At 32.5% G+C, this 72,089-nt stretch overlaps 5 protein-coding genes and 1 non-coding gene across 10 annotated transcripts; 3 read left to right on the forward strand and 3 right to left on the reverse strand.

Moving 5' to 3' along the window:
- The first annotated feature begins 10,790 nt into the window (after nucleotides 1–10,790).
- Nucleotides 10,791–14,195, forward strand: LOC25484564 (metal-nicotianamine transporter YSL1). Of its 2 annotated transcripts, none has more exons than XM_013613412.3 (7): nucleotides 10,791–10,946; nucleotides 11,068–11,485; nucleotides 11,851–12,023; nucleotides 12,209–12,303; nucleotides 12,441–12,575; nucleotides 12,675–12,979; nucleotides 13,087–14,195. In XM_013613412.3, exons 2-7 carry the CDS (start codon nucleotides 11,086–11,088, stop codon nucleotides 14,019–14,021), a joined length of 2,043 nt encoding a protein of 680 aa, XP_013468866.1. In that variant the 5' UTR covers nucleotides 10,791–10,946; nucleotides 11,068–11,085; the 3' UTR covers nucleotides 14,022–14,195. The 2 variants fall into 2 exon arrangements, with proteins under 2 accessions (XP_013468866.1, XP_024637205.1); XM_024781437.2 differs by having other exon boundaries at nucleotides 10,801–10,946; nucleotides 11,059–11,485.
- A 203-nt stretch (nucleotides 14,196–14,398) lies between these two features.
- Nucleotides 14,399–23,538, reverse strand: LOC25484565 (protein HLB1). The gene is made up of 14 exons (XM_013613413.3): nucleotides 23,005–23,538; nucleotides 22,294–22,419; nucleotides 22,057–22,126; nucleotides 20,546–20,659; nucleotides 19,684–19,767; nucleotides 19,369–19,419; nucleotides 19,123–19,152; nucleotides 16,809–16,871; nucleotides 16,628–16,693; nucleotides 16,378–16,506; nucleotides 16,153–16,188; nucleotides 15,622–15,741; nucleotides 15,293–15,481; nucleotides 14,399–14,693 (listed from the first exon to the last, which is right to left on the reverse strand). Exons 1-14 carry the CDS (start codon nucleotides 23,376–23,378, stop codon nucleotides 14,583–14,585), a joined length of 1,563 nt encoding a protein of 520 aa, XP_013468867.1. The 5' UTR covers nucleotides 23,379–23,538; the 3' UTR covers nucleotides 14,399–14,582.
- A 5,921-nt stretch (nucleotides 23,539–29,459) lies between these two features.
- Nucleotides 29,460–33,630, reverse strand: LOC25484567 (uncharacterized). 4 transcript variants are annotated; one of them, XR_003011126.2, is made up of 5 exons: nucleotides 33,218–33,630; nucleotides 31,569–31,795; nucleotides 31,381–31,463; nucleotides 30,883–30,998; nucleotides 29,460–29,905 (listed from the first exon to the last, which is right to left on the reverse strand). It is a non-coding gene; the product is annotated as an uncharacterized protein (transcript). The 4 variants fall into 4 exon arrangements; XR_003011133.2 differs by lacking the exon at nucleotides 31,381–31,463 and adding an exon at nucleotides 32,854–32,933 and having other exon boundaries at nucleotides 30,883–30,934; XR_003011130.2 differs by lacking the exon at nucleotides 31,381–31,463 and having other exon boundaries at nucleotides 30,883–30,994; nucleotides 33,218–33,629.
- A 1,376-nt stretch (nucleotides 33,631–35,006) lies between these two features.
- LOC25484569 (methionine gamma-lyase) lies at nucleotides 35,007–39,208 on the forward strand. The gene is made up of 2 exons (XM_013613417.3): nucleotides 35,007–35,970; nucleotides 38,449–39,208. The coding sequence occupies exons 1-2, from the start codon at nucleotides 35,196–35,198 to the stop codon at nucleotides 39,024–39,026; spliced, it is 1,353 nt and encodes a 450-aa protein (XP_013468871.1). The 5' UTR covers nucleotides 35,007–35,195; the 3' UTR covers nucleotides 39,027–39,208.
- Nucleotides 39,209–56,242: 17,034 nt separating this feature from the next.
- Nucleotides 56,243–61,150, forward strand: LOC25484570 (probable lysophospholipase BODYGUARD 3). Its single transcript, XM_013613418.3, has 4 exons — nucleotides 56,243–57,276; nucleotides 57,878–58,206; nucleotides 58,302–58,504; nucleotides 60,588–61,150. Exons 1-4 carry the CDS (start codon nucleotides 56,652–56,654, stop codon nucleotides 60,913–60,915), a joined length of 1,485 nt encoding a protein of 494 aa, XP_013468872.1. The 5' UTR covers nucleotides 56,243–56,651; the 3' UTR covers nucleotides 60,916–61,150.
- A 1,427-nt stretch (nucleotides 61,151–62,577) lies between these two features.
- On the reverse strand, nucleotides 62,578–70,247 carry LOC25484571 (uncharacterized). The gene is made up of 8 exons (XM_013613419.3): nucleotides 68,945–70,247; nucleotides 67,923–68,290; nucleotides 65,893–66,972; nucleotides 65,627–65,779; nucleotides 65,128–65,482; nucleotides 64,637–64,707; nucleotides 64,406–64,528; nucleotides 62,578–63,259 (listed from the first exon to the last, which is right to left on the reverse strand). Exons 1-8 carry the CDS (start codon nucleotides 69,978–69,980, stop codon nucleotides 62,915–62,917), a joined length of 3,531 nt encoding a protein of 1,176 aa, XP_013468873.1. The 5' UTR covers nucleotides 69,981–70,247; the 3' UTR covers nucleotides 62,578–62,914.
- Between the last annotated feature and the right edge of the window lie 1,842 nt (nucleotides 70,248–72,089).

The following is a 72,089-nucleotide window of genomic DNA, read 5'->3' on the forward strand; positions in this document are numbered from 1 at the left end:
GATGAGATAGCTGAAGCACATATCTTCCACCCACCAGCATACAATTTTGACCTATCATGTTTTGCGTCCTTCACTACTAGCTGGCGGCAATCCAGAGCCTAAGGTAATTGAAGAGAGTGAAGCAAAGTTGGTGAAGTATTTGGCTGGTGATTTTTTCAGCCTTGCTGATATGAGTCACCTTCCATTTATGGATTACGTTGTTAACAATATGAGGAAGGATTGTTTGATAAAGGATAGGAAGCATGTTAGTGCATGGTGGAATGATATATGTGACACGCGGTGGTGGAACTGATGTTGCGTTTTGTTTTAGCCGTTGTTTCGGTTAAAGTTGGAGTGGAAGTGGTGACGGGGTGGGCGGTGGTCGTGAATGACGTGTGGTGTGGAGGGGGTGATAAGTGGTGCCGATAGGTGTGGTCTGTTTCCGGTGGCTTCAGGTGTGGCGACATCTCTTTCATACACGATTAATCCTCCTTTAACGAACTCCCGATGGACCGGTTACTTTTGCTTCGAGAACGGGAGTCGGTGTCTAACTACAATCTTGTTTGGCTTGATTTGATGTTTCTCTAGTATACGGGGGTGAGTGGTGCCCTTCTGATTTGGTCCTAACGTCTGGTGGACCGATCACTTTTGATCGAGATCGGGAGTCAGTTTTTTTGGCTCAAGTTTAGTTTTGGGCTTTTTATGGTTTCTTTCGGTGAATTGGAGGTTGAGAGGTGGTGGAAGCTGATTGATTGTTTCAGATAGGAGTTTTTCCGGATGTGGCTCAGCTTTGGTGTTGAGGATTGGGAGTTTATTTTTTACGGGTGTTTCATTGGGGTGAGTAGTGACGACGGGTAGTGTGGGATTTCGTTTTTACAGTTGTCGTTTTCGTGAAGGAGTCTGTTTTAGGTGATGACGTGTATTTTGGTGGGTGTTGTCCTCATTGGTATTTTTTAAGGTGTTTATTTTCGGGTGTTCCGCCTATATACGGCGCCTTTAGTTTGTATTCTCAGCTTTATCGGTCTTTGTTCGTCTTGAGCAGGACCTGATGATTAAATAAAATTTGTTGTTTCAGAAGAAAAAAAAATGAGATAATGTCTAAATATAAGTTTATAAGTGTATGTGGTCATCACTTAAAAGATTTTGTGCGGTTTAGTTTAGCCAACCTGAATTCTAATATAATATCCAAGTCTATTTAAATTTCATTGGATCATTTTGTTATCATGTCACCGCTATCGTATCACTTAGATCATGTCTTAGACGTCTCAAGTATGGGGGAGTGTATTAAAAGTCTTGCATTGAATAAGATAAGATATGAATATAAATTATAGGTAAGGACGTTTTCACTTTAGAAACCGATTTTGCACGGTTGAATTAAATCAACTCAAATTCTCGTACATAATTTTGGTGAGATTTTACACTTTATCATGGTAAAAAATAAGAACAGTTAATTATAATCATTAGATGAAGATTAAGTCATATTATTTGTTTTATAAATGACCAAAAGAAGTCACATGCAAGGGAGATATGATAAGGTGATGATATCCCATGCACGTAATTAATAAAAAAAAATGGTCACATGCACCTAAGCTTGCTCTTATTTAATTTTAAAGTGATTTCTCATGCAGAGCTACAATTGGACGATGGGTAAAAATGAAGCCTGAGAGGTGGTGGTGGGTTCTATGAAAAGAGAGAAAATCAAACAGAGGGAGAGAAGAAAAGGAATGAAAATGTGCAACTGACACTAGTATGAAGGGAGACTGAAATTACGTTTCATGCTAGCTAGGGGTGCACGATAGTAATCTTAGGGACATGTAATGCAAGCAGCAACCCTTACTGTGGCCCAATAGAGAAACGGAGATATGTAAGCAAAGGAAAAAGGGTGTGCAGACAGTAAAATATTGGACATGCTATATATTTATTTGTTTTCAAAGCTTCTTTTTTTTTTTTATAAAACTCATTCCAAAACATATGTAAATGAACTTGTCACATAACTCAACAAGCATAGACATTGCGGTATACAAGAGCGGGAATTCGAACCCCAAATTATGTCATATGAAAAATAAACAATGCTTCAAAACTACTATTTCTCAAAAGTAGAATAATAAAATTGTAGAATATCAATATTATCTAAAATATACTCGATGCATGGTTGCTATATTACATTGTTAAAACATTTAGAAATTTAAATATACAAACAATTAGGAAAAATAATCAAACCAAATAGTCTATAGTATAATTGATCTCGTGATAAACATTTACCACTTTAATAATTGATCTTCTTCTGAGTTCTGAATTATGTCCTAAAAGAATCGACTAATACCTCAAATTCGTCCTTGAATTTTGAAAAATCGGCCAATTTCGTCCCTGAATTTTACGAAATATCAAATTAGTCCCTGAATTTACAAAATTTCAATCAGATCAGTCCCTCCGTTAAGTTGGTCTGTTAACGGAGGTGACGTGTAACGTTAACCTCTGACAAAGCTTACCACGTCAGATGCCACGCAAGCAGGGACCAAACTGATTGATTTACACAAAATTTCCAAGGACCAAATTGATGGATTTTCAGAAAATTGGCAACGGCTATTTCTCTTCTTTGTGAGTAACGACTCTTTCTCCTCTTCCTCATTAAGGGCTATTTCTTCCCCAAATATATAAATTTGGAACCCTAATGTTATAATTCCTTACATAGAGTTCAAAATCCCCAAAATTTCTTCCATGAATTGATGTCAAATTTCTTCCCCAATTCAAAAAACTTAGAACCCTAATTTTTTTGATTAAATTCGAAATTCATAAATCAAGTGGTCTGCCTTGTAGGTTCAGTGTTCAGAATTGATGGGTGGTGCGCGAATGGGAAAAACAACTACAACAACCGGTATTCATCTTCAAGCTCTATGTACAATGATGATGTGAGAGAGCTTCAATGTTGGTGTCCTAGAATTTGTGTTGTAAGAACAGCAAACACTATCAATAACCCAGGAAGGCCTTTCTATGCTTGCCCTCTGCATAAGGTTTGTTTAACAATGGTTATTTGATGTATGAATGTTTTGTTTAAATTATACTGATTTTGCCTTTTGCCTTGCATATCCATCATTTCGATCCTCAAATTAGTGAAAATACCATCAAATAGGTCCTTGAATTTTCATAACAGATATCACTGTGATCCTTGGTGCATACATTTGCTGAACAAAGTAAAAAGTAAAAGACAGACACTTTGATTATAAAAAGACACACATTTGCATACCATCATAAGTCATATATTTGATGTTCATAAGTCACTACATAGCAAAAAAAAAATAACATTACATAGCCATCAAGTCATCAAATCATTTGATGTTCTTAAGTGATTACATATCCAAAAAAGCATAAACTAAACAAGTCCAAAAAACATTAATTAAACTAGTCCAAAAGCATAATTTAAACAATATCAATGCTTTGGAAATCCTGGAGTTGGGATAAACTCCATGTATTGGCGTTGAGTAGAAGCGGATTTTGGATTTGCAACTTTAATAACTCCAGGAGCAGTTGGATTTTGTGGAGCAGGACCCCTCAGTGGTGTTTGTTTATGCATGTCATTTGAAATCACTGGTCCTCTCATGCCATATCTCCTTGTACTCATTCTCTACAAATAAAATCAATCATATCAGCCCTTAAATTATAACAAAATCCATCAAATTAGTCCTCAAATTATGCTAGTAAGTCTCAAATCGATCCATATTTTAGAGGGGTATAATTGGAAACACAGGAAAAATTATACTGAAAAGTTAAGTCTCGAATTTTTACCATTTCCATCAATTTAGTCCTTGTACACGTGGCTGCCTTGTTGACACGTGTACAAGACAACACAATATGCAAGGGACACGTCATCACCACTAACGGAGCTTTTGGACGGAGGGACCATTTTGATGGACATCTGTAAAATTCAGGGACTAATTTGATATTTCGCAAAATTCAGGGACGTATTTGGCCGATTTTTTAAAATTCAAGGACGAATTTGAGGTATTAGTCTAAAAGAATCTAAGAGTGACTTTCTTGCTTCAAACTGTATCAAGACTATTGCAGATCAATTGCTTGAAAAATAAACCCATTTGGGGTTGGCCTAGTGGTTGGCTTGGGATCTTGGAGTTTGCTCCTCCAGAGGTCTCAGGTTTGATTCCCTCTGGTACCAATTTTGGTGGGTTTCCATACAGAGTTTGCTTTGGCTTTAAACGGGGCCCCCGCAAGTGGACGGTGGGATTGGTCCCCTTGGATTAGTCGATTCTTGGATCGGATACCGAGTTTAAAAAAAAAAAAAAATTGCTTGAAAAATAGGCACATTCATGCTACGAAAAATTCCAGACTATTGCAGATCAATTGCTTGACTCAATGCTATTTCATTCATAGAAATGATGTCTTTCATGGCCTTACCTTTACTAACTAAAAGTTGCACTCATTTAAGATAATATACGTGTATTATAACTGGAATATTTTTAAGATGATATACTTGTCTAAAAAATCATTAGTTGCACTCATTTATAAGATAAAATAATAAATTTTGACCAAGATATATTATTTTATTGAAAGAATAGGTTAATTGTGTTGTGTGGTTTAGGGCTTACAAAGTTTGCGAAAATAACAGAGATTAAAACTCACATATGACGTTGAACCCTTATTAACTAAAAAGTATAAAGAACATTATATTAGTTAAAACAAAGGTGTTTTTTTTTTTTTTTTTTTAAAGCCAAAGAATTATATTAGCACAACTTATTCAAAGCACAACTCATTCAAAGCACACTAATTTGACATGATCAACCAACTGACTAACAATGCACTCATAATGCAAAAATAGCATATAATTTAGTGCTTTCTAGATATAACAAATGCACGTCAATCAAATAACGATAACCTATCTAATAAAGGTCACAAAATTATTGAACATGCATACAAACCTGGTTAGGAAAAGCAGTAACAACAATTCTTAACCAATGTCTAACACCATGTACTAGATACTCTCAAAAAGTGAGCAATAAAAAAATAGATGTTGAAATGATTCTTCACACGCTCACACCCGTTAACACAAAAATAGACACCTTCGATAAAATATCTTTTATATCCAAATGACTTCAGAAAAATAGAGAAGAATGCCAAAGGGAAGAAGTAGATATTTTCATCAAATTCTGCACACCCTTTAGTGATCATCCTTTCCATTTATTTCAACCAATTACATTTTGCCAAGTGTATGTTCTAATGTACTATTTTGAATCACAACAACGTAGTTATATATGTTTCTCTAGTTGAGTTTGTAAATCCTCCTTATGCTAGGTTAAACTGTTGGTCTAAAGAAAATTTAGATTTTTTATTTGTTTTTCATAAAGTCTTATATAATTTTTATTTATTTTAAAAGATCTCACAATAAAAATTGTTTTAGACCTCTAAACATGTTGGGTCGGCCCTATCCACACGCCACCGTACTTGACACTAGATTATATTTGTGCGAGAACACCTCAAACCACAATCCACACTGCTCATCTCCAACACCAATTTCTGAATACAGCAACATAGCAAAAAGGAGAGAAACCCCATATCTTTGCGATTCTATATATGAGTTAAAATATTTTATTAGGACTACTTTTCAATATATTTGGAAAATTTAAAGAAAAAGTTTGTTAACTAAAGACACCATATTAATTATTATTTTTATAGAAATAAAAGTATATCTCCCAATTTTATCATATGAAATATAAATATTTAGAAAATAATAATATTGTATATAATATGATGAAACATTAAAATTTACTAACCTAGATTTATTCAATTTTAAAACTTGTGATCTTAATATAGTATAATACAATTGACATATAATTTTGTCCTTTAAAATATGTGGTCATAAATTCAATCTCTAATCAATACACGCATAAAGTAACACTTGTTGAAAGATCTCTTTAAGTGGATCGAGTGCCTCAAATGATTAGTCTCTAGCTTTCGACTAAAAACCTTGAGCAACCAAAAGTAAAAAAAGTAAGTATGATCTTCTATTTTCTTAGTTGATGATATATACAAGATTGACAAAGAATTTTGTGGGGATGTTCTGAAAAGATAGAAGAATCAATGTCAAAATCAGTACTTAGCAAAAGTCTAGAGCAGAAGCCAGAAGCACATGTCGACCACACGCCATGGTATAGAATTAGGACTTTTATGCTACGTGTCATTTTCATGTATGGTGGGAGCCATTATCCACTAAGTATCAAGTATCCACACTACGTAGCCAGTGATCATATCATTCACAAATTTACACCATCAACAAAATATGCGAATCACACAGCTAGCCACAAATAATTGCATTGATGCCAATAGGAAAAACAAATTAAACCTTCACTTCTTATTGTTCTTGAATTTAGACACCGAATTTGTGCATGATGTGATGTATGTGGTAAACTTTACTTTCAAACCTATCTATCTATCTTCTAGTGCTCCATATTCTATGGTCCTCATGATAGAAATATAATTTCCACAATCATCATCTTAAAATGGTGTGTATAATTTTTTACCAACCTAGCATTTTTATGAAGAAACAGCAAATAAAACCAACCGAGTGCATAAAATGTGTGTTTTTTTTAAAAAAAATTCGGTATTTGATCTAAAAATCGATTAATTCAAAGGGATCAATTCCACCGCCCGCTTACATAAATATGTATTAACTTATTCCAACGATTTGGTCTAGTGATAAAAAGATAGGTCCTAACCATTGAAATTCTGAATTTGAGTCTCTGCTAACATGATTCTCTAACCTTAAATTTTATATTGTCATATATTAACTAGAATAAAGTCTATTAATGGTTCATGTTAGTAGTAGTTGTTAAGTTAGTTTTTATTTTTTCTTTTACTGGATAGGGTTTGAACCCAAATCCTCTAATTCCTATAATCCTTAACCTCAAATCAGTTGAGCTATCATTTAACTATCTCAAGACATTTATTTTAGAGGAATTTCTGAAATATCATTGTTTGGCATAATATACATGGAATTATGCATACATAATTATGTATAGATCGAAGTACGAGACTATATATATATATGTCCGAAAGATCATTGTTTGGCATATATGTATGTCTTTTGTGCTAAATTACATTACATGGTGATAAGATATGAATGTATCATTATAAATAATCAAATCATTTGACAAAAGAAAAGGCATCGATACAAGTTTATCTCTACACATCTTTTTCAAACTTGATGCTGAATGTTGACGGATCAACTCATCCACTAGCAGCTGCAATCAGTATATATGTTGCTTAGATTTTACACTTTGTTTGGATGATGAAAAATATAGAGATGAAACAATTTTACACTTTGAATGGACAAATAATGAAAGTAATTTTAATTTGTACTTGTAGTGAGTACAATATTTAGAACTAGGATTTAGAACAGTTTAAATCATGCCTTGAGAGCATTCTCAAGGGGTTATTTATAGCCTTTCTTTGGCTTAGTTTTTCGTGATTTAACCCCCCAAGTAACTTGATCCCTAAATCACGTTTAGAGTGTTCTGGATACTTTTAAACACTCTTTGAGGCGGCGTCCTTTGAGGGACTTGCCTAAGGCTCTTTCGGCCCTTCTAGAGGGTGTAATGCCCTTAATTATATATTGTCGGTCCGATTCGTATTCCTATGATATATCAGTTTTGATCCAAATAATACAATGACTAGGGGTAGGAATTGAATCCAATAATCTATCAAATCTATTCAACTAAAACTTGTTAATGGAATAGATCCAATTCACACCAATTTAGGTAGGTTGAGTGTGTATTACTCTCATTTTTTTGGTCACTATCCTCTCAAATGTATTAATTCAAATACAAAGGTCACTAGAGAATCTTTTAAGAGTGCAACCAAAAAAAGGTAGGTCAAATAGGAAAGTTGACTAGTCAATTCAATCGAAAATGGGAATTAAAACAGAATAAGTATTTAAATTTAGTCCCTAAAATTATAAGATGGTATTAATCTAATTTTCGATATTATAATATTTAAAATAATCTCTAAAAGTAACACAGCCTTTTGGCAGCTCTTTGTTTATTCTAGTTCCACTGTTGAAATAGCAAGTGCATCCAATTCATTAGCTGTGCGTGTGTCTGTTTATGTATTTATATATTCTGATTCTGAATGTATACTATAGTACAGAATTTCCTTTTATTGGGACATTTCACCTAAACGAAACTTCTGATATTTCTAAATGCTATGCTATACCTTCCGTGACTGTATAGTCCTGTAGGATGTAACCTATATATTATAATTAACATTTTATAATTAATATATATAGTGTTGTCTATTATTGAGAAAGCTTGGACTATCTGACATAAGTTTCTTTCACTTTTTGTTTTGTTCTCTATTAGCAATAATCATATTTAATGTAAGACGTTAGATGTTGTTGTCTCTTTTAGTTAAAATTTGAACTTTGGTTCTTCATGTTATAGAGTTTAGTCCTTCCATTAGATTCAACTTTCCTTGATTCTTTCAATTTTGTTAAAACTCTTATATTGAAACCTTATAAATACATCAATATTTTAATTCTTGAAAAAAATACTTCAACACGCATTCAGTCCTATGAGTTTTGAAGGGAAATACTTTATTGTGTTAAATTATATTTTAATTATTTGATATTTTAAAAGATTGAAAGAACAATATGATAGATGATTGAACTTATGTTTGGTATCACGGTAGATATGTCAGAATCACAGTAATCTATTGTGATTTTGCAGAAGGTATAAAAGTGTAGCTTTTAGAAAATTACAGTGAATCGTCTGATTTCAACACACTCATCATGACATCAAACATACACTATATAATATCATGATGTCTTTTGAAAAATCATCAAAATCCAACTAGTAAATACATTATAGAACTACATGTCCGTTAAAGTTTTTACTCGACAATTTTAATATTGTTGTATTTTTAAGTTTGAGTTCCATGTGGAGTATCAAATTCAAATATACAGCCAAATATAAAATGATCTTTCAAAGTCCTCCCTCCAAAAATCTCAATACACCAATTCACAAACAAACTCTAAGATTACAGTAACCGGATCATATAAAAACAAATGTAGAGTTGTTTGATGATTAACTATTAGATTCATTACTCTCTTTGATTGGTTAAAATCCATATTTGACTTATCAAATTTATAAATTTATATGGGACTAAAATGATTTGGCGGGAGCCATATGAATTTTAACCAATCAAAGATAGTGTGTTGAGAAGTGTGTGCTAGAATGTAACATTAGTTTCAACTTTTGACATGTTATATTACATGTATAGAATATCAAGTTAGATATTTTACAACCGGTGTAATAAGTTTTATAATTGAAATGAACGGTTGATTGTGAATTACTGTAGCACTATATAATATGGAATCAATTGTGTCAAAAAAAATATATAATAGGGTATATCAATTGATTATGTGCTAAGTTACGCGTAAAGATCTTCTCATTTTATTATTTATTATAAAATTGGTGTATAAATATCTAATTAATGCGACCAACTTTATAAATGTCTGTATCTATATTTTTTTTATACAAGTGTATATTTATATTTTTTATTCACTTCAAAAATATAGTAATGAACACCTTACCAATTTATGGACCTTGATCACATTATGTTAATTGACATTTTATTTCAGACGATTAGTTATTATTTTGGCATTATTTAGGGAATGAAGTGATAGTTGTAGTAAAATATATCTATTTTTCGGAAATAAATTCTCTTCTGTGAAACTAGTTAAGCTTACGTGCAAATTTTGTCCATCCTTCTTCGTAAATCATAATAATTCATACCTTGATAGAGTTCTACACATGTTTAGAAAGAGAGGTGAAAATGATTAAATTTCTTATATATATATATATATATATAGAGTTGATAGTTGGTTGGTATGCCCGCTTGTTTGTCTGGACATTGGTTAACCAATATATGTCATTTATTCTGTGGACTTTGTTTGTAAATTTTAATCGTCTTCTTTTGACACGTCTTGTACTTAAGAGACGGCTTCTTTGTTGTTAATTTATATTTATTTTTGCTTGTTCAAAAAAAATCTTATATACAGATTTTTTGTGTGTTATAGAATTTTATCATGTAGTAAAAATCTAAAATAAGAATATTTATTTTTGATATATCAGTCGCACGTGCTGATGTTCCTTTGAAATTGGTTGGTTCATGATTGACAAGAATATATATATATATTTTTTTTATTGCTTTATAATTATATCCCATAAGTAAACTATGGATGATGCGATCTTCGTTTTATACCAAAAAAGCCAATCATCATTATTTACCCAATGACTTTGCAGCCAACCTAACCACAACTTGTTCATACTTATTTTTTTGTTAATCTTTCTTTTTTTGTTGCTAATCACAACTTGTTCATCACAAGTATCATACGTACATATGCTGACAAAATTAAACACATTATTACCAATAATTTTCCAAGTATATAATATAACATAATTGATGTTGTTTCTTCAATACACAAAGTTTTACGTCGTTTAGAATCGAGGTTAATTAGACATATTTTAAGCACAAAACCGTAACCATTTATGTAGGATCTAAAACAGACAATAACTTAGAAAAATGGTGCAACAATTTTTATTTTTTTTAAGAAGTTAAACTAAACTAATCCAAATTGAGAATCGAACCTAAAACTTTAAGGAATAGCACACTTCAATGTCTGAAGTCAATACCACCAGAACAACTTGAGTGTGTTACGCTGCAACCGACTTAAGATTGGAACAAAGTTTAAAATAATAAAAGAATCGACATTTATATTCTTGTATTACATTATATATTATTACAGCTAGTCCTTAAGACATATCTATCTATCTATATATGTACCCCACACTATATAATAAGTCCATACCGTATCCGCGCCTTTGCTGGAAGAAAGCATCTTAATGTCTTCATTGCTTCATCAGTTACAAAAAGACTAGAAGAGAAAGAACAAATAAACTAAGGTCAGTTGCTATAATTATAATACTATAACAATATATTTATAATTTAATCATTGTTTTTCATCTACCTTTGTCTTGATGTATCAACTATATATTATTAATTAATATAGTAAAGTTGTGACAGGTGCAGTAAGTTATAAAGATGATTTCTCCATCAAGTCCACTAAACATCAACATGGAATTTGGTGAGAAAAAAATGGAAATTGAAAGAGATATTAATCAGAATATGGAAGAAAGGTTGCCAGTTATAGGAGCTGAAGTAATCCAATCCGATGAACATTGGACAGAACACATAACAGTGAGAGGATTGTTTGTGAGTATGATGATTGGAATAATATATAGTATAATAGCAATGAAGCTGAACCTTACAACAGGAATGGTTCCAAATTTGAATGTCTCTGCTGCTTTACTTGCTTTTGTGTTTGTAAGAAGTTGGACTAAAGTGCTAGAAAAAGCTGGCTTTGTTTCTAAGCCATTCTCTCGCCAAGAAAATACCATCATTCAGACTTGTGCTGTTGCTTGCTATAGCATTGCTGTTAGTGGTAAGATTCAAAGCCTACTACATATTTATCATTTTCAACAGATACATCTTACTTTCCGTCGCCTAAGAAATCAAAGATACATACGGTAGTACGATTTTATAAATCAGATCATGTTTAAGTAAGGTCGTTTCATACATACATACATACAAACAAATATATTATTTCTTCATACTTACTAGCTACTTAAGTGGTTGAACTTAAGTAGTTAATGAGATTCCGCTAAGGTCGAACTGATCAAGAGTGTAGTCGAGTTTGACCTCTAGCTAAAACAATCACTTTGGTCAGACTTTACTTACCTTCTGGCCGAATTCTGGATTACCAGAGTTCATTTCTCTGAGAACAAAATGTGCTTGTGTTTGTTGCAGGAGGATTTGCTTCTTATCTGTTGGGATTAAACAGGAAGACATATATATTGTCTGGAGTAGGCACTGAGGGTAACAACCCAAGCGCAGTTAAAGAACCTGCATTTGGTTGGATGTCTGGCTTCCTTTTTGTTGTTTGCTTTGTTGGACTCTTTGTCTTAATTCCACTCAGAAAGGTATGTAATATAATACTTTGGATGTGTTTCTTTTCTTTCCATTTTTCAGGACTTTTAAAAGTTAAAGAAACTAGAGTTAATTAATATTAGATATTGGATATAACTTGTTAAAAACTCATTCAAGTCAACAAGACTCTACCAAAAATTCAGTGTCTAAAACTAACTTGCACATTTTTCTGATTCAGGTCTTGATAGTTGACCTCAATTTACCTTATCCAAGTGGTTTTGCAACAGCGGTTCTCATCAATGGTTTTCACACACAGGATGATAAAATGGCCAAGTACTATAAACATCTCTTCTTATTCATTCTTTTTTTTTTTAACAAACTCTTCTTATTCATTCATTAACTTTTAGTTGTTGCAATTTGGAAAATAAAGGTACTAATTATAATCACCATCTTATATTTTAATATTGCAGGAAGCAAGTGCATGGGTTCATGAAGTATTTTTCTATCAGTTTCTTATGGGGTTTCTTTAAGTGGTTTTTCTCAGGCAAAGAAGACTGTGGATTTGAACAGTTTCCAACCTTTGGATTGCAAGCTTGGAAGAACACGTATGATTTAAGCATATTATATTATATATAGTTGGTTTGGAATGAGAAATCTTGCATTGCACATGTTACTAATCTTATTATTTGGATGTATTTATGCAGATTTTATTTCGATTTTAGCACGACTTTTGTGGGAGCAGGAATGATATGTTCCCACCTTGTGAACTTGTCTCTGCTCCTTGGAGCTGTGCTCTCTTATGGAGTTATGTATCCGCTCGTCGATCGGCGTAAAGGAAACTGGTTCCCTGAAAACTTAGAAGAAACTAACATGAAGGGTTTATATGGTTATAAGGTTTTTCTATCAATTGCTCTAATCCTTGGTGATGGCGTATATACTTTCACCAAGATTCTAGTTTCAACTGTCCTTGGCGTACATGAAAGAATCAAGAGCAAGAACCATAAAAAGGGTAAAGAACAAAATCTTTTTAGCCTTTCTTCTTTTTAATTTTTCAAGAATAATAGTAATATTAATATATGAGATATATCTAATGTTGAAATCATTTTCTTATCTTAGAATTAGCTGCTGATGATCTGCACGGGAATCCAACTGGTGACCTTAAACCAGCTCAAACATTTTTGAAGGAGAGCATTCCAATGTGGATCGGGGTAGTTGGATATGGCGTTTTCACAACTATTTCGATAATTATAATCCCGCGCATGTTTCCCCAGCTGAAATGGTACTATGTCATTGTTGCTTACGTATTCGCTCCATCTCTTGCATTCTGCAATGCTTTTGGAGCCGGTCTCACTGATATAAACATGGCATATAACTACGGGAAAGTTGCACTATTTTTGCTGGCAACTGTGACAGGAAAAGAAAATGGTGTAGTGGCAGCACTTGTTGGATGTGGTCTCATTAAATCCGTGATCTCGGTGTCTTGCAATCTGATGCAAGATTTCAAAACTGCTCATTGCACACGCACCTCTCCCAGGGCGATGTTTGTATGCCAAGTAGTTGGCACCGCGATGGGGTGTATATGCTGTCCTCTGAGCTTCTTCCTATTCTACAAGGCATTTGATGTGGGAAACCCACATGGAGAATTCAAAGCCCCTTATGCACTAATTTACAGAAACATGGCAGTTATAGGGGTTCAAGGTTTCTCAGCACTACCTCGACATTGCTTGCAACTTTGTTTTGGGTTCTTTGCTTTTGCAATAGGAACAAACATGTTAAGAGATTTTTCACCCAAAAAGATTGGGAAATGGATGCCATTACCGATGGTCATGGCCGTACCGTTTCTGGTAGGGGCATACTTTGCAATTGATATGTGCACGGGTAGTTTGGTTGTGTTCGTGTTGCACAAGCTTAACTCCAAGAAAGCAGAGTTGATGGTTCCAGCAATTGCCTCTGGACTAATTTGCGGGGAAGGACTATGGACTCTTCCTGCTGCTATTCTTGCTCTAGCGAAAATTAATCCGCCTATCTGCATGAAATTTGTTACTTCATAAAATTTAACCCAACACATAAAGCAATGTAGAACATTAGCTAGTGCACCTTTCTTTTTTGTTTCTTTTTTTGTCACTGTTTGTGGCGTTGTGCACTCTGAAGCACATATCAAGTTCAATACAGAAGAACATTACCATATACTGTTGGCATTAATACACAGTTTTAACATTACAGAATTCTGAAAAAAATAACGTAGGTTTCTGGAATACAGTTCTTGCTGCAGGTACATTCTCACCCCCAACAAAACTAAAAGAAAAACCCCTTCCTTGAACAACCAATGAAGTATCAAGTTAGAGGATCAAACAGGGCTCAGCAGCAAGATATAACAGATGTAAAAGGTCTAAAGCACACAAATTCTGAAATTCTTATAAAATATGAATTATCAGCAAAATCCACATTTAATAGATGGCTAATGAGTAAACTCGGATTTTTCAATTGTGTTAAAATTATTTCATACATTACTCAACATTATACACAAGTTCGCAAAGAAGTGCAAAAGGCTGATGATGAGTTCTTACTCAATTTGACAGACCAAATTGGTAATACAATTAACAAAATTACAATCATCCTGTTATAATACCCGCCAATACATCACTTTTGCCTCGCACATAAATAGTGTAGACTAAACGAATTGCATCCAGCCATCCATCCAATGATTCCCAAGAGTCAGCAACCTTGATAAAGCAATGTACAAAAATGAAAATTAGTGCTGCAACTTAAAAAGTTAAAGAGATTCTCATGCTTTTGGCTTGAGATGAAGCACTATTCAAAGATTCCATCAACCCTTTATAATCTTACTAAAACTTGGACTTGGAAGAACAATTTTTAATTACATGAGTTTAGCCTTTATATCAAAGCACGGTGTGCAGTACTGGAAGCATAAAAAGGTCATGCCGTCAAGGGTCTGTTTCCACCATTTCAATAGTACAACAAGAGTGCAGGTTTCACACAGTTGCATTGCCAATTAAAGTTGATAATTTATTATATTATCAGATACACTGTCAATGAAGAACAAGCCATCACAAAAATGGCAAACTAAAACTAATGTTACAGGTTGTTGGGACTGCGGAAGTGGTAATTTCATTATTGAATGTGGTCTTGATTATTTTATAATGAAAAAGTTCATGGTTTTATCAGTCCGCAATTGCTCTATACTGTCTTTGGTTAAAATTTATTTGGTGCTCTGGATTAAACAACCTACAACAAGTGTAGAAGAAGGAAGCAACAAATCTATACAATACAAATACACTCAGGTTATTGAAGTGTTGCTTACCAAGTAAACTGATCCGTGAACTGTATCAATGCAGAGGCCAGCACCAGGTGGCAAAGTCAGATCAGCACATGCTGATACAGAAACAATATCTGCTATTTCTACTTTGATAGTCTTCTTATCCCCATTCATGGCATCTCCTGATCTGGTTGAGAGACTTTGAGATGCTTGCCTCTGTTCAACTCTGGGTACCTGTGTACAACGGGAGGCATGTAAATTATTTCATTAATTTTTGGACTTCTCATACCAGAGCCTAGAGGTTATCCAATGAATTCAAAACTTAAAATGAGTAGCCTCTTAAAAAAATTCAATTTGTCAGCCATATATTTTACCTGCTGAAGCTTTTCGTGATCCAAAAAGAATTCTGATCGTTTCCAGTCATTATGAGGTGCAACTATTGCTCCCGCAGGAGGTGCAGTTAAATATCCAACTTTAAGGTGTGGTAGCGGTAACTGTGAAAATTCAGTTCTGTCAAAGTTGGTATATAAATGAATGATTACACAACTAGCACTCACATTTGTATATAATGAAATGAAACAACTATACCATATAGCGCATATCAATTCAAGTAGAAGGTAAATTAACTTCTAACAAAAAGATAGGAATAGGGATGAAATCCAACAAAACAACTATACCATACAGCGCATATCAATTCAAGTAGAAGGCAAATTAACTTCTAACAGAAAGATAGGAATAGGGATGAAATTCAATAAAACAGTTTGGTTACTCAACATAAAAAAAAATATTCAGAAAGCTTGAAAGAGAAAATTTATGTCATTTAAATTAAGTTCTGTCACACATTGTTATGTTGTCCCAGATTGAAAGCTACTACACAAACATGATTTAGAATAATATGTACTCACCATAGATCGAACCAACCGCAAGGCACTGCTATATACCTGTCACACCAAAAAATTATGGGCTGATTTCATTATATAAATTGCAACAAAATAATAACAGGACAAAATAGAAGGATATATTTAACCGAAAAGCACATGTTAACTAGACTAATAAGCCTTTCCAATCCAAATAATGCACATAGCCAATAAATATTTGTAAAGGAAGATGGTTAGACAATGGCTTCTTACTGAATAGTTTGGTTTCAATGCATGTGCAGCAGCAATATATATTGCAGATTGGCTGTACAATTCATTTGGAGAAACTTCTTGAGCACTCACTGATCCCCCTGTTCTTAAAGTGTCCTCTGCTAATCCGTACTGCAAAGTCATTTAGCAAGTCAATTATACATTCTTAATATTGTTTGTGTTACATGTCAATCCAAGACAACAGAGCATAACATGTCATTGAATATGTGAAAAATTGAAGAAGAAATACTACCAGAACAGTTCCAAGATTGTAAATTGCCCGGTGGAAATCAAATTGCAACTGTATGGCTGCACGGAACTGCATTGAAGAATAAGGTAAAGTTAAAAGGGAAAGAGAATAAATCATATTCAAGGGATGAAGTTGATGTAAATGTTTGTCACTTCCATGTGATTCCCTTCTAAAAAATATGTACCTTGCTGATAGCAGTTCGTACAATTTTTTGCTTTTCTCGAGCAGGAACAATGGCACTGAGTTCCTAAAGTGGAAACCAAATTTTCAGAGAAGAAAATTCAAAGAAATTAATTGAGAATTTCAACGAGAAAATTATAAAATTATGAAGTATAATTTTCAACAAGAAAACTATAAAGTATAATATACTTGGAGGGGAGCAAAAAAACACACAAATTCAAGTAACGGAACCAGCCTCTTACAAATGCAAATCAGGATATCAACAATAAACCCACAATAAGTTCAACCCTTCCATGTAGTTCATAACAAAAGTTTTATCGGACCAAGTTCCCCTTTTTTTCTTCAATAAGTACAATATTTTGCCAAAGAATTCTCAAGATATAGAGAAATGTACTCTCAAGATATAGCAACATAAGAAAGGAACAGGTTTTAAAACTAAAAGAAATGTATGGCAATTCCAACGGTACTAACAGGTTTTATTTCCATTCTGTTTATTTTGTTTTTACAGAATTTTCCAACATAAACTTACTAACACCTGCTTTTTTACCAAATGTTACACGGCTGACACTAAAAAAATAAAAGAGAAGATTATATTTGACAATTCACAGCCAAAGTAAACATGTTATATATATTCAAACATAGATCAATCACTCTGCTAAATTGCTAATGTTAGGTTGTTACTCGAGTAATGTTCAACAAGGATGCTTGAATATAGAATTGGACGAGCTAGCAGTGCTACATCAGCACCAAATGTAATGCAAAATAGGCAAGGGTTCACATTTTCCAATAGGATTTTTTGGCACCCTAGTCTTGAAATACTATCAGATAAATCTATGAAGTTGTAGACAAAAAGATTATAAGGAGTATAACTATCATGTGACTTCAAGAATGTGAGAAATTCAAGAGGGTTGGAAAAAAGATTATGGAAGTGGACATTTCAAGATTTAAAAACTGGTACAAAGATTAAGTTATAGAAAGAAGTCTGATGAGTATAATAATAGATCAAACTTGAAACAGTAATATGACTGATGATAGATTGAGAGGATAAGAGCATGTTCTTAAAGCTGTTATTTAACAGAAAGCTTACAACTAAATGACAAGGTACTGTGTAATCTTGGAAGGGACAATAAATTTCAAGGAAGAAAATAATTTTCTAGCATGGTAACAAAATATATTGAAGGAGGCATATGGGAGCTTACAAGAGGTTTTAGGAAAAAGACCAATATCTCCCATGAGAAAAGTAGATCAAATTGAAGATAGTTCAACAGCAACAACAACAACCAAGCCTTATCCCATTAAGTGGGGTCGGCTACATGGATCAAATGACGCCATAGTGTTCTATCATAAACCAAATTTGGATCCAACTCATTGACCTTTAAATCCTTTCTAATGGTTTCTCTAATAGTTTTCCTAGGTCTTCCTCTACCTCTTTTAACTTGACTCTCCTCCATTTGATCTACTCTTCTTACCACGGCATCTACGGGTCTTCTCTCTACATGCCCAAACCATCTAAGCCTACTTTCTACCAACTTTTCTACTATAGGTGCTACCCCCACTCTCTCTCTAATGGTTTCATTCCTAATCCTATCATGTCTAGTCTTACCACTCATCCAGCGCAACATCCTCATCTCTGCTACACTTCTTGATTCTCGTGTTGACTCTTAACCGCCCAACACTCCGTACCATACAATATCAAATTGGTGTAGGTAGAACCACGAAAAGGGAGAAACCATTAAAAATATACCTTAAACGAAATTGTTCTATTGAAGATTATTTTTTTATGAAACCCAATGGCATTGATTGACAATGACTGATCCATATACCCCGGTCACACCTAATCTTTGAACACATTGTTCCAACTACATTAAAGATCCAAATAGCTACATAATCAATAACATAACATCCATGACTGATTTAACAAAATGAAAAATACTAAAACAAGTAATTACGAAATATGACTGTCTTGATACAAAGATGTGTGCAGCACATATATATACATAATAACACTCTTGGATAGGCAGCATGAATTACCAAAGTGCTTTCGGTATGAAAAGAACTTTCCAGAAGTTAAAAGCTTCAGCTCATAGAAAAGGATGAAAATAGTTTTTTAGGAGCATTCTAAGAAGCTAAAGATTTTTACTTCTAGAAAAGTTACATTTTAATTTCTTGTGCAAATAAATAAATGAAAACACTTTTAACTGAGGGGAAAAAACCCTAACATGCTATTAGAAGCATGTCATCATAAAATAACAAGATTTTATTTTTAACATAGTTTGTATGAAATGTAATGTTTGTACACTCAGAAATTAAAAATATACCTGAAGCGCAAGTCCCCAGTTATTAAGTGCCTGAAATAGATTCGATTAGAGTCAGTAAAAGGGGCTCAAAATGAAGAAGAGCAAGCTTGTGAAGAAAAATAAAAGGTGTATAGGAATGGAGTGAGTGAGTGAATACATGATAAAGCAAATATTTACTGGGGAGACAAAAAAAAAAAGCTATCAAAACCATGTACGGATTCAACAAGAAGACGCTAATCAAACTTTCAACAAAAAAGAGAGAAGAACCTGAGGACTGTTCCAGTTGAGTTGGACTGCTTTAACATAGTTCCCTGTTGCCTGGGAAAAATAAAAATTTAACAAAATTAGATGGTGCAATGATAATCCTCTATCAATCAATACCTGACAAAACTGAAACAAAAAATTGAAAAGTTATTCCATTCAAATTCAATATGAATTCAGTTCCGTAACATCATTTAATAGGCATCAAGGGAGTGGTACAAGAACAAGAGCTTAAAAAAATCATATTAATTTCCCCATAGCCTAAATATGCATGAAAATGTGAAGCCATTTAATAGAAGGAAGCATATAATGTTCCCTAACCTGTTTCCATAGCTCTTCAGCTTCCTTTGTGCGGCCTCGCATCTTTGCACGGTCAGAGATTGCTATTGCCCAATTGTAGTAAGCCTGGATACAGTCAGATGGGGGATTAAAATTACAAGTAACGACACTCATTTTTACATCTATGGCTCTGTGTGAAAAGAAACGGATAAGCTTGGTAATAGCTGAAAAGTTAGATGATCAATTTGAATTTGGTAAAATTAGTTGTTGAACTAACTAATAAATATAGAATGACATAAAAAGACATTATAATTTTTTTTATATAAGAATTATACACATACATATACATATATTGGATAATTATTGCTTTTAATATAGTTTTACAAATTATGTATCCACTTAAAAATTAAAATAATATTTTTCAATTTTATTTTCATTTTTGAAATTATTATCAAATGGAATGGGATAATATGAATAAATTTACATTTTTTTTTGTTTTATTAATTAAAATCTATTTTGTGTTACTTTTATCCTACATATGCAATATATTTTGCATTACATCCAATTTCAAGATTGAAATATATTAGGGCTGAAGTTCATTTAATAAATCATCTGGGCATGAAAATTTAACTGCCCAGTTCAGCTTGTCAATAGCTCACATAAGAATAAAATATTAATAATATACATTAATATTTATAAATCATGCATATGTGTGCAGAACCTCGTTTAAGATTTTCTTTAGTGGTACTTTTTAATATTTATATTTGTATTCTGGCTCATTTAGGCTCAACTAATCTTAGCTGTGCCAGGCATGCTATTGTTCAGCTCATTTACAACTTCAATTTTAGGTAAAAAATTACCACACATTCATCTAAACATCATACAGCATGATATCCTTACATACATCATGTAGTGTGGGACAAAGATGGGTGGCCTCATCATATTTTTTGCAAGCTTCCTCAAGCAGAGCATCTTTAGAAGGTGAAGTGGAATCTGGACTAACATTATCCGCACTTTCCTGCATGCAAACAATGAATGAATGAACAACTTCAAAGCTTGGACCATTGATAACATATTTATTATCCAAGCATTTTTAGTATCGAAAATAATACAATGTTGCATGAGAAAATGCAAAATACACGAGGTAAATGCAAAAAATTATTAGCCGACAGTATGGCATGTATTTATGTACAAATAAAACATCATCCTAGAATTGTTCATACTGAATAATATAAGTTTGATAGCAACTGGTATTTTATTAGAAAACATAGGGAAAATCTATATTGACTGCAGCATTGCGAAATTTCGAAGGTCCATAAACCTCCCTATGCCCAATGTCCTCAACTCTCAAAATGACAAGATATCTCCCCCTCTCAACAACCCCTCTTCTCATTTATAGGCAACATGCCTTTGTACCCAATTAATTGCAGCCCCAAACTACTAAGGGCCTGTTTGGATTGGGTTATTTGAGCTAGCCTACTGGCATAAATTTTGCGAGACTGTTTGGGAGAACTTATGAAAACAGCTTTTTCGGTTTATTTTCATAAGTTCTCCAATATAGCTAATAAAAACAGCATATAACGTATACATAGACAATTAAACTCTATTTTATCTTTTTCAATAAAAATAGCTTATCTAAGCTTATGCATCTTGTGCTATAAGATGCAAATAAGCTGTTTATCCAAACAGGCCCTAACTCTATCTCACGTAAGTTCCGCTAGGCTCTAGTGTTATCAAATAGTGTCCATGACGGAATATTTGCCAACTGCTATAGCCAATTTGTGAAGGATGGTGGCACCATGGTGTTTTGTGGCGGAAATGAAAGCTTAAAATAGGTTACTTTTTGCCTTCTGTCATGACCCACCATCCATAATCAATAACACTACTAGGCTCGAATAATAAACTCGTCTTAAACAGTAATTGGAAGCTAAGCCATCCACATGCATCCTCTCCTACCATTATTGTGATTCCTAGACGTTTCTCCTAGAGTTCTCATTTTGAAACTTACAACCACTTAATTCTCTAAGATTGTCCAGAATGTGTTTCTTCATTCTTTCTGAACTCATTTCAATGTGCACTACCCACAGCTCCAAGAACAGAGATTCGATACCACTTGACAGAAACATGTCTTATTTCTGCATGCCCAAAGGACCCAACTCTCTCAAAATGACATTATATGTCTCCTTCTTAACCCCTCATTTCATCTAAGGTAACATGTTTTATTTCTTTAATGATTCCAGCCCCCAAGGCCCCAACTACTAAATAAACCAACTAAATCTAACAAGCCTATCAACATTGATCTGAAGCCAAATATTCTAACAAAAAAATAGCCAATAATGAAATAAAGTTTATAGAATAATCTAAGAACCCAGTAGACTTCAATACTACATAGATAAATTAGACAGATGCTCAGACCTGAAGTACCAATGCCCAATTGTACAGTGCATCATAATCTTCAGGGTTCCTCTCAATAGCGGCAGCATACCTAGAAAATCCAAGTAAGAAAATTATAAGTTTGAACATACATTCCCCTGCCACTAAGAAGCATAAGAAAAGCAGCAACCCCCGCCATGATAGGGAGGGTTCCTAATATTTGCGAAAGATTACAAAGCAGAATGCATTCCTAGTTGTAGATAGAAGTGATTGTGGTACCTCTTGGCAGCAAACGTAAGAATCCGTTGCCTAGACCGTCCCTCCTCATCAACACCTACAACGCTGTTTATCAACTCCATAGCAGCATTGTTCTGTTCTGTATGCTGTTGCTGTTGACTATCTTGGCTGTGAAATAATACAATGTAAATATGCATTTCACGCTTGCACAAACAGAAAAACACTCTCAAATTCAAATCATTATTCCCATAATTCAATAATGAGCTTAATTTTCATACACTGTCACTGCAAAAAGTTTTACAATGTCAGCATATGACAACCAACCATATGAGTTACGTTAGAATTAGTTATGATAAAATTCAAACATGTTTAATGATATGACTGTTATGACTATTTGTCCGTGTAAAAATGTTTTTTTTTTTTTAACTCGGTAAGCTGCCCAAAGACCGACTAATCCAGGGACTAATCCCACCGTCTACTAGCAGAGGACTGTGTTGAAGCCAGAGGAATGCCATGTATGAACCTGTCCAACATAGTAAAGCCAGAGCAAAGCACGGTATGGATGGCCCAACACAGTCGGTGTGAGTTAAATTAGAGAAATTCCCTATAATTCAATATCTATCTATATCTATATAAATGCTAAAATTGGAGCCATTTCTCAACTATGAACCACTAACACCTACATATCTTTGATCAATGCATATTCTACAAGTCATTTACTATCCGATGAAATGGAAAGGTTCAGCGGAAAACCTGTAAGGAGAGCTAACATCTTCTCTTTCGGGTTCAGAGTCATTTTTCAATCCATGAAGCAATTCTCTCATGGTGAAAGTTCGACTTCCTTCATCTTTTTTCAACTGAGGATGCGGTGAAGAATTGGTACCAACGACGTCATTGGAATTGATCGCGGTTTCTTTGAGATCTGCATCGCTGTTAACTTCTGGATCGGGTCTTGATCCAGATTCCGGTTCCAATTGTACTTGTTCTTGTGATTCTGGTTGTTCCGGTTCGGTTTCTGGTTGAGGATCAGGTTCGTGATTCGAATTGGATTCAGGTTCGGGTGCTCCGTTCTGAGATTGTGGTTCGGGTGATGGTTGAGATTCGTTTTGAGATTCTGGTTCGGACATTTTGAAGTGTTAGGGTTTTGGAGGAAGAAGTTTCGATCGGATCAGACTCGCAAACACAGTAGACGCGTGGAGGAAATGTGAGGCAAAGCCAATGCTGAACGAAGAAGAAGAAGAAGAAGAAGAAGAACGAATGAATGGAGAACAGTGTTTTTTATTTCCTTGCAATTGCAGTTTTTTTTTTTACTTTATTTTTTCCACTAAAAATGGTCATGATAAAGCCAGTAAATATAACGAAATTAAAGTGTCCGAAATATTTATGTTTAAATATGTAATGTCCGACACTAAATTTATTGATTGAATATTCATATGTCGGTTTGAATGGAACTACATCAAGGAGCGAGACATGAAAGCAAAAAGAGAAGTCAAATGTGAAGGTAGATGCCTATAACATCTCTAAGACAATTTGACCAAAACTAGATCAGAGGGTTCTCAAGCGTCATCGTATTACTAGAGGATCTAGCACCAAACTTAGCGAGAACATATACATTCATGTTTTCTTCGTGAAACGTGTGTTGATTTTGCACCACCCACCCACTCTTTTGTCAAGAGACACAAAATAGTAGAAATTTCATTATCATAAATATGAAAATCAACATAAGTTAATTAGACCAACTAGATTGTATAAAGAGAATCAAGCTAGCAAATAACATCTTTGAAACAGTCATATTAACCAATATGAAGACCGTGGTAACAAAGTCATTATCTCAACGCAAAAAATGTTGGAATAGCCATAACAATCCCTTGTTAACCTTTCGAACTCGACAATACCTAGATTAGTTAATTCATATCTACATTAAAAACAATAGAATTAGGTTGACATCTAAGCCAATATATAAGTTGAGAAGGGTTGGAAGAACCCATCAACCATGTGATGGAAGGGAGGATCTTTGAAAATTCACTTCTCATATCAAACACTCGTGTTACCTTCTCCAATATTAAAATGAACTATCCATAAGGACTTTAAGAGCTTTCATGATCAAGTTCCAATAGGGAAATTCCTTAATGTTCTTTGCTATAAATGAATTGGAACCTTGAAGCTAGCAAAATGAGATGATAGTATACCACATGTGCTTACTAGGATTCGACATATCCCAAAAGAATTGACTAGAGACATATGACACAAAGACATCCCCCGATTAAGTATTTGATTTCTTGGAGACTTATTCATACTGAGTTAACCACTGTTGATAATTTGAGAATTGGATGTTGAAATATTGTTTCTAAATGCAATGTGAATGTCCATATGTTGCGAATATTTAGGGTTGGTTGGAAAACATCATTGGTGTGCATATCGATACTAGATCGACTCTAAATATTATTCTTATTTGTGACGGAGCTTGGTCCTCCCAATATAAATCGGTGATTCAATGTGATATTAATTAATACCTTTGGTGCTATTTGGGACCGTAGAAACATGTGCAGGTTCCAGGATAATCGTATTCCTTGTAAGACTTCCATCAATACTATCATTTCAAGTGTTTCCTTTAGTGTTAATTACACTACTATTGTTGCTTCCACTAGCATGTCTGATTTTATGATCCTTAAATCTTTCTTTGTTAAGATTCATCCTCCTAATGCTCCTGAGATAAAAGAGATGATGTGATTCCCTCTAGATAACTCTTGGATTAAGTATAACACTAAAGGTTTTGCTCATTATAGGCATTATTATTTTTATTGAGTTCGGTCAAGAGAAAGGTTGGACTCGTCTTTGGCTTGAATCTGATTTCCGGCTTGTCAGCTTGGCTTTACGCCGTCTAAAATTATTTTTTGGAACTTATATAATTGTTGGCAAAACTGTTATGATTTGCTTAGAAATATGACTTTCAGCGTACTCACACTTACAAAGAAGAAAATTGTTGTGCTAATTAACGGCGGATTGGTTTTCCCTCACAATTTGTGAGGGTATATTCTGTCATTAATTGTGACTAAAGTGAAAAACCTCACAAACTACAACCTATGGTGACAATTTTATTTCCGTCACTAAGTAGTGAGGAAAGTCAAAGAAAAATTTGCATTCTTGATCTAATGTTCAATTTCCTGCCAGATTTCATTCATTATATTAATATTGCAAATGCATTTACTATATTAAACCATATGAAACTCATTTGAAATTATAAATACACAGTAAAAAATAACTTTATAAATTGTCTTCATAAGCATCGCGTACATTCATCACCATAAAACATAAAAAGGCATAAGGAAACTCTTAATAAGTTTACAACCATTGTTCAACACTCCCAAAATACATAAGAGCCATAAGGAAACTCTTAAAATAAGTTTCATAAGAAACACTTTTCAACATTTTTAATGCTACTAGAAGTAGTACATTATTCTTCAAACTAAGTTTGCAACCAAACTATCTAAATAACCATATACTAATATATATATTTCAAGTAAGTGAAGGTGGAGGTGGATGTAGATGAACTTGAGAAACGATTTCCATAAATTCAATCATTTGCTCCCTAAGCAAAAGGGAATTTTCTTGCGATGCACGAATCAACTCCTCACAAGTTTTCAATTGCTCTTTAAGTGATGCGTTTTCACCCCTCGTTTGTTCAAATTCAGATTGTAGGATGTCGTCCGATCTGGAAGATCTATACGACTTACATTTCCCTGCTTCTGAGCCCAAATCATATATATGACCCTTCTTATTTACTCCTCCAACAACATCTAAGAAGATATTGTTGTCATTTTCATGACTAGAAACATCATCCCCTAGTGCCTCCTCATGTGAATCCCTCTCAATAATCATTTTTTCAAACTTATCATGCAAAATAATATATGAATGCATTATAGATGAAACACTACACAGTCAATGTATTGTATCAAATCTTAGACAATATCAACAAATTACAGTATCAGATCTAGACTTTCATTTCTCTAATAATCAATCATTGTCCAAGCACCGTGTGGTTTATCATGCGAAATATTAAATTCAGAACCCACCTTAGCCATACAACATAAACTTTTACTTTTTATGATCAATTCAGTCAAATTCCACTTATTATTATTATTAGGAGGAATTCAACCAAATTTCACTTATCATTATTTATGATCAAAGTTTATGTGAGGTAGGCTGCATAAGCTCCCACCAAGGAAAAACTGCAATATTGTGCATATGTAGAGCTTACCCAACATATTTTTATGCAGCTTTGTCATGGATTATCATACATTGCAAGACAACAGTACAAAATAATATTTGTATTTTCACAAATCATATATCAAACTTGATTATATATCTTAACAACTAGCAATCTAGCATCATTGCAGAACCTCCATATCATAGTTCAACTACTTTAAAAATAGACTAAAAACTCATCAAGTTCAATAAGTTCACCAAGTTATAACTTACAAGAACATCCTTTGATTTTGAGGAAACTCACTTGCTTGGATCACCTTTCAATTTGTATATCACTTGAAACAAGTCCCAACATGTTGGTGTCACATTTGCAGATGTTTTCTAAAAACAAAACGGATTAATCAATGTTAATTAAAATTAAAATGTTTAACCTAACAAATACAATAAAACTAAAATTATAATGTTTAGATGCAAGCACCTCAACTTTCCAGCATCTAGGACTAGGAGGAAAGGACGAAATATCTCATGTAAAGAACAATGAGGAAACATTGAGATGGGAGAGTGGTTGTTGTTTTGTTTTGTCCTCGTCTTATCTTGAACTTCGTTGTCATCATAACTCATCGTCGATGTCGAAAGTGGGCCGATGCAGTGGTCGGTGGCAAAGAGAGAAGTCAAAGAGACATAAGGTAGAGAAGACAGAGAGAGACGACTTGTCCGTGTATGTTACATAACTGCCCCTTATTTTTTGTAGTTGGACAAAACTGCCCTCAATATAATGAATGAAAAATGCCATATATAGGATGTAGAAGAGTGGTTTGCCACATGGGGTGGTCATATATCAGAACTCGTTGCAAATAACCTTACAAACATTTATTCTAACGATTGGTTTAACTGCCGCCCTTATAATGACTACAATAAATTTATTTGTTTAACAAAGCTTCTAACAAAATTGGTCAAATTATGTTTTATTTTTTAAATAGCCAGATGGCTAAAAATTGACTTTTTTTTGTTAATAATTTGAGAGACAAAAACACCTATTTTTAAATGGGACATTAAATTTTTTGGAAAATAAGAGGATAAAAAATGCATTTAACCTAAAATTGACTCATGTTAAAATTCACAAAAAAAATAAAAATAATTATTAGTTGGTCAAATATATATAATATTTTTAAGAATTTTTCTCTTTCTTGTATAAATCATTTGTGGAAATAGGGCTGGCTTGCTAATTAATTAAGGGTTTGTCTAACATGTGCAACATTGCACATGTTAAGATATCTAAAAGTAGTAATTTTTTATTGAAAAACAAAACTTATTTATTAAAAAACTACATATTTAATATGAAATGCACAAGTTCCAGACAAAATTACCATTTTAAACTTCTTAACATGTGCAAATTTGCACATGATAGAAAAACCCATTAATTAATTACAAAATGGTACCAAAAATTATTACAAATTGGGTGTCCACGTTCTAATAACTCAACGTGACTATAATGTATTGATGAGGAATAAGTCAACGTATATTTTTAGATATACACTATAATATTTTAACATTCACACGACTATAGTGTGGACATATATCGAATTAAAGAAATGATAAAATATGCAGATTGAGTATTACCTTTTTTTTTTTAGGGGATTGGGTATTACGTTTTTTTTTTAAAGGAAGGATTGAGTATTGCGTTATTTTCACTACAATTTACAATATGATATTTTATTATAACATTCTTTTTATGATTCAATAAGTACTTTAGTTCAAGTGTCATGCGTTATCATAGTAGTTCCTATATGAAGGAAAACTATTTACAACACCCATTTGAAATTAGAAATTCATTTTTTATAACAACCATTTTGGTTTTTGGATGCGTGCTTTAATAATCATCAATTCAGGAAAAAAAATACAAAATGGTCTTTGACTACAAAATCTATTAGCCACTTTAACCTCCGACAGTAAATTTGACCATAAAAAGTTGAGTTCACTATTTCTTTTGTTGACAAAGATGTATGGCGTGGCTTTATAGATTAAAGTGACAGAAACAAAATCAGGAAACAATCATTTTGATCTCTGAATATGCATACTGTTGTTATAATAATCTCTGACTCAGGAAAAAATACAAAACAATATCTGACTTTAAAATTCATTGGTCACTCTAGTCCTCGACGTTAAATTTAACCATTAACAGCTGAGATGACAATTTTTCATTTTTTGACATAAATAAAGTTCATCACATTTACTAAAACAAAGTTTTTTGATTCAACAAAAACATAAATAAAATTCTTTATTTTAGAGGAGAACTTAAACTAATAATTAGAAGTATTTTTTACTCAAATTAAAAGTGTAGAAAGATTATTTATGTAATTTGCTCTGTTCGATAAACGGTACGTATATCCACAAGTGAATATACAATCAAATCTTTTTGTATTTATTAAATAATAATCTAGATCGTGAACCTGAGCTTCGCACGGGACAACGATGATCACAACATGTATATACGAAAAATGCATGGTTAATTGACACAAAAAACAACAAAATATGGTAGTCAAAAAGAGATCGCACTTGAAACGTCATTAGAATAGATAATAAGTAGCAACAACATTAATTAGTAGATATTTTGAAATACTTATTCATACAGTACATTTGAGGATAGGTCTGCTCTAGGTTGATTACAAAATCTCATTTCGCCACAATGAGTATAATTTGCTTGTTGAATAAGCTAAGAACAGATTGATTGCAAAATCTTTTTTTGTCCATTGGCTACCACATGGTTACAACTTCCAATGACAGAAATAAAATACACCTACTTTGTTGAGCGACTACATTTTTTGCTATAGGTAGTGAATTAAGACCAATGATAATAATAAGAAACTTTTTTCATACAGCAACAAATTAGTAATGGAAAAAAAATTGCATTTATAATAATAAGCCAAAAATGTGCATTGCATGATTCACAAATTCATTTGGAACCAACATTCTTCAAAAGTACATAAAAACAAAACTTAATCTTCAAAACTGAGATCTTCAAATCGCTCAAACCAAAAGAGTTGAACAAAACAGAAGATTACACTACATATAGTTCCATCACTACTTGATCTTCATATTACTTGAACCAAAAAAAAAAAAAAGTAAACAACATATAAAAGTCCACCGCATAATTCCACCAGTACTTAGCAATGTTCGTGACAATAAAAAATGAGAGACAAAAATATGCTCTTTGAATAAAACATGTAGCAATAAGTGATCAAGAACACACGGAAACCATATTGATATGGCTTCAAAGTAGGGTAGAGTTTTGCATAAGTAGCACAGAATCCAACAATGAATGTACTACTAATAACTATAATTTCTTCCCATTCTTCAGCCAATGCTGATAACTCTCCCATTCCAACAGCAAGTCCTCCAGCTGAGAATGTCCCTAATCCTCTGTTAAACCCCTTGCTCAGAGTTGCCCCTGTCAAATTCCATTGCATTTTTATCATATAATAAATTGAAAGCATTGAAGCTGGATTCACCTCAGAAATTGACTTATGTTGAAGCAATGGATGCATAAATAAGCCATAAAACATAACGAACACAGTGGCATCAATAAAATTCAATCATTTAAGCAAAAACCATAAGGAAATAAACAAGTGCATGATGGTAGCAGCTTCAGAAATTGACTTATGCTGAAGCAATGGATGCATAAACAAGTGCATGATGGTAGCAGCTTCAACCACATCGCTCCGACATGAGCCTGCAACATGTCGGTGAAAACAAATAAAAGAAAAGGAAAATACAACAAACGGTGGCATTCAGTGGGATTTGATAGTGTAAAACACACGTCACGTTGAAGCAAATCGTTCATGAAGTCAAAGACAGAAACAGAATCAGTGAAGTCAATTTCAATCCCAAATCCAATTATATTTGTTGTGACCCTAATCTCGTCAGAGACCATAACTACAACCTCGGCGGAAAAAAGATGCGTATTAGTCCAACTAAAGTTCATATGTTATAAGCATAGTTTATAATGAGAAAAAAAAAATCATCTGAAACTTAAAATTAAACCAATACATCTAAAATTGAAAACAATACAAATCCATAAACTAAGAGAACTTCAAAGTGATAGCTAATAGAAGCCTCAATTTTCAAATGAAGTGATTTTTTTTTCCTGAGTTTATAGCCAAAAAAAACACGTTAAATATAATGCAGAAAGAAGTACAGTTACAAAATACAGCCAAATTTGAAATGCATAACTAAAAATAAAGTGTTTGAATCATAGTTAACATGTAAAAACTTAAACCAATGGCAATAAATTGAACCATCAAGTTAAAATACAACCGAATTTACTGTTTCATAATCAAGTGCAGTTATAAGTTGAAACATCAATTTAGTTTAGACTATATAAAAATTTGAAATCAGAAACTCAAATATTACCATAACAACATATACCTTGATCGGTTGAAGAACAACAGCCTTAGCTCACCTCAAAACGGACCCAAAGCTGCAACGAAAATTACAGCCGTATCACACCTCAGAACACCAAAGTTGAAGCACTCTGATGCTAACTTGCAGACCGTGATAAAAAAAAAAAACTCAAATTGTATTTGAATTAACCTCAAAGTGTAAAACAAACCGGTAGCCGAAAAATAAAAATAACATAATGAGAACTTATACTTAAAGTATAACTACTATAACCATAAAAACATATCAAACTCAACCCACATCCAATCAAAAAGTCAAAATACATTTAGAAATTAATCAATCGCTTTCACTTACTCCAACATTCACTATTAGACGTTTTTAAGTAGGATAAGGCATAACATATAAGATAATATTCAGATTATGATTTAAGCAAAATATAAGCTCTTCAAAATGTAGTTCTCTAATGGAAATTTTAATTTTTGTTTACAATAAATCAATATTAAAATACATTCTCAAATTTAATACCATAATTTGTTCCCACAATCAAAAGTGGATCATATTTGTCTCAAGTCGCAAGATCATCCATCTATGACAGATTACTTACAACCCTGCATGTTATTTCACACACAGATCAGAATCAAAAAACATCACACAAACAACTACACACAATGAACTTTGGACATCTCATGTACAAATACTCAATTAGTCATCACCTTAAAGCATTCACAAATGCCATCAATGAATCAACTTCTCTCTTTTCTGAAGGATACTTAATCAGCCGGGAAGAGTGTTTGGGGAAAGAAGAGTATTGTGGGGAAGCTTCCCAACCTAGTTCACTCTTTGCACATTCTTTTCCATCACCGTCCGCTCTAAATTTTCTAACCTTCACTCCTGACCCTACTAAGTTCTCTGCCAAATCCACATACGATTCCTCCATAGCCTGTAAGAAATTAGATTAAACATGTTATTAATTGAAATTTCAAGTCAAACGAAGTAATGCAGCTTTTATAAGAGAATGGTAACATAATATTGAAAGTTCAGGCATATTTGCTTATAATAGTGACCGCAAGAGTACATTGAAAACAACATTAATGCACTTTATTCATTCAGTGTAAATTATTCCCTACTTTGTAAACTATTCCAAAGAGTTACAAAACGCTAATCCCACATCATAAACCCAAATTATACTATTCTCTATACATCAATCTACAATCTCTTAATTGATTATGTATTTTACTCAGACCCAAAAGCAATTCTATACACCAAAATCAATCAAAAAGCCTACTAAGAATAATCAAATCAACCTGAAACCACTCGCATGATCAAGCAAACCCAACAAAACGATAAACAAATTCTACACAACAAAATCATTCAGAAGCACACTTAGAATAAAATACTCAACCTGAATCATTCAGAAGCACACTTAGAATAAAATAATCAACCTGAAAGCAATAGCAATATCATTGCCAAATTTCTTAAGCGCCCTGTCCATTATTTCAACAGGTGAAGCATTTTCAAAGTTTTTCGCTAATTATTCAAAATCCTCCTCTTCCTTCTCAATAAGCTCGGCAAATTAAATAGTAATATATAATAAGCTTTAATTAACTTTATTTAATCAAATAGTTTTTTCATTTGTATACACCGACAAAGAAACAAATTTGACCAAAAATCTACTCATTCATCCACTCATAAAAGGTATGAGACCATGAAATCCATTCATCACATTCTTTTCTTTTTACCCCGTTTATCATAAAAGTATCTAATAAGCATTCTTTTTTCATTTTCACTCCCAAGTTGTAAGTAACTTTTGGTCCTATATATTATCATTCATATATTTTATTTACAAAATCACATACAGTGGCCATAAAATACAAAAACCAACCAATATAAAAATAAAAACTTAAAAAGAGCTTATATAACTTTATGGGATATGTGAAGAGTACTTAGCAATATTACCATGCTTAATCTATGTTTAAATTGTGTTAGAACACAAAGCACCTTGTTTTGAATTCAGAGGAGGCACATTCAAAGTGGGTCCAATTCCAAAAGCCACTATAGAATCACAATTAACATTAAACCTGTAACAATCAGAAATCAAGTACCAATTTTTCAACGAAGTTTTCCATTAGCTTTAAGACTCAAACACAATCTTCCAGATACTTGATCATGACTCAATTCACAACAAATGGAAGGAACAACAGGTAAACCATAAGATTGGGAATGGATAGGTTTAATACCAAAATCAAAACAGACACACAAAATCACTAAAATCAATCACAAATATCAAAATCACAACAAATATTGAGATGATTAGCACAAATCTTAAGGGTTTTCGATTGCCTCATAAGAAGCTTTACTTTACCAGTAAACTTATGCTTCAAGAACGTTACTATACCAGCACCTATCTCCTTCTACCGATTTCCATCTTAATTGAAACGTTACAACTTCGATTTCTTGTGATCAATAAAAAACGAGAGAGAGAGAGAGAGAGAGAACCGATGGTTATGAGAAAAGAAGAGAAAGAAGTTTTGATTTGGGAGACATGGTCATGTGGAGTATCACAGTTGCTTGCAAACCCTACAAATCTGATTGGTTAATTGCATGATGGAGTATCATAGTTGTGCTTGTCTCTAATTGGTTGGTTGTTTGGTGGATTGGAGGATCACATGACCTTGCATTTTGGCTCCAAAGAAGGGGCAATTTCAGTAAATATAAACACAAAGTAATCTAGGGTTTTGCCAGGGCTTGCTAGCAATTTGGTATTGCATTTGTGTAGTAAGATAGTCGAAATAACCATTTATTTCAGAGCAATTTTATATCTCTCGAAAAATAACATCAAGAATTCTTCAAAAATAAAGAGCAGTCAATCACAATGTACTATTTATCATAATTTAAGGAGGTGTGGCTGAAAAATATGAAGTGAATAAATAAATCATGCAATTAAAACTTGCTAGTTGTCTCTTGAAAAAAAAATTATGCTATTTTTCTAAAGAAATAACATTTTTTTTTATTTTATTCATAAATATCTACCAAAGTATATGCTCCGCCTATGACAATTTTTTTATAGGTTAAAATATGGTTTTAGTCCCTTCAAATATGTCTCGTTTTGGTTTTAGTCCCTGTAAAAAAAAATGTTTTTGGTCCCTGCAAATTTTTTTGTTTTTTAAAATAGTCAATGACCCCATTTTTGTGATGATTTGCATACGTGGCACATAATGACTGAACCCATTTTGTAGTTTTTGGTCCCTGCAAAATATTTTATTTTTTAAAAACAAAAACATTTTTTTTTTACAGGACTAAAACTATATTTTAGCCTTTTTTATATGTAGTTATTTGCAGGTGTTTTTTTTTGTTTTTTTTGTTATCCATACCTAAGACATCTGAAGAAGCTGACCGTGGTCCATATATTACCATCTTTTTTGGCAGTGTCAGAGATTCGAACCTCGAACCTTGCATATATTATGCATTGTCCTTAACAACTGAGCTAAGCTCACACAATACCATCTTATAAAAAATAAGAGGTACACTTTATCCATATATTATCACTTTAAAATTTGATAAAACATGTATATTTTCATACGCACGTGATGACACATTTAATCTTCAAAGGTCTTCCGCAAATTACAATTCGTAAGCAAATTCACTTTGAAATACTTTTTTATTTAAATAGACATAATTGAGGTGTCTTGTGATAGGATATGCAACTCAATCCATAAGCAAATTTATGGCAGACTATTCTGAAGAAGAAAAAAAAATTGTGGAGACTATTCTTCTCCAAGTGAAAATGTGAAAGCAAATTCTCAAAATTAATTTAATGGACTGACCTCTTTCACAGCTGTGTTTTAAGAGACTAAAATTTAGATGATGTGCTATAGACACAAAGCTGTTCTCGACTAAAACAACACATACATTATCAAAGGTGAACTGCATCGAAATTTAGTCTTTTTATGTTTTTTCAAACCCTATATTAAGAACATACCGTTGTAGTATACTAATACATTAAATAACTAATGTATCTGATATATAAATATGATCTAATATAATAATTATTCAATGAACCTTAAAAATTCGTTTTTGTTATAAATGTGATCGGAGTTTAAATCTCTTTGATTATTTATTATTTTCATCATGCATATCGTAAATCCACCCATACACTAACACGACTACACTATTATATATAGAAGGTATTACGACACCAAATCAATTCAAAACAACTAAGCCTTCTTGCTAGATACATAGTACATACTTATTTGTTTAACTTCATTTTCAACATCATAGTACAACTTTCCATTTTGTAATACTAATCACCACTTAACTCCCTTCTCCTACACACTAAACCCATGGCTGACACTTTCCTCATGACCACCACCACCGCCGCCGCCCCCGCCAAGCGTAACCGTGTGGACGACGAAACCGAAACAAAAAAGAAACTAGCAACCGCTACACAAAACGGCACCGTCTTCAACCCAGCCACCTCACTCGCCAACGCACGACACGAATTCGGCGAACACGGCGGCGTAAACATGTCAATAGAAGCCTCGGTAACATTCACAGTCATGGAACCAGAAACTCTCCGACGCATGTTCGCCGGAGAGTTAGGTCCAGACCGCGACTTCTTCGTCTACAGCCGTCACTTCAACCCTACCGTCCTTAACCTCTCCCGTCTAATGGCCGCTCTCGAAGGTACAGAAGCCGCTTACTGTACATCCAGCGGCATGTCCGCCATTTCCGCTGCAATCCTCCAACTCACCTCCACCGGAGAACACGTGGTCGCTTCAAGAACACTCTACGGTGGAACACACGCGCTGTTAACTCATTTTCTTCCACGTACATGCAACATAACAACCACGTTCGTTGAGATTTCCGATATTGAAATGGTTGATGAAGCTATCATCGAAGGAAAGACTAAGGTTTTGTATTTTGAATCAGTCTCAAACCCTACTCTCTCGGTGGCAAATATACCGGAGTTGTGTAGGGTGGCGCATCGGAAAGGTGTGACGGTGGTGGTGGATAATACTTTTACTCCGATGGTGATTTCGCCGGTGAAGCTTGGTGCTGATGTTGTTGTTCATAGTATCTCCAAGTACATCAGTGGTGGGGCAGATATAATTGCAGGTTTGTTTGTCTTTTTGCCATGTTCTTCTTAGTTCTTTCTTTGTCGATTATGAAACATACTTAACACGTATCTATGATAAAGTACTATAAATACACACTTTTTTGTTTTTAAGTTTTTACTTGTCTCTTTCATGATATGAAGTAAACATTTATCACTTACATGTACGTGTATATATACTAAATTATTCAAGTTGTAACTGTTTTTTAATTCTTTCAAAAAGAATGTTTTTTTTTTTAATGACATTGCCTATACCCAATAAAAATAGGTAATCTAGAAAAAACCTTAAAAATAACATCATGAAGTAAATTAGTGCTTCAACAATAAACTCAAAATAAAATAGATTGGTTATATCAAACTTAATCTTAAAGTAAACTCTAAAAGATAGGAAAAAGTCAGCTTGCCTCGTTTTTTTAGTGGATTAAACGAATCGGATCAACTTTAGTTATCAAGTTTAAAACTTCAATTTAAGTCATCTGAAATAGCCGGTAATTTAACAAATGAAGTGACTGGTTTGAACCTCTTTTATCACCCGAATCATTAGTCCGTCTGTTTAATGAGAAAATTGGTATTCGTCAAATAAAAAAGTAGTATTCTACAAGGTTGGGATCATAAGTAACGTTGTCAACTTAGACATAGTATTATGACACTGATTTTGTACATATTTTACAAAATCAATATTCGTCATAATACTTTGATTGGTATAATATTGCTCAATTGATACACTGATATAATCTGATCATTTTATATAAATTAATAGTTAAATGAATTGCCTCATTTTTTAGAGATCATTTGATTGAGAGTTTGTGTCTTCAGCTTTAAGTTATTCAATTCTATAATTGGGCATCAAGAGAAGAGAAAAAAAATATAGTTAAATAAATTTAGAGTATATTTTATAAAAAGAAATGAGATTTAGAAGTAGTTTGTTTTGTTTTGACAAGATACAAAAGCTATATTTAGTGGCATTCTTATCCTAATAAATTAACATCATTGTGTTGTGGAAGAACTTTATTATCAAAATATTAATAGATTAAGAGAACCCCCTTTGAACCGATGAGACCATAGATGACGAACTTCCTTGAGTCTATCTAGAGAAGATAATTTGGATTGATATTGAACGTGGATATGCCCTTATATATATATATATATTATCATACTATATAATCCTAAATCCTAAATATTATTATATTAAATTATCATACATTCCCATTAGTTCACCACTTGGGTGACCATACCACCATATCCCATCTAGCCAGAATCCATCCACATTCATTCCCCCACCTTAGTTTCTGAAATACACATTTTTTCAAAGGAAAATACTTCCAAGTATGGGTCTAGATTCGACAAATATTGTATATTATAATATATAACAACTTTTTGTAAAAAAATAAAAAATACATAATACACATATCTATGATTATATAATACGAGTATAAATATATGCATGTAAAAGAAAACTAAAATTATTGTATAAATTATTCTTTCAAAAAAAAAATAAAAAATATTGTATACCTTATTAAAATGTATAATAATAAATTATATCTTGTAAAAGAAAACTATCCAAATTTGAAATCATGATGTAATGTATGTGGTCACATGTTTTCTCCAGACTCCCGTGAACAATCGTTGTTTTTCATCTTGCCCATTTGCTTTTACTTGCAACACGTGTTACATAACTTTATGAATTTGATAATTAGGATTAGGATTAATGCATGACACAAAAATAAACGATTTTGATGATGTGACTTCATACATTTGAAAAATAATAATAAAGGATGATGTAACTTTATTACTTGAACCATTCGTCATCAAGCACTTCCGAATAGAAATGAGCAATGGATTTTTGCATGAATCATAAACTAATAAAAGTAGTATGTTTTGTTGTTACTCAAGTTGGTTAGATTCAACTCATACATCATATCCAAATTGAATTTGAATCCTAAGATTTTCTCTTATTTTATTGTCTCTCTAAAATCCAACTTGTCTTAATTTTCTATTATGATAAAAATAAAAAATAAAAAATTGTAATTTAAAAGTTTAAAAAATAAAAGTAATCTTTCATGATAAGTTTGAGAAAATAAATTGTGCACATGATAAGTGTAAACCTGATTTTAATACAATATCTTACTTAAAAAAAAAAAAAAAGTAATGATATCGTGTTGGCGGTCGATCCATTCGTCAATTTTGAACCTTATTGTTATGCTCACTCTTATCTTCTTTTTTTTTAATCTTTTTATGTAACTTGATTCCGTGCTCGTACTCGAGATCGCTAGGTTGCACCCCTTGATTAGGTCTATTCCACCATACATGTATTTTCATTTTTTATTCCCACTTAGGTTGTATCTAGGTCATGTTTGATGTACCCCAGTCTCTGTATCTCTTTTTATTTAATTTATTTCTCCTTTTTTCCTAAAAAAAGTTGACAAGGAAATTTGACTATGATTTTTTTTCTTTGGGGGGTTTGAATTGATAATTAACAGGGGCAGTATGTGGGCCTGCAAGCCTAGTGAATTCCATGATGGATCTCCATCAAGGGGCCATAATGCTATTAGGACCAACAATGAACCCCAAAATAGCATTTGAACTATCAGAAAGAATCCCTCACTTAGGACTAAGGATGAAAGAACATAGTAACCGTGCATTAGTTTTTGCAACAAGGCTAAAAAAATTAGGATTTAAGGTAATCTACCCTGGCCTAGAAGACCATCCACATCATGAATTGTTGAAATCAATTCACAACAAAGATTATGGCTATGGTGGACTTCTTTGCATTGACATGGAAACAGAAGAAAGAGCTAACAAATTGATGAGTTATTTGCAAAACTATGGACAATTTGGTTTCATGGCTGTTAGTTTGGGTTACTATGAAACACTTATGTCTTGTTCTGGAAGTAGCACTAGCAGTGAGTTGAATTCTGAGGAAAAGGTTCTTGCTGGAATTTCACCAGGTCTTGTGAGGATGTCAGTAGGGTATATTGGGACTTTGGAGCAGAAATGGAATCAGCTTGAAAAGGCAGTATCTAGACTTCAAGAATATGGTTTCCCTAATAAGAATTGAATCACTTTTTAAATCATGGGTGTGTTCATGTTTATATTTTGTTATAAATGTTTGTCTTTGTAATAAAATGTGTAAACTATAGTACTTATGTTGTGTGTGATATGAAGGACATTGAAGGAAATTAAGCTGCCTTGTTTAAATAAAGTTTGATCAGATGGTTTATTTAATATTATATGCGTCAAGTTCTATGCTTTCTTCATGTCAAAAAAATGTTCTAAGCTTTCTCATAATGTATATTAAACACTGGTTTCAACTCCTTTAGCTAGAGTGCATTTTCTTCTTCAAGTTTTTATACCACAAAGCAAATTTAAGGGCATGGTTTTTCACGATACTTTTAGGATGAAGTGTGAGATGGACAAGCAAATGATATATATACAAAAAACAAACTAAAAAATGAAATAATAAATAAACGATGTTCTCCAAGAGGTACATACTACATAGAACAAACAAAAAATATATTTTAAAGAAGCCTTTTCTTACGCATTTTGCCATGTTCTCCAATCTGCCTTTAGAACACTAAAAAAAATTGTGTTCCTTCCTTCCTTAATAGGTGAGTCTTTTATAAAAAATATTGAATCATTTCATTTTTCAATACAATATTTTTTTTTTTAATATATAATTCTAATGAATACTACTTTCATCATTCTCAATTCAATATATTCTACTTTGCATTTATGATAATGATAAATGCACTAATACTTAACAAGAACACTTAAAACTATTTTTCTCTCTCCTTCACTAATACATTTTTCTTAATAAGTGTGAAATGAGCAAAAAATTCACTTAAATTGGGACGGAGGGAGTAGGGGTGAAAATGGGCTGGGCCGGGCCAGGCTTTGTAAAACCTGAGCCTGGCCTATTATCCGTCATAGGCTCATTTTTGAGGCCTGACCTGGCAACACATGTAAGCCTGCTCCTAAATAGGCCAAAACTTATTAAGGCCTAAAGCACATAAATATTTTTGCTACTAAATAATGAATTCATATGAAGGTCTAATCACACCAATATATCAGCTACTAAATAACCAATTATATGAAGACTTGTGTTTATGAAGAAAAAAAAACTTCAAAAATATCTATAATGGAAGATATATTATATACGAAAAACTTAATAGGCCGACCTGATGAGCTTATAATAGGCTTTTTTGCAAGTCTTAGTTTGGCCTGTTTAATTAAAGAAGATTGTTTTTTTGACATAGAATACTTCCTATTGACACAAGTAAATGACCAAATTACTCCCAACGGTAGTTAACTGTCTTTGGCATATGCGCCGGCAGTTAATAACTGCCGCTGGCTCCTTCAGAGGCAGTTAACTGCCGCTTGCTTTGATGCTTTTTATTATGATTTTACGTGTTTCGGTCGAAAAATCAAAATAAATCGAAACTTATTCAGAATTCTATGAAACTTTACAGACCCTATAAATATATTTTTTTAGAGCTGTCTACAAAAAATCATATCAAAATTCAATTTCTAGGTCGACGTTTTGATGTTTTGGTTTCTTGAGTTATTGACGCATTAAAAATTCATATTTAATCCATCCGTTGTCGAAAAATTCTAATTTTTTGCGGGAATTTTTTTTTATGTTCTTAATTTGTGTACAAAAAATAATGAAAAAATTCAACCTCTATATAACTTTTCCGGACGCGCAGTTAGAAAAATATTCCAATGTTACGCGTTTCAGTAAAAAAATCAAAATAAATTGAGGATTACTCAAATTACTAAGAAAATTTGCAGATCCTCTATATGTATTTTTATAGAGGTGTCTGCAAAAAAACAGCTCAAAATTCAATTTTTAGGTTGATGTTTTGATGTTTTCGTGTCTTAAATTTTAGGCGCGTTAAAAATTCATATTTAATCCGTCCTTTGTCGAAAAATTCAAATTTTTTGTTCTAAACATGAGTGCAAAAAAGCGTAAAAAAGTTCAACCTTTAGCATGCTTTTTCGGACTCGCACTTAAAAAAAATTGCGATTTTGCATGGTTCGGTCGAAAAATCAAAATAAATCGAGACTTAGTCGAAATGCTACGAAACTTTATAGACACCTCTATATAAATACATATAGATGATGTGAAAAGTATTGTAACATTCCGAATAAGTGTCGATTTTTTTTTTTCAATTGCAATTTTGCGCGTTTCGGTCGAAAAAATAAAAAAAAATCGAGACTTATTCAGAATGTTACGAAACTTTTCACATCATCTATATGTATTTTTATAGAGGTGTCTGTAAAGTTTCGTAGAATTCTGAATAACTTTCGATTTATTTTGATTTTTCTACCGAAACGCGTAAAATTATAATAAAAAGCAGCAAAACCAGCGGCAGTTAACTGCCTCTGGAGGATCCAGCGGCAATTAACTACCGGCGCAAATGCCAGAGGCATTTGGTGATTTGCTTGTGTCAATAGGAAATATTCTATGTCAGAAAAGCAATTTTCTTAATTAAATATGCCTTATAAAAAGCTTGAGCCTAGCTTTATTAATAAATGAGTTGGGCCGAGCTAGGCTTTAAATGGGCTAGGCCGTAAGCCCCTGTCGGATAACCTGGCCTATTCCCACGCCTAGGAGGGAGTATGTTCATCAATCGAAATGTAAAATAGGGGCATCTGTATCATTAAATCTGAACGAAGGGCATACTCATAAAAAAAAAAAAAAAAAAATTTGTTTGACAACTTTTCAACTATCAACTTATAATTCAACTGAAAATCTGCTCTTTCAATATAAACTAGCTTATCCTTATAGAGCTTGTAGTAACAAATAGTACACTCAATATTGATTGAATATACTTATTAAAACAATATGAACTAGCTTATCCTTATAGAGCTTGTAATAGATAGTACACTCAATATCATCAAATTCAATACTTATTAAAACTTGTCATTCAATTTAAATAGAATACACATCAACATTTGTTTTCAATATTGTGACTTAATAGTAGTAGACAGATATAAATTTATTGGGAATATTTAAAATATCAGACATGAATGGGTTGGGTTGGCACACTAAGATTCTTGAATATAGTGGTTGGAAGTAGTTATCTTCATTCAAGAATTGTCCTCTAACTCTTATAAAATCCGGAAAAATCTATATTCTATTAACATCATCTAAGAGATCGAGCAACATATATATTGGGATGTTTTGGATCACCAATTGCTGTCCAAATTAAACAACATATATTTACGCTGGGAATATCCTCTATCAGGGTTGCACCTTAGTTTGCATGTTCTTTTAGTTGCATCCGTAGTACATGTTTATGTGGTTTTTGTTTCATTATTGTTCTTGTCTGTGAGCTTCTTCCACTGGTTTGTAACTAGAATAATATAAAATCGACTGTTACGAGTATCTTCAATGTATTATATAAACACACATATCATTACATGACTCTTATATGACTGTGTCATTAAAAAAGTCATACGTTTTTTTAATGAAAACAATGCATGAATTAAGTGATTCTGAAAGAGAAAAAAAATTAAAAGTGCAATACATTACTTTTTTTTACGGGCTACAAACAATACACTTTCTCCTTTATTTAATTGCAAATATAATATTTTGTCAAAAAAGAAAAGTACACATTTGGGGTTAATGTAGCCGACTCTTGGCTAAATGAGGCGTCTTTGGTTATTAATTATAAAATTGGGTGTCTTCTCTTCTTATACATGGGGTTGTCTATTGGTGGAGATTCGTGAAAGATGAATTTGTTGTTTCATTATTGATCGTATTAAAAGTAGGTTAGGAAGAGTCGTAACCTTTCTTCGAGGGATCTTCTGATACTCCTGAGGTCTGATTTGTCATCTTTTCCTTCTTCAAAGCTCCTTCGAGTATTATCTCATCTCATGGCTATCTTTACTACCATCTCATGCATTTTGGTGGTTCAAGTGGCTTTTCGAAGCGGACTCAATTGGCCTTGAATATTATTTGGCTTTTTGTTGCGTGGGTAACTTAGTCAAGTAACATCGTGTTTATAAACTTTTCGGGATAAGATTTTTTAAAACAAGTAGTATTTTTTCGTTTATTAATTTGTGTGAAATTATCAAATGCTATAAATATTGTGGGGTGTAGGAGGTTGAGGAAGTATATTTCACAATTGTGATTTGTGAAGCTTAAGTATAATTTGTTTTAATTTTTTACAAGCAAATGATTATAAAAGGGAGTGTGTATATATACAATTGTATATGAAGCAACATTAATTGAAAGTGAAGGATGAATCAACATGTTTGTGTTGAAGAATAGACAGTAAATGGGACAAATAACTGGTTGAAAATGCCAAACTTCCAACAACCACATGCTAATAACTAAATACACTACTATTACTGTACTGATCCATAGTGTAACTAACTAACTAACACTTTATTTTTTGTCTCGTGACACGTTCATGCTACAGCTCATAACCTCACCGGCCTCTTGTTTAATGGTTGAGATTTTATTTCAATAAAAAGCGGCGACCTTACAATGTGTTGCCATTTTAATATTTCATTCATCTCCTATCTCATATTAAATGTCACATAGTTTATGATATTCGGCGAACTCATGATTTGTTATGATATATCTATTATATTTATCTTTAATTTATTAATTAACAGTGAGTTGTTCACTTTAAAGAAACTGAATCCTTAAGAGTGAGTCCTAGCTATATAATTAGAGCAATGTTATTTGAACATCAATTTAGTTGACAATCATATTGACAACCATATTTTTACAAAGAAAAATATGTGTTGGCACAAAAATCAAAGCAATAGAAAGAGAAAGTAAAAATATAATATGAGTATGAGAGAGAAAGTTGTTAGGAAATGAATGTACAAATATCATTTCTCATATAATTAAGGGTGTAGGAAGTACTACTCAACGATAAACAATTATTAGAACTTGTGACATCTATATGCAATGAGTAATTTAGCGACATAATTTATATTTAACATGTGTCATTCTTTCTTTACTAAGAGTAAATAAAATCGAAACAACCAAGTGATTGAGTATAGCAAAAAGGCTAAACTTTCATAATATTACGAAATAAGATTAAAATTTGTTGGAAAACTAACATAGAGAAAATAAAGGAACAAGTAACAACATAGAAACGTTGTGAAAACTCTAAACTGGAGAAAAAACTATGACTGTTGTCTAATGACAACCAAATAATAAGCAAATATTTAACTAATCTTTGTACATTCACACCCTCCTAAGCAAATATTTAACTACATCTCGCAACACTTATGCATCTTGTAACGAAGAACTATATATAGTCTTCTTTTACCTCTTTTTTTACAATTTTAAACAATCTTTTTCAACATGCAAATTTTCAACCAACACGAACAAAATTACGCCGGAGACAGATGTCCAATTTTAGCATCTGAATTACAATTATGCTTCAAAATTCAAATAGGATCACAATTCCGGTGGAAAGGACTATATGACCAAAAAAATAAATGTACTCATTGATTACATTGCCTTGAATTATATATATTTAATGTAAAGTCAACATATCACTTAAGTTTGACATGTCCAGAACTATAACTGCATAGTAATGTCACCAATGGTTGCATGAAACGTTGCATGAAATTTCTTCTTGTGAGCATTGGAAAGACAAATTTCTTCTTGATGGAGTATGATTTCTGTATTGTTTAGGAAGAAGTCTTGTGTCTAGTGCCAGCTGCCTGGCTGCCATGAGACTAAGTTCATTTTTTCTTAGGCAAGTCTTGAATGGAGTCATCTCAAGAGGGTGGCAGCTACTATTCCAAAATGTTGGATGCTTTCTTCTCTTGACTCTTGTTTTTACCTTTCGAGAGGATTGGCTCCTTGAGTAGGGTATTGTTCATGTTCAGTGGGGGTGGTTTGACATTGCGAGGGATAATTAATGTTTCTGACTCACTCTAGTTGACATTTGAATCCCTCCTTTAAACCGTCATTCAGCCATCTCAATTAATGCTCTCGGAGTCTCATGATTCACCGTGTCATTTTCCACTAAATTTGAAGATTAAATGTTTGAGTAAGGAATCATTTTCATCCTTGAATATAAGTAGCGGTTACAATTCTTCTGTAGTTCATCAATGTAATAAAATTTTTAAATAGTTTTTGATTCTGAATTTTATTAATCAAAATTATTTCTAACGAGAACTAATACTCCTATTTTTCGATCAAAAGATGTTTTACATCTTTCGTGTCTACTTCTCATCTAAACCCTCCATGTGTTTACCTACCACACTTCAACCCTCCAGGAACTCCAAGGTCATGGGATTAAATAAAACAGTTGCAACTACTCGTTACACATTCAGGAGCGAAAAATAATTATTTACTCTTAAATGTTTTGATGAACCCTCCAATAACTTGAAGTTTGATTGATTATGTACTCCACAGTTATAAGAGATTATTGTAATATTATAATTTTTCTGCAAAATTTTATTCAAAGATATGAATTCTACCTATGAGTTTACTTAAAAAGAGAGACCAAAAGTAAAGATTGAACACTTTTGAGGGACTAAAAGTTGAACGAATTTTTTTAGAGAGACTATAACAAAAAGTTTACATATTTATAGGGATCAAAAACATGTTTAACTCTAAACTGTATCTATTCGGTTTAAAATTTAGTTTAAATCCAACAATTTTCTTTAACTCGCTTTTGTTTATATTTTATAACTCAATGAGTATTTATGATTCAATCACCAAATACCATGTCATATTTTAAAATTTATTTATGTTAAAATAAATTCAAATTTTAAATAATTTTTACATATAGAGTACCGATTCCAAATCAAATATCAAGGTATGTAAAAATTTACCAAATGTTTTTTCCTCGATGTTTCTACAACGAAAAATATATTTCATAATTCTTTTTATTTAATTTATTATCTTTTTTAATATGTGTGAAATGATCAAATACATTAAATATTATGGGATGAGGGAGTAGATTACAATACAATAGAAAAAAATTAATATTACTTCGAAAATTAAAATGTTAATTAATTTTGGAACACACTCCTCTAGAATGAAATTATAAGAAAAATTAGCTCATATATATCTTGGAATGAAATATAAGTTAACACCAACAACTTTTCTCCTATTTAATGATGGTATCTCTACAATAACCCCTATTTAACCTAGATTTTTTATATTTATTTCCAATGAGTCGATTTTTTGGTGTTGTATGAGACAAAGGAAAAAGAAAGAAAATGAAAACAAAGTCCTTAAAAAGGACATTCCTAAAGCGTGACAAATGCTGCATGGACTAATTAAACGTAATAAGATGATCTGAAATATTAGCTCCCAACTTAGTAAAGATAATTGCATATAAATTCACTTCCTAAAGGATATGATGAATAGAAATAAATCAATCCTTAGCAATATAATTTCATATTAGTTGCAAGTGAGTCGCATGATGATGAAACCTCCGGTGTCCTTCATCATCAATTATACCACACGAAGAGAGTCAGAAAAACTTATAAACTATATAACCTGTCTCCCAACATAACTTTATACCAATCAACAAAACTTGAATCTCAGCATGTAGGATATTCAAGATCCCTCCACTACTAAAAAAATCAAGAAGGAAACTCCCATCATGTTTACTATTGAACCACCATAATCCATTTTTCCTCAATTGGTCAAAGCACTTCCACCAATTCATTGACTATGGAGGGTAACAATATTGACTTATTTTTTTATTTAGATTTCATAAATGAAATGTTAGCAATTATCTTTATTAATATGCGTAATTTAGTCATTTTTGCTTGTAGTATTTCAAGTGGACTGTATTTTTTATAGATTGATCACTCATAGATGTTGTTTTTATTGTCGAACGTATTCAGTTATCTATGCTTGCAAAAAATTGTCTTATTTATAGAGTTTCATTTTTATAAATTGTTGGCATAAAATTATTTTACACGTACATCAAATAATATATTACACATTATTTAATGAGTTTGATAAATCATCTATTTTTAAACAAGTTAAATGATCTGACAACACGTTGTTATATACATGTGTGAACCATCTTTACACAAGGTTTATAAATTAAACACTAAACAAATTTTGTAAAATTTACGACCTTTTTTTATTAATGTTTTAGGAATAAAGATAAAGATCCTCTACATTTTGGGTGAAAAGTCGCCCCCATTTCTATCTATATCTCTCTGTCATCTTTTCCCTTGTTTTCTCTACATATTTTTCACACACTCTCTACTTTTTATGTCTGAATTAAAGCTACCCAAATATTATACAAGTACTACCATCACATGCATTCTCAAAAAGGCTCAACATATGTCCTTGAAATATTGAAATAACTGAATTTGAAATGTAATATTATAGAGTGGCCTACTAGTATGGGTGGGCATGGTTCGGTCGAGATGAAAACTGAACCAAACCGAACTGAACTGTTTGCTAAATTTAAAATAACTGAATTGTTTGCATTTTAAACTGAACTGAATTGTTATTATGGGTATCGTTGAAAAAATATAAAAACACCAACGAAATCAAATTTTTAAACTTTTAAAACCGAACTGAACTGTTACGAACCAAACTGATAAATCATGAACTCGACTAAAATGAATCAAATTGTTTCAGTTTAGTTCCAGAACTGTTAGTAATTGTTCAGTTTTTTAGTTCGGTGTGGTTCAACGGAGTACCTTTTGAATGTCCTGAAATATATTGTACCGATTAGAAAATCATTTATCCATAATTATTATCATGTGAATCATTTTATCCATTTGATATCTTTTCTTGTTTTACCTTATAATTGATACAAAGCTTCCACCACCATTTAACAATAACTAATCTCCATCGCAGAACCTGCAAGACGCATAACATGTGTTCTCTCCTCTTAGCTGGATTTTGTTTTCATGCGTATGAGATAGAGATCAACCTAGTGGCCGCTTATTGAAGAGGTCTAAATCACTTATCACTTAGACTAATTCATAATTGATTTTTCATGTATCTTTTCAATAAACATTATTTAATCCTTAAAAAAGGTATTTAATCATGGCATTACATATTTTTACTACATCAAGTTATTAAAATTAATGAATAATAATTAGGTTTTAATATGTTTTTATGAATTTTAATTTTTGTATGGAACATTGTTGAAGCAAAATTCCTAATTAGTTTTAAAGATAATAAACCTTGATGATTAAAGAATTAATGGACTTTGATTAATTTATTGGTATTTAACTTGTGCTCTTGAGTGTTTAACTAAGACAGGAACAATGTTTAATTCATACCAAGATATATACAAGAAATCAAAGGACATTTGACTTTATGAACTAACTCTGAGTTGAGAAAGTTAGTTCAGAAACTTGCTCATAGTTCAGAATGTTCAAGCATAATTCAGAAGGTTGTTCTTATACAAGCCCAGAAGCTCGTGAATATTATCAAGAACATGCAAGGCACATGTGACATGAATAAAGGTTCAGTAAAGTACATTGTCTTGGATCAATCAAGCAATAAAGGAATTTACAAGATTAATGTCAAAAAAGATCTTCATTGTTCATTTAAGACTATGAACATTTGAAGTACTAGGAATATTCTAAAGAGAATATCATACTAGATGTTACAAACACTGCACTTCATTGTTGTTTCACTATTAGGATTTGATTACATCAAATGGAAGTCTTACAAATCATCCTAAGTGAAACAAAAGTAAAAGGTGAAGATCTTTTCTCATTCAATCATAATTAGGCACATAGGAAATTGGTAAAGTCCATGGACCACACAATCCCTCAAAGCATGGGCATGAAGATGCAGATCCACTTTCCTCTCTCCTGCACACATTCCAAGGCAAATTTGGAAAGGCATTGTCCAACAACATTCTGAAGCATGTGCAAATGACACTACTCATGGACAAAGCCCAGAAATTCATCTGACACGCATCTGATGAACCCATAAACTCATCATACATTCATGTGTGATGAACTCGTATGAAGATCATGATGAACACAACAACATTCTGATGTATTCTCAAGAACACAACAACATTTTGATGTTCAGAATGTTTGCCCATATTTTCAAGTAAAAACTGGTGGACCCCAGGACATATGGCACAAAATCATTGGTCACTCTCCAACAGCTATAAGAGGTCAAGAAACTCTATAAATAGGAGTGGAATGCTCATCATTACATACACCTTGCAAAGCATACAAGAAAACAACTTATTAAAAGTGTTTGAAGCTTTAGCAAAACTTGATCTCACAAATCAACTCAGTAGATTATTAAAATCTCTAAGAGTGTGAATCAAGCCTCTCTCTTATCTTTTTAAGGATAAACTTCTCCCTCTTCTTCCTCTTGTCTGATTTCAATCACTCAAACTCCAACTCATTGTAAAGAAAGTCTCATCTAGCTTTAGGGGTACTAAAGTGTTAGTTTGAGCATAATGTGTAAAAGTCTAAGTGGATAACTTAGCAAGAAGGTGTAAGCCTGTTGAGGCTTAGAGAATACAGTTGTTGTCATTGTTCAGGTGAACAAGATTGTAAGGTGCAGGATTTGAGCGGTTATCTCAAACATCATAGTAGAAACTCTCATAAGATTGTGAGAAATGGACTAACCCACATTGGATGAACCACTATAAATTTTTGTGTGTTCTTCTTCTCTTCTCTATACTCTTTACTTACAATATATACTACACACACAAACACATTTATTTATTTAAACAGATTTTGCATAAACACTTCATAACGTTTTGATGTCATACTACTAACTTAACTATTCTAAGTTAACAACTTGAGAATCAATTTTAAGTTACAGGTTTTATTTTTAAAATGTCATAATTCAAACCCCCTTCCTTGTGACTAATGTATCTACTTCAAAGAGGGGCAAATTTTGGCCTAAATAAAAACAAAAACTAGAAAAACCTTTAGGAAAAACAACACGTTTGATGATTGTTTAATAAAGTATTAGTTGTCTCTGTTACTCAGTTGGTTTGGACATTGTATAATATATGCGGGGATTGAGGTTTAAACCTTATACACCTCACTTCTTCACATTTAATATGTATGAGCTCCAGCCATTAGAGTATTTGATAAAAAATATATCAGTTGAAGACGTATGTACACATCATTTAATATATAATATTTTAAGTAATTATTATTTAATAGTCGTATAATCTCTTCGTTAAGAAGAAAAATAAAAACAATAAAAAATATATAGGCATCTGTTTGTTTCAAAAGTTTTTTTCAAAAAAAAAACCTTTTTTTTTCATATTTAAGTGTTTGTTTAAGATATTTAGAAAATTCAATTTATCAAAAAAATCTATTTTGATCCTAAAATGAAAAGCTATTATGATTAGCTTTTCTCAAAATTCATTTTTTTTTCTAAAAAAAACAAGGAGGTAACACATGTACAGGTTAAAACTCATTTTTTAAAAGAAAAATAGAGTTTTATGGTGGTAATAGACAAATAAAAATAACTTCAGATTTTTTTAAAAATCTCTAAAAAAAAACCTCTAGATTTCTTTTTACACAAAATCTATTTTTTTTTAAAAAGCTGAAATAAACGCACTCATAATCTCTCGAACTATGCATCTGAAAAATATTTACCGAATAGATCAAACTAATTACTCTATAGCTCATTTGGTTACTATGTGTGTGGATGGTTTGGAATGAACGCAACAACAGACTTTTTAATAATATTCAAACATCCATTGAAGGTTTATCAGAAAAAGTAAAATTACATTCTTTATGGTGGCTAAAAGTTAGTAAAGCCACATTTGTGTACGGTTATCAAAGGTGGTGGTTGGACCCTATGCTTTGTTTGGGTATCGACGCACCCGATTTATTGTAATTACTACATTTGTTTGACTCTTTCAGGACTGACTTCTTAGTACATCTTGTATTTAGGAGGCTTCACCGCTTTGTTAATATATATCATTTTTGTTTCTTAAAAAAAAACCTAATTATTCTATAATATTACATTTCATATTCATTTATTTCAATATTTCAAGGACATATGTTGAGCCTTTTTGAGAATGCATGTGATGGTAGCACTAAACGACACTATCTACAAAAAAACTTCTCATAAAGATAAGCTAGAACGCAAATTCAATGGGTTCCACAAACGCTATCAGAATTTATGTAAATCGTATTACAAACAGAATTGTTTTGATTTTATGTCGTTCAAATATATTCCAGATTCAACGTCTGAAAATATATTACTTAGTAATTTATTATAGGTATATATTAGAACACATTCATTAGTTTTTACGTGGAAGTGTTTTAGCAAGCTACATCTTAACTACTTTTTAGTCATCGGTTGCTAAAATATTAGTTATTAACATGCTCTCACTTTTATAGCAACATACACCTCAATATGTATTTATCAACTTTTTAGTGATAATTTGCTAAAACACTCCCACGTAAAAACTAATGAATGTGTTCTAACAAATCCCTTATTATATACACGTTTAGTGTTTGTAACAAATTTTTTGTTATTGTTCACTTACGTATTTTCAAATAAATGTTCATTGACCATGCTTACACAAACAATGTGATATATTTTATAGATGTGATTGAGAAGAAAAACATGGAAACCGAAAAGAACATGATAAAGAAGAAGCTTGTGGATCTTACTCTTGAGGATTTGGAGTAAGTTCTCTTTGTAAATCAAATTCAGAATTTCATTTAAATTTTTCATGTTATTGCCCTTGCGATTCTCACAATAACCTCTGTGTGATCCAACTTGGAAAATCAAAGAAGTATTTTGGTGCGTAGATACAACTTGTATTTATTTTTTTTATATTCTTGTTATCTATTATACTTTTTTTAATATACTCATGTGCAATGAGAGTATCTAATGCTTCTTATGGTATAAAACCCATTCTCAATAGTAATTTGCCTAAAGATTATAAGATTAAGTAAGTAATTTTCAAACTATTTATATGAGAAATGCTTATTTAATATGGATGGATTTTAAAGTAATCATTTACTCTAATATTTTTTATGGTCTTTTTTATAACAGACAAATATATCAATAAAAATTTATGTATTTAATTTATATTGAAAATTATTTTATCAAATACATTAATTTTTGTTGATATATCTAATGCGTATATATAGAAGTATTATATAAATACATCAATTTTTGTTGATGTTTCTAGTGCGTGTGTATATTGCAGTGTTATATAATTGGTTGATTTCGTAGGTATCAAAGACCAACCAAATTTATAATCAACATGTGTTTGTCGATTGCCGCTAGTATATGCATGTGGACATAATTTGCTTTTCATGTGTTCTTCTTTTCCTAATTTCTTTTTTTTTAAAAAGACATGTGTTCTTCCCTTTCGCAAATCAAATTATTACTACCATCATTAAGTTGTGATAGTGTAGCTTATGACAACACAATGAATGTCCTCGAATTATTTGTATTTGCATTTAATCTTAATAATTTCATTTGAAATACGTTATTCATTAATTGATGCTGATAAGGGAGATCAGAGAGATAGCAGCCATGCGGGAAAAATATCAATATCAATATTCATGCCATGATTCTTGAAAGAATAGGCATTTTGGTCATATAACAACATAAGTTAAAGGAGAGTCACTTTGGTCTCCGAATATGTAATGGTTAATCACAATAGTCCTTCAATGTATCAAAATTTTAAAATATCACTGATTGTGCATTCTGTTAGTCAAAATAGTCTTTGACGTTAAAATAATCTCTTAATGCTCACAATAACTTTTTTCATATAGGAACCGAAATGACAATAAGTAAGTACTTATAAGTACTGATATGACAATAAATAAGTATATTGAATGACTAATATGACAATATTAACGAAACATTTTAACATCAAAGACTATTTTAAAATTTTGATACATTGAGACACTATTACACATTCAGGAACCAAAGTGACTATTACCCCATTACTCATTTAATATGATTCTTGAAAGAATCATATTAAACATCATTAAAGAATCATATTTGGATTCAACTGATTAAACCTCTAAATCTTTTCTAATAGTTTCTCTTATAGTTTTTCTAGGTCTTCCTTTATTTTTTCTAACCTTACTCTCCTCCATCTAATCTACTTTTCTTACTAGAGCATCTATCGGTCTTCTCTTTACATGTCCAAACCAAAGAAGCCTATTTTCTACCATCTTTACTTCTATATGCGCTACCCCAACTCTCTACATAATAGTCATTTCTAATCTTATATCGTCTAGTCTTACCACTCATCCAACACAACATCCTCATCTCAGTTACACTTATTTGTTTTTCGTGTTGGTTCTTAACCGAACAACACTCTGTACCATACAACATCGTTGATCTGACTGTTGTCCAATATAATTTTCCTTTCAATTTAAGCAGTACTTTCTTATCACATAAAACACATGAGGCTCTTCTCCATTTCAACCATTCAACTTGAATACAATGATTTACATATGCTTCTATTTCTCCGTCATTTTGTACTATGGACCCAAGATATTTAAACCTTGTAACTTAGGGTATGATATGATCTCCCACTTTCACCTCCATCATGGGACCACTTCTTCTTTTGATGAAGTTACATTCCATATACTTTGTCTTAGTTCTACTTAGTCGAAAGTCATAGGCTTCTAAGGCTTGTCTCTAAGTCTCTAACCTCCCATTCAATTCCTCTCTCGACTCTCCAAGCAAGACTGCATAAATCTTGATGCTAACTCTTGGATGTGTTATGTAAGAACATCCAAAACTAAAGTAAAAAAGTAAGGTCTTAAGATTGATCCTTGTGCAAGCCTATTGTTATTGGAAAATCATTGGTAACCTCATCTTGAGTCCTCACACTAGTGGAGGCCCCCTCATACATATCTTGGATAGATCGAATATAAGCAATCCTAACCTCTTTCTTCTCTAGGACTTTCCACAAAATCTCTTTAGACACTATATCATACACATTCTTCAAATCAATGAAAACTAAGTGCGAGTCATTTTTATATGTCCGATATCTCTCCATCGTACGTCGAAGTAGGTAGATCGCTTCTATAATCGACCTCCCTAACATAAAATCAAATTGAATATTGATAACTCAAGTCTCTTTCCTTGGTCTTCTCTCAATCATCCTTTCCCATAACTTCATATATGATATATCACAATGTAATTAATTATTGAGATATAACAAAGCGACATCATGTTAAAATACGATTGAAAAGACTACATTTTTTTTTATAATTTCAGTTTATAGTCGTCATTATTTAGCTTCTTTCATTAATGTTTTCCATTCAATTCAAGGCAAATATAATGATCATATTAAAAAATAATACAAAATTCAAAGTTTGATCATAGTAGTAAATTTTTTGTCCAAAAAAAAAAAATTGATACATTCAACATATAACCTTAGTACACATACGAACAGTGAAGTAATCTTTCAATAACGGGTCAAATAATATCTGACTGCACTAGAACTTGGACTACATACATACAATAAGCTATGACAAAGTTTGGTCTCATCAATATTTTTCAAATCCATCTAATATGCCATTAATGTTAAAATTGTCACTAATCACCTTAATTTGAATGTTTCTAGACTTTAGTTGCTCAATCACTTTAATTTGAATGTGTCTAGACTCCAGTTGCTCAAACAATAGATATCAACTTTGTCGACTTCAAAGGTCTTAATATTTCTGGGGCTGCTTCCTATCGTATTAATTTCAGGTAACAGCAGCCATATTAATAATATTGCTATCTAAATATTAATCATAACAAACTTATTCAACTAAACCATGCGCGTGAATGACCATTTTTCTCTATTCCAAAAGACTTATCGGGGCATTTTAGTCTTAGCAAAGTTTATATGAATACACATACTATATTTGTTCAAAAAAAAAAACATACTATATCGATGAAAATTAAGAGGACTCAAATTAGTAACATCGGCAACATTGTTTTATTGCTCCATAAGTTTTATCACACATCTATGTTACAAAACTAATTATTAGATTATTTCTATACATTAAAGCCATTGAGATATACATTAAATAAAGGTGTAATAATCTTTTGTAAAGTAAATCAATCAAAAAGAATGTTATTGGAATGGGATCAAAAAGAATGGGTTAAAAACATTTAAAATAGTAAGACTTTTTATCAATACCAGTGGTATGTACGACTAGAATTTCAACTTTATAAAATTTTATATTCCACGTAAACAAATAAATGTAATTATGTGGGACATGATTATTCTTTGATACATTAAAGTCCCGCAACTAAGTCGGACAGAGTCTTGAAAACATTGGCATTGAGAAACAAATGAAAACGGTGGTAAATTGGGGCCTTGTTATAGGCATGGAGCTCATGTGGCACAAACAGATTGCAATAAATACAAGAAAATATAGATGACACTCCTAATAAGCAAAATTTAAAATGATAATCATATTGATTATAATTAAACAAAATTTGATATATTTATAGGAATTTAAAACTTATTTAATTTTTTTTAAGAAGCTAAAAACTTATTTAATTCTTTGTGTGAGTTAAAATATCAATAAGATTGAGAAGTATGAACTTGTATATAGTATATATTTAACCATTCATTTTCTTTATAAATATAGAAGTTAAAATATCAATGAGAAGTTATAGTTAAGTTTATTGGGACATTGTGAATTTCAAACTTTAAATTTCTTTTTCATTCACTTTAAGAGTTGAATTTTGAACCACTAAACTACTTGACAAAAAATATCAACGAGAAGAACAATAACTAACCAATATAACTAATTACTTTCACATCTAATTAAAATGTTAGATCATCATTTCAGGGTTGACTTAAGCGTAAGGCTTCTAAAGTTCTTGTTTTAATAACCTATCAAAAAAACAATATTTCTATTAGATTTTTATAAACAAAAAAAAAATACAAAAAATGTCTCATGTATTAAAATTTGTTCTATATTTCACTTACTATTCAAAATTATTAGACCAGACTGGTTTTTAGAGTAAGTACGGTAGGACAGTCATAAACAAATTGTTAAGAATGTCCGATAAATTATGTTAAATTCTATTTTAACTGAAGGATATTTACAGGACACAGACACTAGTCATTATTAGTATTTTTTGATAAAAAAAGACACTACTCATTATTATATTCTCATTTAATAATTTTGTTTTGCTACAAAAATATTGTGCACACATTAATTAATGGGGTAGGGTGAGTTGTATAGTAAGACGGATGAAGTAAGATGGAAAATGGTGGCGATAATTTCGTATGGGCAAGAATGTGACTTGCTTCATACAAGTAGGAAAACTGTCCCATTTTTTTGTTATATATATGTGATGAATTCTTTACCCTAAGATATAGCTCATTAACAAATATTTTGGTATAAAGAAAAAGAAATATTAGCTTCTTCATTTCTCTTGATATAGGTTCAACAACCAACTACTTTCATTTCTTCTTGGCCAACAAATGCTGTTAAATGAAACAATCAATAACTTCCATTTAACTGTGTTCTCTCTCTCTCTTTCTTTCTGTTTTTGTGTTAAAGTTTCAATTTAAGAGAGCCAATACCACACGCTTTCATCACCCCCCCCTATTACTACTATAACCTTTAAACACAGTTTTCTCCAAACATCCTTATTTTCTTGTTCCTTTACATTTTTGCATATTTTAGTAACATTGTTGATGATTTCTATATTCAAAACCCTATTTATTTAACATTTTTACACTATCATTATCATCATCATTAAAAAATTGTTTGTATGATTTTCTTTGCATGCAAAAGCAAAGAAAATATACAAGAAATGAGTAGTGGTGTAATGGGAAAAAGTAGATCCGTTTTAACAATGAGTGGAAGATTTGTGAATGAAGCTATAAGTTTCATAGTGTTTTGTTTTCTTGACCTAGTTGATTTTCTTCTATGTTTTCTCTTCAAATCGGTGGATATGTTAGTTGAATCTGAATGGAGACCATGTTATTGTTCATCTTCGGCAGCAAAAGAAGCAATAACATGTAGTGGAAAAATCTTGGTTTCGGAACAAGGAGGTGAATCCAAAATAGTTTCACTTAGTTCAACAAAGTTACATTTGGAAGATATTTCCGACACACTTTATTCTCGTCCTAGTTTGGTGTCTGAGGTTTCGAGGTTAACTATGAATGAGTTAAAAAGGTTTAAGTTGGAAGATCCTGTTCTTCATCAGTCTAAGAGATCACGTTGTTCTAGTAGTTTTACAGTGAATACAACTATTGTTGAAATGCTTCAAGGTAAAATTGGAAAACAAGATGTTCAACATAGATGGTCTGATTGTGATTGTAAAGAATGTATTTCTTGGAATGATCCTTCTAGTAAATCCATTCTCTATGTTAAATCTCAATACCCCACCTCAGGTATAATTTTACATTTCACTACATTTGTTTTTTCTAAATCTTGATATTGCGGAGAATCACGGTCAAATACGACTACTGTAGTTGCAAACACGAAAAAAATTGAGTTCGTGATTTAGAATGTGGTGATGAAACTTTTTTTGATATCTTGATTAGAATCTTGTTTTTCTTTTGAAGTAGATGTTGAACAATATACAAATGAAAAGATTTATATGTTCAATGTCTAAGATTTTGTGTGAAAATGTAATGTCTGATCACACTTGTATCATTGCTCAAAGCATGATCTCAGAAACTTCCTTCATGACCCAACAAACTCTTGTTTCTTTTTTATATTTTTTTTATAGAAAAAAGTATTTAAATGATATATAACATTAACATAAATTATATTTTATGATGACATTTAATGAAAATATATTATTTTGCCACGTCACCTTATTTTTGCAGTATTGTAAAATTGATGTATGAGTGTATGACAGAAAAATAAAAATTTCTAGTTAGATGTCCGTGTAAAAGTTTATGTATTTCCATAAAATGTAAAGTAAAAATGTGACCAAACTCTTTGTTAATTAATGTGGAAAAATGACTTATACATTATGATGAACAGGTGAAGTTAAAGAAGATGTGTTGTTTATTCATGGATTCATTTCATCGTCACTATTTTGGACAGAAACATTGTTCCCAAATTTTTCAAGTGTAGCAAAATCAAGTTATCGGTTATTTGCAGTTGATTTGCTAGGTTTTGGAAAGAGTCCTAAGCCAAGTGAATCTTTGTACACATTAAGAGAACACTTAGATATGATTGAGAAATCTGTTTTGGAGGCCCACAAAGTTAAATCTTTCCACATTGTGGCCCATTCCTTGGGATCAATTTTAGCTCTAGCACTTGCAGCTAAATACCCTCAATATGTCAAGTCTATTACCCTCCTTGCTCCGGTAAGTCAAATAATTAATTTCCGTTTGTCACTGTATATATTATGCAATATTCGATTCTTGATCTTATGTTAATTTTTATTATTCTTGTGTTATAGCCTTACTATCCTGTACCTAAGGGTGAAGCACAAGCAACACAGTATGTGATGAGGCAAATTGCGCCGCGCCGCGTGTGGCCACCGATGGCGTTTGGATCGTCGTTGGTTTGTTGGTATGAGCACATAACTAGGATGATTTGTTTCCTCATTTGCAAGAACCATCGTTTGTGGATATTTCTCACCAAACTCATCACTCGAAACAGGTAAACTCGCGCACCTCATTTTTATTCTGTTTCTCTACATACATGTTTGGTATGACGGTGTACTTGTCAATATCACAGTAAACAAACTGTGATATTGACTCATCGTAATATCAAACATTCACCGTATATATATGTTTTATTTTTGCAACTTCTCAAGCAAGCAAGCAAACGTAATTATTTGATTCCTCACTCTTCCCTGTTTAGGTGTCCCTCTTTTGACCAACACATTTTTTTTCTTGGTATTTTATCAAGACCCTACATGTAACTGGATTTTTACATTTTTCTTGTTTTTGGTACAAAGATTTTTATAGTATTTTTTTAATCATGTAGACAGGGGGCTTTTTTTTATTACAATAAACAGGTGGCTTAATCTATCTAAAAATTTATTTGAGTACTAACTCAATCCTAATTTTTTAAGACTCCTATATTAATTTTGTAACATTTTAAAACTTCATAAAATATTAACTCGCACACATTCAGGAAGGAAAAAAAAAAAACCAATTCAATTTAGAAAATTTACATTTTTTTAGTTTCTCATAAAACTAAAATAAACATTTGAAATATTTGTCAGAAAAATAAATATACATTTGAACAAAATAAGTACATGTACTTTTTTTAGCTATATATTTATTGGTTCAGAATGGTTATTAGGTACGAACAAATGCAGTTTTCTTTGGTATAAGAATAAATGCAATCTGAATTCCTTCGTAGAACGTGAAAAACAGTACTAGTACAATTTATTCTTAAGATTTATTGGGAAAAAATAGGTGAAAAAATATACTACTAGTACTACCTCTCAAAACAAAAACTAGGATTATATGCCATATTTTAGACACAATAATGTAAGTTCAAAGAAAAATCGCAAATCCTTCTTCTTCTTCTTTTTTTTTTTTTTTACAATTTGATGGTCATTTTTAAGTGTTTTCTTATAAGTAACGTATTTGCCGGCCTACTTATAAAATTGAAAACTTTAATATTTTTAAAGAATAATTATTTAATTTAAAATATTTAAAGAGCGTTTAGTAAACTCGTTAATAAAACCCTTAAACATTTAATATTAAATGTATTTTTATGCTTTCTGTTTTTGGCAAAAAAATACTTTCTTAATATACATAGATCCAAATGCATGTGATCACAAAATATATCCTTCACACAAAAATAAATATATTTCCCCCAAAAATCAGTGGTGATAGATGCCACCATAAATCACAGTTGGATTTGGTTGAGTTGTTTTGAGCCAGTCTTTTTCATATGAGTATAAAAAAAAAATTGAATGCTGTCAAATTTTAATTCTCAAGTCACAACTCACAAGTCACGTCTTTCTCAATTCTTTTTAAGAAAGTAAGCACCACCACATGACATCGTTTTATTTTTCATATGATCAAATCATAGACCACATATTTTCATATTTCTATTTATATGATCATTTACGTATAAATAGAAATTGTTTGTTAGATTAGATGCATCTATTTTTTTTATTTTTTTTTGAGAGAAGATTAGATGCATCTATTTCTTAATTAGTCTTATACGTATACCTTATGTTATAAAAATATGTGTATACCTATATTTTAGAATACTCTTTGTACTCACGTTGTCTTGTTATACATAATTGTCATTCAAGTAATATCTGTTATATTAATTGAAATAGTTAAAAGTAGTAGTACTCTAGTATAGTTAGGTGAACTAACATGTTAAATGAGGGTATAATTAAAAGAAAATTAATAAATATTGTCTTTAATATCAAGTTTAACGGTACAAACTATAGTGGTGGTCCACATGAATTTTGTACTGTTTTTCTTTAATATTGTTTGACTAAGCTACATTAGGGGTACAACGCTGAGTTGCTGACATAATTTAATACTTGCACCCCTCCCAGCTTGGGTAGCCTAAGTCAAATGTGTCAGCAACTGAGGATAGTGGATGGAGTCAGATGATTTTAAAGTTGCATTCATTTTTCACCCTTTAATTTATTCTTGTATTGTTGGCCATAAATGAAATTCATTTCAAGTGTTGTGTTTAAGTGATGATGATAGAGACTTTTTATCTAATCTGAAGTTTCGTATTAAATATTTTGTTTCAATAGGGTCAGGACTTTCTTGCTTGAAGGATTCTTTAGTCACACCCATAATGCAGCGTGGCATACACTACATAACATAATATGTGGAACAGCTTCAAAAATTGGATCATATTTGGAAACAGTAAAAGAAAATCCAAATTGTAAAGTTACTATAATTCATGGTAAAAATGATGATGTTATTCCACTTGAGTGTAGCTATGAGGTACAAAAGAGAATTCCTCGAGCACAACTTAGAGTTGTTGATGGTAAAGATCATATAACCATTGTTGTTGGAAGACAGAAAGATTTTGCTAGAGAATTAGAGGAGATTTGGAGCTCTACCAATGACAATTAGAGAGAGAATTAAGCTGAAGATGTTTTGTGTCTAGAGCAGTTCTTCAACATATTTCTGTGTTAACTTTTGTTTATGTCAACTCAAGTGTTGTTTGTATCTTTTCTCATAAATTACATATCACTTGCTTACAAAAAAAATTAAGCAAAAAAAAAAAAAAAAAAGGAAGCACATATCACTTATTCATACTTTGGTTCACAAAATTAAATAAAATACCAAAGTGCAGTTATTGCACTATCTAATTGTCTCTCTTTTAATTGTCTCTAGAAGAAAAAAAATAGATACAACTCGATGAAAAAAGGAGAATGAGGGAAAAAAAGAGAATCCAATTTTAGTATATTTTGGTCACCGGCTGGTAGCAAAACAAAACAAAAAATATTGAGTAAACCACTAAATTGTTCCCTTGTAAGTCATTCCTAAATTAGTTCTTAACTTTATCAATATTTCAAACTAGTCTCTGTCTTTGTCAAAAGTTTCTCAATTTAGTCCTTTATCATGTGACAAAAACATAAAGACGTGACCTAATTCGAAAACTTTTGGCAATGATAGGGACTAATTTAAAATATTAATAGAGTTAGAAACTAATTTAAAAATAACTTACAAAAATAGGGACCAATTTGATGGTTTACTTTGAAAAAATATCAGTTGTTTTCAAAATTTAAGAGCATGTTACTATTCTTTTTTAATACTATATCATTATACTAATGAAGAGAAAAACTAAATGAGTGAGTGAGTCAAGGGAATGGTGGTATATTTAAATTTGATTATTATCAAAACTATTTGTAGAAAAATTTATAAGATTTAAAGAAAGGACATGTATATATGTCCAAACTAGACTTGGGATTTCATTTTCTGCGGCAAACAACATCGAAAAGGAAATCATTTTTCTTTTGAATGGAAAATGAATAATAATCGTTATCTTGATTTTTCTTTCGTTCGTCTAAAATTTGAACCCAGAATCTCTAACATTTAACATAAATTTAAATTTGATAAGATGACATTAAGTAGGTTTAAAATTTAAATATCTGTGTTTGGTTCAACTAAGAGGATGTGATGAATTTGAATAGAGAAGAGAAAGGTGAGATTTTAATATGGTGAATCAGGTGAGGTAGGTGAATAGAAACACCGACAAAAAAATTCTTGCATAAAATAGTAATAGCGGTGTCATTTATCACTGAAACTTATCTTCACAAAAAACAGTAATATTATGGCATATTTTCAGTCATGTATTCATGATATTTTTGTCAAAGCATTTCTAAATAAGTTGAATTTTCTCATTGGCCTAACATTGTGATGAAATGCTTTGCTTTTAAAATTTCCCCAAGACGGATTATTTTCTAAAAAAAAATAACAAGCATCACTTGAACTTGAACTTGATAATTCATAGACAGTATTGGTTCAGATCTCCAACCGTACATTATCATCATGATGATGGATGCCACTATTTCACTTGTTATGTTGTCAGCTTCCAATTCACTAGTTTCTTTTCTCTGTCGGGTATTATATTACACATGAACGGTTTGATTCTTAACTACTTTCTTAATTACTAATTATAAACCTCTGTTGTAGTTCATGTGACTTATCTATCACATCTTAATCATAAGTGACTTATCTATCACATCTTAATCGTTGATCAAATAAAAGCAACCGATCAGTGACATGTCCTTCGCACAGCTACCACAATTGTTTAGAAATGTTTATGATTCTACATTAGTAATCAAAGCCAATTGTACATTCTTTTTTTTTATCCCTAACTGAATCTTTGAATAACTTACAAGTTACAGATTCTACAAAATCTACACGGTTGTCTCATGCTTGAAAAGGATACACTATATACTATTGAAACTATGTACACTACTAATACAATGCTACATCATTAGTACCGCAGTGCATCTCCCCCACTTGACAGACTCAGACAGAAAATACTTTGTTCGACTTGAAGCCAAGAAGTGCAAATTACTGCAAGAATAAACCCAATTAGATATTTAGCCACCTGAAGAAATTAAGCACTCCCCGCCTCATCATCTGATGTACTTCCTGCTGGACCTATTCTGTCAACTTGAACTTCATCCTCACTGAACAAGCTCCCTTCGCTAGTATTGGAGAATGGACCGACATCCTCACCGGTTAGTGAGTCGCCTTTTTGCCTCCTCCTGACATCCTTTACTGCTCTTCCCTGAAGAGCCAGCCGCCTGCGTTTTCGAGCTTTACGCTTGCCTTTAGGGAACTCTTCTTTTTGCAACTCAAAGTTCTTCCCATCGGTCTCTTTTGCAGTTTTACCTTTGTCATATCCATTATCTTCAGATTCTTCAGCATCCAGCTTACTACGCCTTTTCCTAGTATTTGTCTGAAATATTGTGATTCATGTTCAGATTGAAACCTTTCAAGACTAAATAGAGTAGCAATGTAACAGAGTAGACAACAACAAAAAAGCAGACCACACTGCAAAGGAATGACCAAATGAAAAAAAGAAAGAGCTTCTACTAAATATATTACAACTGAATGGAATTACACGAGAATATTGTTACAAAGTACAAAGATATTCACTACCAGTAGCCCACAAACATCATCTATTCCTCTGTATTGGACTCTGGGGTTCCCCCACAATTTAGAAACCCACATATTTTCTTGCAGATAACAGCAATTATTTCACCGAACCTAGACCTGGTCAGTCTATGGGTCTTGAAGAATTGTAGGTTAACAAGGTTCACCTAGACTTAAGGTACCGAGTCCAATGATCTTAAAAGAGTCAAAAGAAGTTCAAATTCCAACTCATAGATAATAGGACAACAAAGATAGGAAAGGGTTGGATCCATAATGGATCTATTTAGAGGTTGTCTTACTTGCATTTACTAGAAACTGATTCCAGAATTCAATAATATTTGTAAATGTTGACAAGATATAGGTAACTTCCTATTTTTGTAGGGGTCTAGATATTCTCCCTGCGCTTTACTTCCCGTCTATTCTATAAGGGAGGAGCATGTATTCTATTTTTCTGCATCAATTTATAACTACAAATTATCTTTTCCGATCAAGTAAAGGCAATATGTCAGAACATATTCTCTGCAATGAATTTAAATCCTTTAATATGAAAGCAGATCTTCAAATTGGTTGGACTCGGAAACATACAAGCAGGTTACACATGGCAGACAATTACAGTTTAAGGTCATATAAATTGATGATTAAAATTCATGATTATCTTTAGATAGAAAACAAATCGGACACAAACATAAATTAAAAAAAAAGGCTAATTTCTTATGGCTAGAGAACGGTATAATATAACCAAAAAGCAATTCCTGGCTAAAGACAAATGATTTGTGGCAATCATGAAAAATGACAGGATTCTGCACCAAACTTGTTGCGATAATTTGGTTAGTCGCAAACAATAATCCAATCTTCCTTGAGTTGGTAGGTTTTTGAAAATGAAATCTTAATTATGATTCAGTAAACAATATACAAGCTCAAGCAGGATTATCAAATTACACATACGTACCTTTGGACCACGATCAACCAATCTTGCCCATTCATGTCGGTTCCTCAAACAATCAAGAACAGCTTGGGAGGGACTTGCATATGCATATCGCTCTCCGTTGTGTTTCCTTAAGTTGGGCCAGTGCTGTGACAATTAAAAAGAAATGAACATGTTCATGGCAACCTATTTCAACCTGTCGCAATAAAAAACAAAAGTAGGAACCTCAAAAACAGCATCGATAAAGAACCATACCGGTAGCACAGCACTACAGAGTTCTTCGTAAGTCATGCGCCTGCCCTTGCTCATTATCTCATTGATTAAGCCTGCACTTGAATACGTGTATATAGTAAGAAACTATCCACAAATTTCCCAATACATAGCACCAGTTATTTTTCTATTTATTTTGTGAGAGAAAATTTATAATAACACTCAGGTTTCAGTGTTTGCCTACCTACAAATTACAAGAGCTAACCATGCCCAAACCTAGATGCACATATGGCACAACCTATCAACTATAGAAAAGTAACTTTTTTATAAAAAAAAATCAAGTAGCACTCAAGGTATTGAAACTGAACCTGGAGCGTAAGGTTCATGCATGAATTTTAATAGCCGTGAGACTAAATAAATATTTTAAGTCAATGTTTTATTAACCAACAATAATCAATCCTATACTGAATGGTTTGAAAATAAAAATATAAACAAACACAAAAAGAGAAGTCAATGTATCCGTGAAAGGAAGCTACCAGGTAAGGTGTGATGAACTGGTCTTCCAGCAGTTGCTGTATCATCATCAGATATATTCCTCGGTGAGTTCCTCATTGATGACAAATTTCGATCCTCACAGGGGGAAGGTGAACCGCTGTTTGCAATGGCAGGGGTTGTGGAAACAACATTGTTTGTAATAGAGTTTGCAGCTGTCACACATGCACGGCCTCCTTCTTCCTTTACAGAAGCATCTTCCACATACGCTGTGTCTTGTTTTCTCTGATCAGATGATGATTGACCCTTCTCATTCTCTATCCGTTTAGCTTCATCTTCTGGTTCACGAGAACTGCTAAACCCGTCTCTAGTTGCATCCTTGTATTTTCTTTTAGATACCTGTGCATATGACAATATAGTAAGTCACCACTATTATGGAGATATATTGACCATCATTATCGTGAAAACTCGCAAAAACTCTAGAAATTGAATTCATATATGAAACCATGTGTATCATTTTTAGTTGATGGAACAAATTCCTACCAAATAGTTATCCTTTCCTCCAACCGATGCTCGCTTCATTAGCATGTTTGTAGCACTGGTACCTGTTTGTGGCAAGCTACCTGTTTGGCGTGCACGGGGTACCCGTGGTACACGAGGTGAACTATTCAGTTCTTGATGCAATAGCAAAGCTAGCTGCCAATAAATAAAACACAAAAATGAATTAAAAGAGGAAAAAAAAAACAAGGACATTCTATAGGAGAAACATTTTTCGAACTTAATAAGAAAACTAGAAGTCCTGTCCATACCTCTTCATCACTCAGCATTGAAGAATTTAATGTTGGAGAAGGATTCAATGATGGTGTGTGGTTCTGGTTCAACTTAGAGGAAGAATGGGTATTTGTTTGATTAAGCCTTTCTGCTTTCTGTGGCACTAAAGATGAAGTTTTATTCTGCCCTTGCAATCCTTTTTGATGGTGCATTGATGCATTAGTCTCGCTAGAACCAACGACACTTGGAGTCTGGTGACCCAAGGATGGTTTAGATAACGAACAATGAACAGAATCTCTCACGTCTGGATTTGCTTGCTTTGGAACAGAATTTTGCGTACTCTGGCTTGAATGTAAAGAGGATTTTGAAGAGGATCTTGGACGCTCTCTTACATACTTCCTTGGAATTTCATCCCTTGCTCCATCATTCGTACAACTTCCATTCTTTATGTGAATGTTATGGTCAGCTTTAGCTCCATGCTTTGTAAAAGGATTAGCAGTTTCAGTATCTTCACATTTGAAGTCCTGGCTTGGTGATTTGCAGTTTATGATTGATGAAGTTGGAGACGTCTTCCGGACAGAAGCTGGCATTTTACTTTGACATTCAAGTGCTTCGGATTTTGATAGATTTTTAGCAGAGTCGATACCATCTTTTGTTTCTGAGAATCCCTTTTGTGTTTCAAAGGAACCTTCAGATCCCTCGACTTCTTTTCCATGAGAAAAATTACCAGGTAGTTCATTGGTATGACTATCAGGGACTACTTCTGATGATATGCCAACATCACCCACCTTATTTTCACATAAAGGTAAAGTGAGAACTGCAGCATCATTCACTTTACCAATATCAGATGTGGGATCAGATGACTTTCCATTGTTTTTAAGATCGCTGATGGACGAAAAATGAAACTTTGAGTGCTTAAATTTGTCTTTGTCATCTTCTCTCTTCACCTTAACTTTGTATTGTCCAGAGCTTGGATGCTGGTTACAGTCAATATCTTGAGAAACTTGCTTTTCCATATGTTCTGGTGCAGAACCACGAGGATCTTCTGTCTGCGGACTCATAGGGCTTCTTACTACTAAAGTTTCATCCAAATTATTAGCTTCCAAGCAATCTCCGCCCTTGTTTGTAGAAGCAAGAAATGTCATCACAATATAGTGTGAGACGAAGTCTAAAGGCATAAAAGACAAGACAAAACATCCGTAAAGCTATGCATGATAAACCTAGTAAGAAAATATGCAAAAACCCTAGCAAAAAAACCTGAAAGCTCCCAAGCTGTAATTTAAAGTATCGCATATTTAGGCATGACTGCGAGCACCAAGTTTCAAAAAAGATGGATGGATGGAAGAAAGTTAAGGCTTGCAATTCTAGCATAGTATCTGATAAACAAAGTTTTCTTATGTTTTATTTTCAAATTCATTTACCAAACTTTTCCACATGTTTTCTCCGCGATTTAAGTCTAGACTAATCTCTAACACCAAAAAAGAGTATGGATTGTCGTATTTTAAAAACTAGAATTTGTTATCGACTGTTATTCTAGATAGATACAAGCACGACATTCATTTGTGCAATCTGCTCAAATTACTTAACATCCTAGCCACAATTAAAGCCCTGCGAGCCCTCTCTTAAACATCTGAAAATTCCACAACCTTCTTTAAATTATAGTTGAAGAAAAGGGTGTTGGGGTATAAGAGGAAAATTATGAATGCATGCTGCATAAAGCACAGACCTAACCATAAGTCTCGGTATATTAAAAGCTGTGGCCCTTAGTTGATTATCAATTTACAATCAGATACTGAGCACACTATATCATGCACAGTCTTAGGCTCTGAGCTCTAGATAGCAATTTCCTTCATAGTTGATTATAACGTGAAATAGAAGTGATCAGACAGTTGCAATAATACTAGAAAACTAACACAGCCAATATTATGCTTTACTTTATTAAATGTGTAGTAGGGCAGGCAATAAGTACAGGCAGCATATTACTAATTGACACATGCAGACATAATAAAGGATTTTAATTTATCCAAATTTTGAACAGTTTGATTGCAGAAATGTCAGTAATACATACCTTCTTTTTAGCTGAGGCATTTTCAAGATAAGTATGCTTCAGAACTGATGTAACGGCATCATCAGTCTTAGACGACATCTCGAGAACTTTATTGCCAGTCTTCTCTTCTGCTAATACATCTCCAGCAGAATGACTACGCCTTGTTTTCTTGGTATATAACGCTTCTGAAGACTCTTCGGTAGTTGTCAAGTTGTTATTCGATACCTCTATGGTGGTACCCACCGCAAAAGAGTCATTAGAAATATGATCTTGAACCACTGTGTCTTTTAAGTTTTTATTCTTTATGCTCCGAATGTCATCCTTGAAAACCTTCGGACCTCTGTCTCCATAAAATGCCAATTGTTTTGCATCACAGGTGGGTGTAAATGCTAGTGATCAAAATGAGAGGAAAAAGAGAAAGTCAACAAGCATGCATCAAGTTGCAAGACGTGGAATACTGCCAATTGTTGACGACATTCGCCCACAGGCACAATGAAACGAGATTAGAAAACTTGTCCATAGTAACTAGTAATAATTGTAATAGGAGGAAATCATGAAGACAGAGATCTCGACAGCAATATGGATTTCAAGGCAAAAATCAACCACTATACGAAAGATAATAACTTTACACATACAACCTAGCAATTAACATATTGATTAAATCACATTTTGTAATTGTGGTTTCATTAACTTAGTGGGATAGTTCTAAGATTAGTTTTGATTTGCTTCTAACTTCTACTAGCTTCTCAATTAAAACGCGTTTACTACTGAAAAAAGTTCTTCTGAGTTTATAAATCTTCATGGATAAATTAGATGAGAGTTTCTGAAAAAATTAAAATACAAAACCTAATTTCAACTTATACCAACATCTGTTAAAAAAATAAAACCCAATAATTATTGCATGATTATTTTAATATTTCTTCTCCTATAAGTTATATCTATTATCTAGTACAAGACTAACATTTCAGCAATTCTCCAAATTAAGAGCTACAAAATTTATATTAAAACCGCAGAAAAGAGAAAACAAAATCAAATCAAATAACCTGCTTTAGAAGAATGTGAAGTCCTCCTCTTGTGATCTACATCCTCTCTATCAGAAGTCTTCCTCTTGGGATGAACATCCTCTCTGTCAGAACTTCTTCTCTTGGGATCAACATCCTCTCTGTCAGAAGTCCTCTTCTTGATATCCACCTCCTCTCTATCAGAAGTTTTAACCCGCTTCTTCTTCCCACTCCGGTCTTTTGATAATTCATCCTTCCTACGCTTACTTGAATGAACAACAAACGGCCTAAGCAAATTCCTCTCCTTCTTAACCGCATTATGGACACGCGGCATATGATCCTTCCCTAACTTACCAGTTCCACTCTCCTTAAAACCCTTCTTACCCTGCCTCGATCCCGTATCAACCAAAGCCGTAACAGGCGACTTCGCCAACATATTATTAACCTCTTTCGACAATGACAAAAGCACCCCAGCCCCATTATCCTCGTTCTCTTGCAAACCCTTATCATTATTTTCATTCTCATTCTCATACCAAGAAGGAAACTCCCTATACTGAAAACTAAACTTCTTAGGAACATACCCAGTACATTTCCACAACTGCGGCCCAAAAATCGACGACACGGTCTTCCCCTCAAACAACTCAGGATCCCCACCAGGTATCCCCTGAACATGAACCCTCTCTTCCATAGGTATATCAGTCCAAAGCTTAAACGGCCTCCGCGAACACGATGCAACCCTAGAAGAAGCAATTCCATTACTCCTATTACCATTCCCCCTTCTCTCCAAAGGAATCGACTTTGTCGGAAGCTCCACAAGAAACTGCGCAACCTCAGTTTCCTCAATATTATTCTCCGCTCCGACACGATTGTTCTTCGCTTTACACTTGTCACAAGCGAACATGTCATCACCTTTAACGTAACGAGAACAACGCGTGTGAACCCATACGTCACATTCGTCGCACTTTACCATCTCTTCGCCGTCGTCAAAATTGACGCCGCATATACAGTCCACCGTCCATGAACCGTCGACCCATTCATCCGGTGGTGGATCCATCGGGCGATTCGATCGCCCCTTCATTCTTCCACCACCACCGCCGCGATCTGTTCTGTAAGCAATTGCTGCTAAACCCTAATTTACGAAATTTGGAGTTTAATTGAGAAATTTAGGGTTTGAGAAATTGAAGAAAGTGTACCTTATAGCAAGTAGAATATTCAGAAATTGTGTTGTGATGCGAAGGTTCAGAATTTTACCGATCGCGTGCATGTGTGTGAGTTTATCTATCTATCCATCGGAGAAGGTGAAGCTGAAAACACAAAACAAACTAGTGTGTTTTTCGGGTTATGTTGTTGAAATGGATTATTATATTTATTTCATTGGGTTGGGCTTTGGTATGTATAATGATGTTAACCCCACCCTTATTTCTCATTTCAACCCTCTTTGTTTCAATGGAGGAAATTTGACTGTGTTTTTAGGGTATAGAGGTTTTGAAGATTAAAAGTTGAATCGACTAATAAGATTTGTAAAGTAGTGATTATGGGTTTGTTGATGTTGGTCTTTCTTTGTGAATCTTTGTGGTTTGATTTTGGAGGCGGATGATAGAGTATGGTTCGACGATTTATAAAATCTGAGAAAGGGGAGGTGGAGAAGAAGAGCGGCAAATTTGGTCGACCTACATTTTTGGACACTTTGAAAACCCTAATTGTTTAGGTTAGATCTGGTTTGAATAAAATTTTATCGAGTTTGTGAAAATAACGGGCGAATTTGAAATGAGGATGATGTTGTGATGTCTTTCTCTGTTAGGGTTTAAACTTTTCATGGCTTTTAGGGTTTTTCTGGGTTTCTGCGTAAAATTGTTAGGGTTCTTTTATAGGCTTAGCCCTCGTGGCAATGATGTAGCCTTATTTATGTTTGAGAATTTGTTGGAGATTTATTGTGTTGTCGTATTTGTGTTTGGTCAAACTAGATTGTAAAGGTTGGTGTTTTATTAATTCGTATATGTCGTTGGTGTTGTTACGTATCTGGCGTAATGTTATAGGTATTACCTTTTATCCCAAAAAACGACATTTTAGAAACCAAAAAAATTACCATACATCTTATTTCATTCTTCGTTCCCTCTTCCTATTACCATATCGTTGTCCAACGACCCACAATTTTTGATGAGGTAGACTAATGGTGTGGGAAATGTAGGCACGGCGGTGGTTGTGGGGTCATAGGACAGATGAAATGAGTATGATGTCTTTGAAAATTAAAAGAAAGAGATGTCAAAATAGCAAAATATATTGGGGTAACAACAACCATGTTCGTGAATCTTCAATTTTATCTTGATTTTTTAAGTGATTTTATTAATTATATGACTATATCTATTTGAGATTATATTTTAGGTATCAACAACTTCTGAAAAATACTTGATATCATAGGAGGCAAATGACTATTTTAAAAGCAACTCAACTTCATGAATCAGTTTTTGTTTTTCTTTATCATGAACAAACTAACAGTTTGATGCAATTTAGCGTGTTCTATAAATCGGTTTATGTTTTGAAGGCCCGACTTATTTCTCAGTTTAGTTTCCACGCTATTATACCAATGAGGCACCTCTTATAATAATTCCTTCAGCATCCTCTCCTTCAATATTTTTTATTTATTTTTAAGAAACAGATAATTGAAAAAGGGGAAATTCGAGCTTAAAAATAATAATATTGGTGTGAGGTTTAAAGAAAGAAATCAAGACAACAGTGTAAATCAAAATAGTTTAACAATAAAAAAAGTGCAGATCACAGTAATAGTTAAACTAAAAGTGAACTTTCATACACATTAATTAATGGTTTCATAACCACATAGTTAACAAACTAGAGTTGCTTATCTATTACCACGTACATCATCGAGTATGACCAGTCAATTGAATATTGTTTGTATAAGAAGGTTTACATGTCAACAAATCACAATCATAATTTATCTAACTACTTGTTAACTATTTTTATATTTGGAGTTTGCAACACTCACAGTTGCTACAAATTTATCATTTGTACTAGCCGTCGTGGTTACTCATTAAATTGTCACTCCATTAGCAAAAAAAAAAATTATTATATAAAAATTACTAGGTTTATCCATCTTTCGAACTTGAATGCCTCGATGAAGCATGTTTACAAAGAGGTTAACTCTTATGTGAATCTCGTAACCAACTTGGAT

Source organism: Medicago truncatula, chromosome 1, assembly GCF_003473485.1.
Source record: "Medicago truncatula cultivar Jemalong A17 chromosome 1, MtrunA17r5.0-ANR, whole genome shotgun sequence".
In the NCBI taxonomy this organism is placed as follows: domain Eukaryota; kingdom Viridiplantae; phylum Streptophyta; class Magnoliopsida; order Fabales; family Fabaceae; genus Medicago; species Medicago truncatula.

Excerpts from the sequence above, each read along its gene's own strand:
- LOC25484570 (XM_013613418.3), top strand. The coding sequence starts at position 56,652 with ATGATTTTCTTTGCATGCAAAAGCAAAGAAAATATACAAGAAATGAGT. Across the intron at positions 57,277-57,877 it reads ATCTCAATACCCCACCTCAG|GTGAAGTTAAAGAAGATGTG; the intron begins GTATAATTTTAC and ends TATGATGAACAG. Across the intron at positions 58,505-60,587 it reads AAACTCATCACTCGAAACAG|GGTCAGGACTTTCTTGCTTG; the intron begins GTAAACTCGCGC and ends TTGTTTCAATAG.
- LOC25484571 (XM_013613419.3), bottom strand. The coding sequence starts at position 69,980 with ATGAAGGGGCGATCGAATCGCCCGATGGATCCACCACCGGATGAATGG. Across the intron at positions 64,708-65,127 it reads AGTTCATCACACCTTACCTG|GCTTAATCAATGAGATAATG; the intron begins GTAGCTTCCTTT and ends ATTCAAGTGCAG. Across the intron at positions 63,260-64,405 it reads TGGTTGATCGTGGTCCAAAG|ACAAATACTAGGAAAAGGCG; the intron begins GTACGTATGTGT and ends ACAATATTTCAG.
- LOC25484565 (XM_013613413.3), bottom strand. The coding sequence starts at position 23,378 with ATGTCCGAACCAGAATCTCAAAACGAATCTCAACCATCACCCGAACCA. Across the intron at positions 19,768-20,545 it reads TTTGTCCCACACTACATGAT|GCTTACTACAATTGGGCAAT; the intron begins GTATGTAAGGAT and ends GACTGTATCCAG. Across the intron at positions 19,420-19,683 it reads CTGAAGAGCTATGGAAACAG|GCAACAGGGAACTATGTTAA; the intron begins GTTAGGGAACAT and ends TATTTTTCCCAG.
- LOC25484564 (XM_013613412.3), top strand. The coding sequence starts at position 11,086 with ATGATTTCTCCATCAAGTCCACTAAACATCAACATGGAATTTGGTGAG. Across the intron at positions 11,486-11,850 it reads CTATAGCATTGCTGTTAGTG|GAGGATTTGCTTCTTATCTG; the intron begins GTAAGATTCAAA and ends TGTTTGTTGCAG. Across the intron at positions 12,980-13,086 it reads GAGCAAGAACCATAAAAAGG|AATTAGCTGCTGATGATCTG; the intron begins GTAAAGAACAAA and ends TTCTTATCTTAG.
- LOC25484569 (XM_013613417.3), top strand. The coding sequence starts at position 35,196 with ATGGCTGACACTTTCCTCATGACCACCACCACCGCCGCCGCCCCCGCC. Across the intron at positions 35,971-38,448 it reads TGGGGCAGATATAATTGCAG|GGGCAGTATGTGGGCCTGCA; the intron begins GTTTGTTTGTCT and ends GATAATTAACAG.